General features: G+C 32.2%; 3 protein-coding genes and 2 long non-coding RNA genes across 6 annotated transcripts; 2 read left to right on the forward strand and 3 right to left on the reverse strand.

Annotated features, from left to right (window-relative positions):
• Window positions 1-697: 697 nt before the first annotated feature.
• On the reverse strand, window positions 698-3,968 carry LOC120576855 (uncharacterized). Its single transcript, XR_005642925.1, has 2 exons — window positions 3,812-3,968; window positions 698-757 (listed from the first exon to the last, which is right to left on the reverse strand). It is a non-coding gene; the product is annotated as an uncharacterized lncRNA (long non-coding RNA).
• Window positions 3,969-10,078: 6,110 nt separating this feature from the next.
• LOC25498645 (uncharacterized) lies at window positions 10,079-14,242 on the forward strand. 2 transcript variants are annotated; one of them, XM_013593577.3, is made up of 3 exons: window positions 10,079-10,480; window positions 11,181-13,563; window positions 13,831-14,242. In XM_013593577.3, the coding sequence occupies exons 2-3, from the start codon at window positions 11,284-11,286 to the stop codon at window positions 14,065-14,067; spliced, it is 2,517 nt and encodes an 838-aa protein (XP_013449031.1). In that variant the 5' UTR covers window positions 10,079-10,480; window positions 11,181-11,283; the 3' UTR covers window positions 14,068-14,242. The 2 variants fall into 2 exon arrangements, with proteins under 2 accessions (XP_013449031.1, XP_024627152.1); XM_024771384.2 differs by lacking the exon at window positions 10,079-10,480 and adding an exon at window positions 10,656-10,953.
• A 2,675-nt stretch (window positions 14,243-16,917) lies between these two features.
• LOC112416273 (uncharacterized) lies at window positions 16,918-20,361 on the reverse strand. The gene is made up of 3 exons (XR_003006581.2): window positions 19,997-20,361; window positions 19,101-19,171; window positions 16,918-17,540 (listed from the first exon to the last, which is right to left on the reverse strand). It is a non-coding gene; the product is annotated as an uncharacterized lncRNA (long non-coding RNA).
• Window positions 20,362-23,413: 3,052 nt separating this feature from the next.
• LOC25498646 (phosphatidylinositol:ceramide inositolphosphotransferase 2) lies at window positions 23,414-28,186 on the forward strand. The gene is made up of 12 exons (XM_013593579.3): window positions 23,414-23,902; window positions 24,259-24,348; window positions 25,298-25,384; window positions 25,477-25,545; window positions 25,642-25,722; window positions 26,048-26,119; window positions 26,251-26,311; window positions 26,396-26,498; window positions 26,587-26,682; window positions 26,988-27,034; window positions 27,129-27,253; window positions 27,794-28,186. Exons 1-12 carry the CDS (start codon window positions 23,765-23,767, stop codon window positions 27,872-27,874), a joined length of 1,050 nt encoding a protein of 349 aa, XP_013449033.1. The 5' UTR covers window positions 23,414-23,764; the 3' UTR covers window positions 27,875-28,186.
• A 12,968-nt stretch (window positions 28,187-41,154) lies between these two features.
• Window positions 41,155-45,063, reverse strand: LOC25498649 (uncharacterized). Its single transcript, XM_013593582.3, has 2 exons — window positions 44,136-45,063; window positions 41,155-41,689 (listed from the first exon to the last, which is right to left on the reverse strand). Exons 1-2 carry the CDS (start codon window positions 44,603-44,605, stop codon window positions 41,452-41,454), a joined length of 708 nt encoding a protein of 235 aa, XP_013449036.1. The 5' UTR covers window positions 44,606-45,063; the 3' UTR covers window positions 41,155-41,451.
• Between the last annotated feature and the right edge of the window lie 11,252 nt (window positions 45,064-56,315).

The raw sequence follows: 56,315 nt of genomic DNA on the forward strand, positions 1-56,315 counted from the left end.
GGACAAGGTTGATGGATAAAGTTGATTGTGTAGGAAGTGAGCTTAGGTTGATTAAGATATTGATAGGAGTATTTTGTTTGATTCAGTTGTTTAAAATGCTATTGTATTGTGCCAAGTCCATGTAATGTTGTAATGAAAAGAGGTTGTCAATGAATGAATCAAACCCTTCTGTCAAAAAATTTAAATCAAATTGGTCATTGAATTATATGCATATCAATCATATCGATCCTCAAATTAGTGAAAATACCATCAAATAGGTCCTTGAATTTTCACAACAGATATCATTGTGATCTTTGGTGCATACATTTGCTGAACAAAGTAAAAAGTAAAAGAGAGACACTTTGATTATAAAAAGACAGACATTTGCATACCATCATAAGTCATATATTTGATGTTCATAAGTCATTACATAGCCAAAAAAATAACATTACGTAGTCATCAAGCCATCAAACCATTTGATGTTCTTAAGTGATTACATATCCAAAAAAGCATAAACTAAACAAGTCCAAAAAGCATTAATTAAACTAGTCGAAAAGCATAATTTAAACAAGCATCAATGCTTTGGAAATCCTTGAGTTGGGATAAACTCCATGTATTGAGGTTGAGTAGAAGCGGATGACCCGTAATTTGGATTTGGAACTCTAATAACTCCAAGAGCAGTTGGATTTTGTGGAGCAGGACCCCTCAGTGGTGTTTGTTTATGCATGTCATTTGAAATCACTGGTCCTGTCATGCCATATCTCCTTGTACTCATTCTCTGCAAATAAAATCAATCATATCAGCCCTTAAATTATAACAAAATCCATCAAATTAGTCATCAAATTATGCAAGTAAGTCTCAAATCGATCCATATTTTAGAGGGGTATAATTGGAAACACGAGAAAATTACACTGAAAAGTTAAATCTCGAATTTTTACAATTTCCATCAATTTAGTCCTTGTACAAGTGTTTGCCTTGTTGACACGTGTACAGGACAACACAGCATGCAAGAGGACACGTCATCGCCATTAACGGAGCTTTTGGACGGAGGGACCATTTTGATGGACGACTGTAAAATTTAGGGACGAATTTGGCCGATTTTTTAAAATTCAAGGAGGAATTTGAGGTATTAGTCCATGTTATTGTTAGTATAATATGTTTTTTTTTGTTACAATGCTAAAAAAAGAAACAAAAAGAGAAGGGAAAACAGGAAAAGAACAGAAACAACTAGTTCCTAAGGAACAAAGTTTCCATCTCATCTGTCAAAAGCAGCGACAGCAGGTCTTCAGAAGGAGAGGAGTAGACAGTTAAATCAACATCTGTTGTAGCTCCTAGCTTCGCCATAAAGTCCGCACAATGATTACCCTCTCTGAGCGAGTGATGAATAGAGTAATTTCTTGAATTCAGCAGGTCCTTAATATTTTGAATGAGCACCGCATAAACATGATAGAAGGAAGTGTCTCCCTTTATGAGATTAACCGCAAGCATAGAGTCAGAATAACATACCAATTCCTCAAAATCTAAATTTACTGCCAATTGTAACCCCTGATAAATCGCTGTCAGTTCTGCAAAAAGGATGTCGTTGGGACTATTTATGAATCCTGAAAATCCAGTGACATAGCTTCCTGAATAGCTTCGGATAACACCTCCAAAACCTGTGCGAATTGGGTCTCCAATACAACTCCCATCAACATTGAGAATGGTGCAGACATGGTTGTCATTGTTCCAACGGACCAACCTTGTTGGTGGAGAAGTGCTAGCGTCATTATGCAGGCAGCGACGAATGATTTCTGCTGTTCTGTTAATGGTGGAACCGAGTCAATAAACTGACCAAGTTTCATTATTAAGGCACATAAGATTGCGGTGCCTCCAAGTCCACCATAACCCCGCAAGAAAGATAGTGGATCGGTGGCAGCTAACTCCCTCTTTTAACCAATCAAGAACAGAAGAGGACGAGAAGAATGACGGACTAGTGAAGCCAATTTTATGCCAAATAATAGTGGAAAATCTGCAGTCCCTAACACAATGGAGAAAGGACTCTTCGTGGTCACTGCACCTGTTGCAGATGGCTGAATTGGTCATGTTCCTGCGGTTGAGCAAAGTCAAAGTATGGACAACGTTATGACAAGCAAGCCAGACAAAAAACTTGTATTTTTCCAGAACTTTTAATCTCCAAATCCAAGCCCAAGTTGTGTTGTTATAGTTCTCATTTTCTGTTTGTGATAACATCCAATTGTATCCACTCTTCGTAGAGTAAACACCACTGTTATTATGAGGCCAAATATAAGCATCATATATGGAAGCGTTAAAAGTGAGACAAGTGTTGATGACTTCAACTATATCTGTTGGGAGGATGGTGTGGAGCGCTTGAGACCGTTGACCAGCAATGGTGAAAACATCTTTTATTGTTAGATGAAGATCATGAATATCCACAAAGGGAACCTGAGTAGCGAGCTTACCAAGAGAACTCCAGTTGGTGTGCCAAAAGGAAGAGTTACATGAACCTGCTCTCCATGTGTAACCGCTTTTTAAAACATTTTTTGCTAGGATAATGGAAGACCAGGATGGGGAGTTGTTGCGATGGGTTGTTGCCGTGTGAAGGAAATTATGGCCACTGGAATAATTACTAGAAAGAAGATTCACCCATAATTTGTCAGTTTTTTGTACCATGTTCCAAACAAGCTTCCCTAGGAGACAAGTGTTAGTTTCTCTAGCTGAATGAATGCCCAAACCCCCTAAATTTTTCGGACTAGCAACTGTCTGTATTATAACGAAAAAATATGTTACTCCTTCCTATCTGTATTATAACGAAAAAATATTTTTATCTCAATTATTCAATCAATTTTTTTTAATTTTTTTAGGGAATTATTCAAACAATTTATAAAGTGATTTTTCTTTTAGTTTAATATATGAGGGTGTCCACTCTTTATGATTTTGAAATTAATAATCAAATGATTTATATTTTTTAAAAAAGAATTTATCATTTACAATTATGATAATTAAATTTTAGTTATCAAAATTATTGGTTATTATTTTATTATAAAATACAAAAAAAAATTATTATGATTTTTATAAATAATAAAATGATATTTTTTTCTTTTCAATTGATATTTTCTGAAATATAAAAATTATGAAATAGTTCTTTATACATTGTAGTGGTCCAACATAATTATCACTATTTAGTTAGTATCAACTTTCATGAATTATGAATTCATTTGGTTTAGTCTGATGGTATTGACTTAGAACTTGGGTGTGTATTCTTGCTTAAGGTTTCGGGTTTGATTTTCTCCGATGCTAATGTTAATTTAGTTTTTAAAAAAGAAAAAAATCATGAATTATCAAATGTGTATATACGTGCAGAACTTGTGTCCAATTCATAGAATTTGCATTGTTTCTTCATAATTTTAGTTTTAGTCTTTTTTTAGGATAGTTTTGGTCAATTTTAATTCCTTATAAAAAATGGTGCGGGTGGGTGGAAGTGAACCCAAGACATTGTGGGATTTTCTTCCAATATTTTCAACCAACTCCTACATACTTTAATATTTGAAACTGCAATCAGCGAGTAGTTTTAACCCACTAAAATCAACAAAATTTGAAAATAACCCCAAAAATTACAAAATCATGAATCCTTTAAAATCACAATTCTGAGAGTATTTTAAATTTTTAGGTAAGTTTTTTGAAATCTCGTTCATTTTAAATATCAATTTGTCATATCAATATTCAATTTCAAGGTTGAAAAAGGTTACTCCTATATCACACTAAGCTGCCCTAAAAAACAAAAAACAACATCAGAAAAATATCATTATCAAGATTAAAAAACAAACCAACTTACCTGAATTAGTCACTTGAGTTTGGTAATCGAGTCTCAATATAAATAAAACTATTGAAGATATCATTCCTTTAAAACTATAGTTTGGACAAGTGACAATGGTACACCACATGTTACAAGCCATAACCAGCTCTAGCGTTTTGTCCAAACAATAGTCCTAAAGATATAATCCCTCCAACTCTATAGATTTGTTGCTAAATAGTCTTAAAGATATAGTCCCTCCTAAATAGATAAAATTATTGAAGAGATCATTCCTTTAAGACTATAGTTTGGACAAGTGATAATGTGGTGCATCTCATGTTACAAGCCATAGCCAACTCTTGCTTGTAACTTGTCCAAACCATAGTCCTAAAGATATTTTCTATTCAACTCCATAGATAAGTTGTTGCTGAAACAATGCATTGCTTTTATTTATAATATAGTCTTGCTTATAATTGTACTACACTTTAGTACTGGACATTGGATAAGTTTCTTGGCCAATGAAAATTTATTTATTTTGTACTACCCACTATGAATGAGTGTCACTTGTACTCCAAATTCAACATAATGTGTACCATAAATAATCTTGGAAGTACAATGACTACTACCTTGCAAGTTGCCCCTACTCATATATTTTTTTTATCATGAGTTGTGTTATTTAAACAATCAATAATTTTTTGAACAACTATAATTTTAAAAAAAAAAAGGGTATTTGACACAAAATCAAAGCAATAGAGTGATAAAGTAAAAGGGAAGAGCTTGTTAGTGCGATAGCTTAACCCACGAAAAACACGAATTGACGTAAACCGTAGGATAGACTTTAGATTAAAATTTGTTTTGACTTTTGTTATCTTAAAAATATAAAGGCTTAATTGCACTTTTGGACCCCTATCTTTTCAAAAGTTGCGGTTATGGACCCCTAACTAATTTAAATACAAAACAACCCCATATGTTTTGATTATTTGGCAGTTTTGGACCCCCAAGGCAAAAAAAAAAAAAAAAATTTGACACTTTTTTTGCCTTGGGGGTTCAAAACTACCAAAGAATCAAAACATAGGGGGCTGTTTTGTATTTAAATTAGTTAGGGGTCCATAACCGCAACTTTTGAAAAGATAGTGGTCCAAAAGTGCAATTAAGCCAAATATAAAACCACCCTTCCCATGTATCGTGTGCCACTCGTACTTTGTTTTATCGCACTATATAGCATTCCTAAAAGTAAAAACATAATGTGAATATGAGAGAAAATATTGTCACAAAAGTTGTCAAAAAATGGTTGTACAAATATCATTTCTATTTTATCATTATATATTTTTATACAAATTGGTCATTTGCTCACCGTTTGGTTCTTCGTTAGGCAATAGATGTGTATTCATTCAATAAATCTTTAAAGGTATTTTATCACGGTTACTTTTGGTGGATTCGGTGGTTTTCCAACAAAACTCTAATCATTTTCAGACTATATATCATGCTTCTGTCTTTGTAATCTGAAAGGAAAGAAATTGTCGTTGTTTCCGACAAAAGAAGGAGTTTGCCGCTCATTTGCTTGAAAAAATAAAATTGTTATGGCTTAAATGCTATTTTGGTCCCTTAACTAAAAAAAAGATTGTTTGAGGATTTTAAGTTTTTTTTAAGTCTCGTTTTGGTCCTTTCTGTTAGGTTTCCGTTAGGGTTTTAAAAAAAGTTAACTCCTGAACACGTGTCACCTTGTCATTGGCTCTGAGTTTTTTTTTTTTTTTTTACAAAAAAATTTATTATTTTTTAAAAAAAAACTCAAAGCCAATGACAAAGTCACACGTGTCCCAGAGTTAACACGTGTCACCTTGTCATTGGTTCTGAGAACTTTTTACAAAAAATAAAATATATATATTTAAAAAATAATAATTTTTTTTTATAAATTTTTTTTTTTTGTAAAAAAAAAAAATCTTAGAACCAATGACAATGTGACACGTGTCCACACTTAACGTTTTTTATTAAAACTAACGAAAACCTAACAGAAGGGACCAAAACGAGTCTAAAAAAAAACTTAAAATCCTCAAACAATCTTTTTTTTAGTTAAGGGACCAAAGCGATACCTATTAAATAGTTAAGGGACCAAAAAAGCATTTAAGCCAATTGTTATCTTTCTAGTGGCCAAAAACAAAAAACCCATTTTTGAATTTTGATTTTAATCATTGGTGGATTAACCTCCTAATTGAGTTTTTGAGTTTTTCTGTTGTTTCCGTTGTTTGTATGTGTAGTATATATAACTTTCATCTTTTTTTTTTAACAAACAAAAATGAAATATATTACTAAAAACACTATAATTGTTGAAACACAAGACGTGCCAAAACAATCACAAAAAGATGTTGCTCATCTTAAAAGTACAATCTATAAAAAAATTGTTGTGGATTTTGCTCAAATTATTTGGCATTTTCAGCCTTTATTGTGTTGGGCCTAAAACGTCTCTTTTTTTTTTTATATTTGGGCTTAGCAATTTTTTAGTGGGTTTTACTTTCAAAGATTATTTTTTTCAACCGCCCGCGCTTCTTGCACGCCTTTTGTCTTTTCAATTTTATATAATTCAAATCCAAAAAAAGATTATATAATTTTAAATCTATCTAAATATGAACAATAGTCATAATCCACTTGAATTGGTTTCGTGATGTTTGCTTGGGACATTGAAGTACGTTCTTCTTATGGTATCAGATTTGATTCTTCTCAATGTTAATTTCGATTAACTAGTTTAACTTCTTTTTAAAAATCACCAAAATGCCAAAAATCTGAACCATACAGAATTGTGTCGTTATTAAAGTTATTTTTTTTGAAGGATCATTGTTGAAGTTTTGTTGTCCTTTTTGGTGTATATTTCCTTTTCAATTTTATCTCTTCATTTAAATTATTTTATCATTATTTTTATAATATTATTTAAATTATCAATTAAAAAATTAGTTAAATCCTATTCAAATATGAACAACCTACAACATTAGAGAATAATTCACAACAATATGAACAATTTTTGACACTAAAAAAAATTTCTTTTAATATTATTTATAAAAAAATATTATTCTCTTTCTATATACAATTAAGTGCAATAAAAACATGTAGACAAAAATTTATTTTAAATTATTTATAAAAAATGTTAGTGTCTATCTTTCCACTAGTTTCTTAAAAAAAAAAATTTCCATAGTTATAAACATCTCTATATTTTCTCCTCTCCTCTATTTTTCTCTTCTTCATTCGCCTATTCTTCTCACTCGCCTCCTTTTCCTCCCTCCCGCACAGAGTGAATTTGTTAGTTCTTCACTTTTGTTTATCTGTTTTCAAATATCTAAACAATAAATATTTCTTTTGTGACGGTCGAACATATTTAAATTTAAATTGTTTAGTTCAATTATGTTATCACGAAAAGAGAGAGGAAAGGAGAGAAGCAAAATTCTTCCCTACCAAAATGGAAGGATTAGGAGGGTAGAAAATATTTTTTTCATATTTAAACTTAAATACTTTTTTATTTAATGTGATCCTAAATAATATAATGACGGAAAAATATAATTTTATGTTTTCCTTCTATTGAAATATCTTATTTGTGCTCTTTTCCTCTCTAAAGTTCCTCCCGTGTTGTTCCACAACCCTTAATATTAAGCACACTTTACTAATTTTTTATCCCACTTCCATGCTATTATTACATACACACAAAATTTACTCGTACACCCCTCCCCCATGTGAAGGAAGTTTCGCGAGAGAAGAGCTAATGATGTATAATTATGATTTTTGGGTATTGTCATGATGTATAATTTTATTCATCGCCATGAGTACTTTAAAATCAAATCAAATAAATAAATAATTTGATGATATTTTTGTTGTTAATCATCAAACTAATACGAAGGGAGCTGTAAAAACTTCCTTGTAACGATTTTCGTATTCAATTCATGATTATCATCTTAAACATTCCCTTGATATGAATCAATTTTCTCTTCTTACTTTGACGGTACAGAAGATCATTATTTTTAACTTTCATTATCTTATCGAGTGAAATGTATGCAAGTCACACTACTTTAAAAATAGATTTCACATAAAATGATAGGATCTATACTCAAACTCTGAATGAAAAAGAAAGGCTTACAACAAAAATAATTTATATGAAAAAAGAAGCTCATGAATAAAAACTTTATTATTCACCAATCTAAGTTTACAAATTAGATATATAGGATCCATATATATAGATTCTATATCTTTATACAATTGTCACTCCGGTTATTGATCTAGAAGTATAACTACCTAAACTGCATAACTGAGTAACACAATAATAGTTAAATGGTTACATATCTAGTTGATGACTTGTGGCACAATCAAGTGTCTAAACCTTCTTATATTTTCATAGTTAACATATTTCACTCCATGAAAGAGTGAGTATTGAGAAAAGTAGGTTAAAATGAAAGACATGATAGCTTAAATTGTATAATGTTTGATTTGTAAAAGTGTTTTAAAGACAAGACAAATTAGAGGTAAAGTGTATGACAAAAATTAAAAATTTTGTCCTTCACACCGCAACACAATTTTGTCTAAAATAGCATTTTGTCCATAAAAAATTATTTAAGACCAAAAATTGTTTAATGTCATAAAAGTTTGTCATATATTTTTATTTTTAAAGAAATTTGCCATGTGTTAATCTTCTTATGTTATTTTGTCCGTACGTATTTTTTAGGAGATCAAATGCAAGTGTTACCAACACTATTCCAATTTTATTGTTAAAAAAAATAAAAACTAAACGATGCATACACAAATTATAATGGCACTTTATTTTGGTCAATTGCTTGCATAGTTGCATATATATTTTTTTAAAGGAATTGCTTGCATATTTATATGTCTTCTTTTGTTATTTTAATGAACGTAAAAAATCTATCATTTACGAGGGAAGAGCGTTATTGCAAAGGGGAACTGGATTAATTCTATCTTCTAAATTAATAAGTAATTATCTTCTTTTTTTAGGTAATTATCTATTTTCAATATAATCATCAAAAGAAACTTTCCATTATATATAGGGCTCAAATACTACCTACTTTTATTTTGCATTTTGATTTTGATGATTGATGCCCGTGCAGGCTATATGGCCAATTTTTATTTTTGGAATTATATGGGTTACTTTTGATTTCTAACGTCATGGACAAATATGAGGATAATGAACCAGCGAGTGATCATGAAATTTTCCGTATGAAATAAAATGAAGACAATCTAAAATAGTTTAATTTATATACATTGTAAATGTAGTATTACACATGCATATAATGATGTATCGCTATATCAATTGATGAGGTATGAGAAGTTTTGTATTTTAAACTCATTAAATAACGTGGTAAAACTTCATTAAATCATGTATATGTAAAACTTTTGTACACTAAAAATATATATAAATTTCTCAAAAAAAATAAAAAAATAAAAAATGTATATAAATTAAATTCTTTCCTGAAAAACAATAAACGAAAATGAAATATTTCCAAGCATTATGAAAACCTAATCTGATCTAACCATAGACATTTGAGAAACAAAAATAAGCTTTTTGAAGATCTTCATTACACGAGAAAGATTGGGAAAAATTGTTTTTGAGCTTGGAACTAGATTGGGAAAAAAAAAACCTATGAAAACCTTAGAGCAGTTTTGGCAGGCATAGGTTTTTCTCAACATTGTATCTCCTTTGCTAGAATTGTGTACCTACCATCTAATGTTTCCTTGTCGATCCTTATGAATGGTGGTTCTTGTCGATTGTTCATTCTCAAAGAGAACCAAGACAATGTGATATGCTATCCTTAGTGGCGGGTAAGAAAACCAAAAAATTGAACCGAATTGCTGAACTGAACCAAAGGAAAACAAAAAAAAATGAACTCTTCCTTATATTGCATCTATTTCTATTTTTTCTATTGATTTAACTATTTATCATATGTTTTGTATCACGATGAATGTAACAGAACCACGATAATCCACCGTGATATTTCAGAAGTTACACTATATCACTTCTAAAAAATCACAGTAAATCACACGACATATCATCATGACTCTGACAGATCCATCGTGATACCAAATATATTCTTAATAATATTGCTTTTTGCAAAAAAAAAAAAATATTATACACTACTTTGCTATTATAATCCATAAAGAAAATTAGTTGGAATTAAGTGGGACCCAATCCTCAAACATATACATTCGTGAAAGCAAAACAAAGCTCCTAATGGGACCCAAACCAAATGGTAGACCCCTCCCCCCGCCAAAACCAGACACACGCACAGGTTGTAACGTAACAAATACAGAAACCATGATTCTCTTTCACTCCCTTTTTGTTTATTCCACAATTAAACTATACACACATACATGTATTTTTAATTATATTAACAACATTATTACATACCAATACGAATAACAAAGTATAGATTATGATGATGAACAATAACGTGGGAAGAATTATGATTCATCACCACACACAGTGCTACCACCATTGATAATTTCCACTTCCTCTTTAGTCTTTACTTTGCTTCCAACCTTAACTTTCTTCATTCTTTTTTCTCACCTTTTGGATCTTCCTTGGGATCTTCCAAACCATTTTCCAACCATTTTTGTCTTCATATTTTGCTTTCTAGCTGATTTGGACCGCTTCAGGATTAGTCGGTTATTGAGCCAGATACCGAGTTTTCAAAGAAATTATATTTTTCTTCCTGCGGTAATTTGGTAAATTCTCTGATTCTTCATTTTCTCAGTGTTTTCTATTCGGGGTATTTTGTATTTTTTAAGATAAAATGAATCTTGGCTTGAAAGCAAAGTTTTTTTTTTTATCATTGCTTGTAGGTATGCTTCTCTTCAATTTTGTATTTTTGTTTAATTCGGTGGTTGCATAAGTTTTGTGATGTCATATATGGCTTTTGTTAATTACCACCTGTTTACTTGTGCTTAATGTTACTAATCTCATCATTTTACACATTAATCATCTCAGGGATGCAACTTCTGTGTTTTTCTGCTTGAGTTTATATTTTGAGTAGAGGTTTTTTGTCATGATAAAATATGAATTAGTATCACATTTGGAAGTCCCATTTTCTTATATTATTAATAGTAAATGCAATATGAGAGGCATGCTATTCTTTTTTCGGTCTGAATCCTTCGGTTCCTAGGGAAAGGACCCTAGTAATCGGAAGATTAGCCAATATGTAAGTAAAGTTTGGTCAATAATTGTTTCGTCCTTAACTAGAGCTTATTAACCATTTGAGCTCAATCAGACATGTAATTATGCTTATGTATATACTTTGTTGAATTGCCATCAAAGTTTCTTTTGCAAAAACCTTATAATTTGGAATTGTAACATTTACTTTGGCACCATAGTTTTTGATACGTTTTTAACAACTTGCTTAACTTATTTAAATGTCAACATTTCCAGATACACATAATTGGTAGATCAAGGAAGAAATTCCTTTGTCGTGTGAGGTTATGTGAAGCAAAATCTGAATATATATGAGCTGTTGAAGAAACCCTCTGATGAGATGTGGTCTGATATAGACTTGAGACCTCAGAAAGATAAAGCAAAACAGAAAATCGGCGCAAAGGCAGCTATGCAGTCAAGGAATCGACATAAGTTGAAAACAGAATTTGTTGTTGATCATTGTCAAAAACCACAAATTGATACATTAGGAGAGATTCTGAAGCGCGAGAGTGTGAACGAAAGTTCAACAACGCAACATGAGGAGCTTGTCAAGCACATGTCTAATTTGCCAGGCTATCTCAAACGATCTGATAGAGGTAGAAAAAACATCCAAGAGAAGGCTTTAAATTTCGGTGTTCTTGATTGGTCGCAACTTGAAAAATGGAAGAACAAGCAATCATTCAATAGCATCGAAGAATCGTCATCATCGTCAAGGATGGCTACCACGTCATCCTCCACTTCTAGAAGGCATAAAAAGCTTGATGATAAAAAAGGTTTGTGTTCTTCGCAGAATGTTAAACAATGTCGAAATTCTGGTAAAAAGATCATTGAAAGAGAGCACAGAATGAAATCAAGGGAATTTGAGTCCATTGGAAAAATTCAGTTAGATAAATCACTTCAAAAAGAAAAAAGGCGCGACTATGTGGATGAAGCTATAAGCATGCAGGGTTTGCAACATCATAGCCTTAAGAAAAAAGAAAGAAGTCTTCATTCCGGTTTTGAAAATCGACTTCCACCGTTAGAACGAAAAGATAAAGGTGTGTCAGTTGGTTCCGAGAAGAAAGTGAGTTCCAGAAGCAATGAAACCAAGTTAAGGATGGATCAGTGGAAGGACTCAGGTACTGATGTTGATCAAAAAAATTCTCATAGTATTCCAAGAGACATTGTTTTGCTTCGTCCACGGAAATTTCTACAGTCGAATTTCGAAGACTATTTTCCGCTTTCTCAATCAATAGCCTCATCTGATGAAATTTTTTCAGAATCAAGCCTGAGTGGCTCATCATATATTTCACTTCCTGAGGAGGCATACACTGAAAATGCATGTTCTGAAACTATACATTCAAGTGTAATTCTCCCTTCTGTGACCGATCTTGCTTCTTCTTCAGAAACAACACGAGACAGTTTTGATAGTGATCTAGATATCGATTTTTCTTCTGGTCGATCAAACAAACCTGGTTGCTCGAATAAGATTTCTAGTTTCCAATCTAATATAGATACTTTCATTGAAAAGGATATGTTAGACACGAAGCTAAGAAATCAATGTTCTATCGGTAATACGAAAGAATCAACTGAGAGTGACAGGAATAACTTATCCCAAAATCAGCTTAGCTTCGGCTTGAATCGGATAGGTAGAAGTTTAAGTTTCAAGGAGGGACCTACCATTCCAAAACAAAGCTCCATGCCGATTAGTGCAAAGTCTGGTCCATTGATATTTGAATCTTCTCGCTTGAATAATTGTAGCAAAGATAATAAGGTGCATGGTCATAAGAGAAACATATCAAGCACCTTCATGAGGTTATTAGATCCTATATGGAAGAATAAGGCATCAAACACACAACACCATTCATCCGAAAGCAGTTTGACACCGATAGGTAGCCCAAATTCAACGAGCTTTCGAACAAATAAAGAATCATCAATTAAAGCTCTTTTGCAACTAACAATAAAAAATGGACTGCCATTGTTTCATTTTGTGATCAACAGTGAAAGAAAGGTTCTTGCAGCTACCATGAATAGTTTAGCTTCACCGGAGAAGGATGATGGAAGCTGCTATTTCACATTCTACCTTCTTGATGAAATTAAGAAAAAAAGCGGTAGATGGACGAGTCACTGGAGCAAAGAAAAGAACTGTGGATATGCCTATAATATTGCTGGTCATATGAAAATTTCTAGCTCAAAAATCACTGAATCAAAAGACGAGAACTTCAAGGGACAGTGTCTGGTGAAAGATTATGTCCTATTTGGCATTGGAATCGATCAGCCGGATCAACGACCGCAAGAATTCGTCAAGAGAAAGGAGCTGGCTGCTGCTGTTATTGAGATCCCTTGTGAAAATGATGTTAACTTGCCGAAGAAGGAATGCTTAAAGTGTCTTCTTGCCGATAAAAGATGCTTTTGCATACCACAAGAAAATGATATTTCTGGTAGTAGTATTACAGTTATACTTCCAGGTGGATTACATGCTTCGCCGAACAAAGGAGAGCCTTCTCCGTTGATTCATCGATGGAAATTGGGCGGAATATGTGACTGTGGAGGTTGGGATGTTGGTTGCAAACTTCTTGTTCTATCTAACCAGAACCTGACTTCAAAACCTCACCTTGAGAAATTTCAACTTTTTGTTCAGGTATACTTTTGCAGTTTACTTTTCTGTCAAGTCATGTTTGGATAACCGACTTAATTAGTCATAGCATAAGCATTTGTTATGTGAGTGTTTATGTGTAAGTTATCTCTATTACAAAAGATAAAATAAAGTCAAATTGTTTTCATATAAGCTATAATCTGTAATCATAAACTATTCTGAAGGGCTTATTGAAAAAAACTGAAAACAGCTTATGGACACATCATAAGCTCCTTTAAACAACTTTAACATCATTCTTGTTATAAATTTCAGGAAGGAACTGATCAAGACACAGCCTTATTCAATTTGGAGCCATTGAAGGAAGGATTCTACTCAGTTGAATTCAGTTCAACAATCACTAATTTACAAGCTTTCTTTATATCTGTTTCTCTTTTAAGCAGCAAGAAACTACCAAACACCTTGGATATGAGTAAGGAACTGAATTCCAAGGAGATAGCAACTAAATATTATAATTCAGTTCCACCACTCTCTCCTGTTGACAGAGTTTAAGTTGGTACAATGTGAAATATTTCTCCAATTACTTCCTTTTTTTTTTCATTTATAGTGATTACATAGTCTTTGTCACATTGTAATATTATTGTATGAATTGTACAAAGGAACCACTGCACCAATACTATCATTTTATAAGACAAAATGAATGAATAAAACTAGTATTTTCTATTTATTATCAAGATTTATCTGACATGCGTCGTCGTCCAATAACATATATATAATCAATTCATTCCAAAAGCATATATATTCCATTAAAAGTCTCTATAGCTTCCAGTTAATATTGTAATTTTCATCAAGTATCAATACTTGCAGTGAACACAGAGTGACAACCTTCATTTACTATTCTGACCCCAAACATTGGTCGAACCAATATTATCAATGTTACAGCGTTGGTCCCTCTCAAAATAATATAGTTATTAGTACCTCCGTCCCTAATTATAAAACCCTTTTGAAAAAAATATTTGTTCCTTTTTATAAGACTCTTTTGTTATTTCCAACTACATTAATTATTTCTTTACATACATGCCCCTATTAATTATACATCTTTTTCTTCCATCAACAATAAATAATATGTTGAAAACATAAACCATCTTTCTCTTAAAAGATAAAATTGTAAAAACAATACTAATTACAAACATATTTAATACAAATATCCACTATTTTAATTCCCGTTATTTTTTCAAAAGAGCCCTATAATTAGGGACGGAGGTAGTACATTTTATTTACACAATTTATAGTTGGTATAAGCAGGGTGGACGAAAAAAAACCCAAAAATCGAACTGAACTGTTGAACTGAACCAAACCAAAAAAAACTGAACAATTATGAAACCGAACTGAAACAGTTCAGTTCAAAACAGTTCGGTAACTAAAAGTCGATTTCGTTTTTTTTTTTTTTTTCATTAGTCAAAATTGTAAAAATATTTCGTTAATATTGTCATATCAGTCCTTAATATACTTACTTATTGGCATGTCAATCTATATATATAAAAAAAGGTTTATTGTGAGAATTAAATGTTTATTTTAGCATCATAAACTATTTTGACTAAGAGAGTACACAATCAAAGACTATTATTTTAGAATTCAATATATTAAAGACTATTGCAACTACTCATTACATATTTATGTACTATTATCCCAATTATATCATACTATCTAAAATATCTAAAGATGACATTCACGAACGAAATATCATATGAACATAATCTTTTCTATAACTAAATTGAGTTGGACTTCACCTAAAATAAAAAATGGAGTTGAACTCTTATGCAATCATTTTCTTATATATTTTTTGGAGTTTTTATTCTATATATTTGACGCCACTGATATTTATGATTAAAAATAACAATTTCCTTTCAAAAACAAAAATTTAAAAATAACATTTTGTATTTTTTTTAAGGGTTTTGTATTGAATACTTTGATAGCTTGACTTGGTTTAAACTTTGAAGGATCTCATCCACCAATCAAAAAGTTTCATTGCATGCCCCACACATTAAGATAATTTTCAATTCAAAAAATGAAAAGCCAAGTGTGGAGGCTTGACCATTTGACGTCGTCAATCCTCTCGTGAAGGAGGCTCTGACCAAAACGAGAACATGTGCTGCTCTAATTTTTTAATATTTAATTTAATTTCCACTTGTGATCTTATAGATATTTTTTGACTCTTGAAAAAATAAGACAAGTGGTTGCTTTGAAAACATGGACAGCTTAAAGAGAATAAATGCATTCTTGCTTATTTTTTGGACTAAGTTTGTGTCTATTTTTATATGGTTTTTTTTTTATTATTAAAAATGGATTTGAAGTCATGTATATTGACTTAACTATAAACTTTCTCCTAAGAAAATTCCAAAACATAATTTATATCCGTGATGGTTTCTTTTTTAATCCTTGTGGTCTTCCGAGTTGGTACATGTTTTTACAATGATTTTGGTTTATGTCCTATATTGGTCTTCGTGTTCTCTTTTTTACATAAATTTAGTTAATATATTTGATAATATTGTTATGTTGGACATGTTATTTTGAATTACGTGAGATTTAGATGGTGACTCTCACACTGTTCACTTATAAAAAAATGTGAGAATATTTGTTTTGCAAACGTAAAGTGTGAGAGCTTGATTTATTTACAGCTAGCGTTGAATATGAGTTTTAAATATTCACACATCTATTGCGAAGAAAAATCTTGTGCAGATTTTCTAGCTTCTCATGTGTGGAATATAGATTGTCTATTTGGTTGAACATTATTCTTCATTTTATTTTTCAAAATTGTTTTCATAATTGTTATAGCCTTCCTAATGTTTGATAATGAGAGGAGTTTGGCGATTTTCACATTGTACTTTGAGCAACCGAACCAATTAAATTGAAACTATGTTTCAACCCAAAACTTTAAGATTTTATGTATATAGGTCCTTCACATTAAGTGTTGTTGAACATTTTTTATTTATTCAATATGAGACTTTTAGCCTCCATTTGACACACAATCATCTATCACTCAAGTGTGAGCACATCCTTTCATTTGGATACACTACTACAAAATACCCCCTTTAATAGCATTCATTTTGGCGTTTAATAGCACTTGTGAAGCGCTAAGAAAGCCCCCGCTATTATAGGTTAGTACTCTGTAATAGCGCTTTTCAAGCGCTATTAAATAGTATTATTTCAATAGCACTTTCAGAAAAGCGCTAAGAAAGCCTTATTTTTGTGCATTTATTAAACAGATGTTTCTTAGCGTTTTCAAAAAAGCGCTAATAAAAGTCCCTATTTAATTTTTAAATTACATCCTCAACTAAAAACATCATAATAAGATAATAAATAGACAAAAAATATATACTTATCAGAGACACTAGTCATCCATTAATAGAAATAAACAATAAGGTGTTCATAATAAATTTGATTAGAAATGACATCTAATGTACACTTACATAAAATGCAAAGTTCGTGCACAATACATATATATGAACGATGACAAACCTAAAATAACTAACAAACCTAAGCTTTTTTCTCTAATTTTCCATACAAATTGGAACCTCCCGACGAACGATGACTCCAAGGTAACCGACAAAACCTTGGCTTTCTTTCTCAACTGGTTGACCTCGAGCATTCTAACGAAGCTAAAGTAAGATTACATGGTATACAAAATGAATTCAACAATGCATCTTACTCAATATCCTAACTCAATAATTGATGATGCAGGAGTATGTGATGTACCTTACTCAAACACCAAGCTGAGCAAAAACCAGGACTACTTTTAGCAGGCCATAATATATAAGTACTTATAGCCACAATCAACAATTTAACTTCTTATAACCACACAACAATTTAACTACTTTTATATCTCTACCATAATAATCATGACGAAGTAAACTAACCTAATTCATGAGAGGTGAGGATAATCTATGAATATGCTCAGTAAATAATCAGTAGAAAAATTCAGAAGCTTGAGAAGAGCTCGGATCCAAAAGCTGGAAATCTTGTTCCTAGAATAAAAAACAAAGTTTGGTAAAAAAAAAAAAGTACAAATCAATTTCAAGTTTTGGTTATCAAAATATAGGTTAGCAATTGGAAATGAAAAGGATAAAAGAAATTAAGACAACCATAAATTATTACAAGTAACAAAAACACACTTTGTTTGAGTAGAAACCTTGACTTTGTTTGATATTAACATGATCTCAAATATAGAGGCTAGAAACTTTTTTTTTCTTCTTCTTTGAATTGTGTACAGTGACATTCTAAAGAATAGAGGCCTGAAACTTTTCTTCTTTTTCTTTGAATCATATAAAGAGTTAAATAGAGGCCAAATAAGCAACTTAAAATTCATGCTTAGTGTGACGACATTGACATCGATTAGTCTTGTAAGTAAAATAGGGCTAAACTAGAGATTAGCAACAACTCTACAAATATTCATATACTCATGCCTGAATACAAATCCATAGAGCAATCATAAAAAAATACACGGTTCTTATTTTTATTTTTATTTTTTGAATCAACATAATATATTAACACAAGCCCCACACAAGACGTGCTAAACGGGGAGGCAACGATACAACAAAAGAGGCCAAAACAGAAGTTGCAGCAACAGCACGCAGCTGCTGCCACACAACATACTGACACGCCTAAACCACCTAAAAAAATGCCTAAATGGACCTTAAAGCCAATCCAAGCCGAGGCACAGACAAACCATAGTAGAAAAAACCAACATTGGCCTGCCATAACTGCTGGACCAGCAGCCAACAACACCAATTGGACACCAAAACCATAGCAGAAAAACCAACCGTCGAGGCACAGACAAACCATAGCAGAAAAAACCAACAGTGGCCTGCCATAACTTCGGGACCAGCAGCCAACAACGCCAATCGGACACCAAAACAGACCCAAACAGAGAAGGATACATGGTTCTTATTGAAATATTTCTGATATTTAACAAGTATACGTACAAACCCAATAGACTTATAATACAAAAATAGTACATAAAAGCAACCACACAACTAAGAAGGATACACACAAACACAAGACACACGTGGCCCATACCAGAAATCATGTTATCCTCACTAAGCCTACCTTACATCTCATTTAAAAGGATCAAACTAACTTAGTTTTTACCCCCATTTTTTTAATATTATTATTACTATTTTTTCCATAAACTAAACGAATCAAAGACTTAAACCTCAAGATTTTTTTTCCTTCATATTAAGTATAAAATCCATCACTCTCCATCCAGTTCAATAAACGTGGCAACGTAGCGTAAAACATGTACAATTTAATGTGAATCGTTATAAACGTGGCAATGCTTGTGTTAACAAAAAGTAGACAAACTAGATCACAGTGTAGGGATAAGGTAGATTAACTTCTGACATTCATGAACTATAATGAATTCTTATATTATATGTCTATGATTCCTCTGAAGAATATTGCTAACAAAACAATCAAAATAGAGTTTACAAGCAAGTCAAACTATTTAAACAGGTATAACACTACAAGTCTTCTTCTAGCTTTTCTACTTCAGCTGAAAAGGCTAAAAATAGAGATGAACAACTTACCTCACCAATACTCTGATCAACCCCTTTTGCATGCTCCTGGACTGGATCCTCAATATGCTTCAAAGACACAACTATATATTTTGTGTTTAGTTTAAAAAAGAAAATATTTATAACAATTAGTCATACGTATAAGTCTACAATTCTGGCCTTTTAGTAGCATTTTATTTTGACTCAATAGCAATGAATATCTTAGAATTCTAAAACTCAAGAAAGGAGTAAAAAGCATGAAATAGCTAGAATAGTACTAGGACATACATGTTGATGTCCATGAAGTGCTTGGCTGCCAAAGTAGCTACTCATAGAGTACAAATAAATCAAAATCATTCTTCTCAAATAGTAAAAGCAAAACTAGATAACTCCTCCAAGCAACAACCAACATGGAACAAACTAAGATATACCCTTCTTTAATATTGTACCTTAGTAGTAATTTAACTTAAATTACAATCATAAATGAAACACTAATATTTCACAATTTTCTCTTATAACATCACAATGACACGTTCATCACAACTCACACCTACATTTTTACTTTGATTTTTGTGTTATAAATTGAAGAATCAGATTCAACAATCACAATAACATAACATTGTTATTCAAAGAGACTATGTTTTTGTAATGAATCAGACATGAACATTGTTGATAGTACCATAACATTCAAAATTCCACAAGGCTCCAAGGATTTTTTATTTTTTTTTAATCTTTACTTGTCTTGTGAACCTTACACAAGGACTCATGAATGACCCATAAGGGTCTATCAATCCTCATGCCTACAAGTAGGGTTTTTTATGGTATTGGTCAAACCAAAGAGCAAAAACGAAATCAAAACCATAAACAAAAGATTCAAAATCAAAACAAATTTGAGATCTAAAATTAAAGAATATGAAATTGAGACTTACCACAATCGAAATCTCAATTGATTTCTGGTTTCATTCCATTGGTTTGAAGAGTTCGACGGGTTCTCGGTAAATATGAGATGGTGTTAAGACGGGTTATGGGTAAAGATGAAGGTGGGCGGTGGTGTGTTCGACAGAGAGAACAATCGAGAATGAGTGAGACTATGAGTTCGATTAAGGGCTGTGAGGCGAAGAAAGATGGTTGGTGAATGTGATTTGTGAGGAGGAGAGGAGTAGGTGAAAGGGTTGATGGGTGGTGGGGTTGATGAACAAAGGTTTGAGTTGCAGTACTGTTTGGAGTGTTTGTGAGAGAGAGTGAGTTTTGTGTTGTATTTTAAGTTGTGCGCGAAAATGAAAAAAATATCCGCCTTTTTTAATTTTCATAAAGCACAAACATAGCGTTTGTGAAAAGCGCTATCTATACCCCCATCAACAATAGCGTTTTCTAAAAAGTGCTATTAGTGTGAACTAGAATAATAGCGCTTATACAAAAGCGCTATCTAACCCAGTTTTTAACAAATTTTTCTTAGCGCTTTATGTAAAGCGTTATAACAGGTCTATGATTTGCATTTTTCATAGCATTTATCCATAAACGCTATTAAAATTGTGCTATTAAAAGCCAAAATTGTGGTAGTGATATGATCCCTCTCAAATGAAAACTTTTTCAAATCTTCAATCTAAAGCAATGATTGGGTCATGTGAAAGCTCAAAAGATCATTAAAGTGGTATAAGTGCATCCACATGACTGAATTAAACATAACATCTTCACCGAGAACATTAAGGCATTAAATATATAGGCGATCTCACCATATATAATACTACTCAACATTCATTTTCTTCATCAAATGTATGACTTCTATCATACATTGCATAACCAATATTCTTCTCTCAAGTGTAATATTCTCTCCTTTTGAAAAGAACATTTTTCATCGACATTCACTTCTATCACGATTGTTGGTCCATCTTCGAGCCACACCATTTGACCACCTAAATACAGTGCGAGTGTTCATTAAAGTGGAGTGCAGTGTGATGATGATTTAACAAAATATGAAGTTGTTATTTGATGATAGTGTCAAATTATTTTACACTATTAGTACAAAATAAATATAACATATAGTTGGATTTAGTTTGAGAAGTTTTCACAAAATCTTAAAAACAATCCAACTAAATTTTTTTTTTTTTTTTTTACAAACTTAATGGATATAATTTATTTTTAAGATGAATAAATGACATATTTGAACTCAGATACTGCATAATAATCCAACTAAATTTAATTGTGTGTTTTGGTTTTTTTTCTAGAATTAATTTACAATAATTATATGTGTTAGTTTGGATGTAAAATTCCCTACTTCAAATATCATGAATTTTTACACAACTTTATACAAAGTACAAGGAAAGAAAAGCACTGCACAACCGTTGTAAATTTGCAGGCCTATGCCGGAGGATCCGAGAAGATTCACAACCGTCACATCTTTCTTATGAAACATTGTTCCTTTTTTTCTTTTTGATAACATCATTGTTCCTATTTTTCAAACAAAGAAAAAACACATTAAAATTTTCTCCGTTTTATTAATTTAAAAAAATGTTTTAACAGCTGCTATCAACATCTATAAAGAAAAAAAAAATCACTTTCCAAAATGGAAAATTTTGGTTAATTAAATTTTGCTATACGAATTTTCCCAAGCTGGAAAGAAGATTCTATAGGTGTTGTCAGCACTTTCCTTGTAACAGATCCCTCACCTCACCTCACATAACAAGAGAGAGAAAGTGAAAGAGACACAACGTGTGATGGTGGCGTCAAAGGAAAAAAAATAAAAAGCAGTAGTGTCAAACATTCCAGCATTACTCGTTTTCTTTTAGGTGAAAAATTAATAGCATTTTCCCCTTCAAATAAAATAAAATAATAGTAGTACTTTTTATTTTACAGAAGCTATGCTCATTTTAAAGTTTTTTTCTTGTTGAAAAATTAATCAAGTATTCATTTAACAGTATCTTGTAAACAGAAACTTATACAATTGGTGAACACATTGTATCATTAGAATTTGGTTGACATCTATTTACTAATCAATCATTCAATCTTATGTCATATTTATATTACATTGCGTTTTGAGGTTATTGTTCGTTTTGGGTTGTTTTGGATATAAGCCCTTTATGTTTTTGTCATTTATAAAAGACGTCTCGTCGATTTTGAAAAATGTGTGTGTCATATGTAAACTACCATGGATTCCGACTCCTAAACGATGTGAAACTTTTAATGTGTATAAGAATAGTTGTCCCCATGTCGAGGCTAAGGGAGAGTTTTCTGACTCACTCCCTAGTATGTTTTGAGTGTATGCCCTTCATAATTTTGTCCTTTGTAAAAGGTGTTTCATTGATTTTGAAAAGTGTGTGTTATATATAAATTACCTTTGGTTTAGACTCCGAGACGATGTGAGATTTTTAAGATGTACAAGAACAAAAGTAAAAAAACGAAAGAGAAATAATTTTTTTTAAAAACTTTTTTTCATCTAATTGTTTAAAATTCAAACAAGCTAAGAGAATAACTTTTATTTATTGTTGGTGTAAAAATATTAATAACAACGTCGACAAATCAAAACAACCTATATATACGAGGAAAACTAAGTGTATATATAAAAAAGTTGAAATATTTATGAGGACTTCAAACATATTTAACCATTCATTTAAATATCAACACAAGTATATATATATATATATATATATATATATATATATATATATATATATATATATATATATTATAAAGTAAATTAGATCATGAATTTGCGGGTGCAATATAATTTGTCAAGTAATATAGCGGTTAGAGAAAATCACATTGAAGATGAATTAGCGGGGTGTCCAAAGTTCGAACCGCGATCCCTACATATAATACATATTATCCTTTATCAAGTGAGTTAAGCTAATGAGAACAATTTATGACTAAATTTAGTAGTGTACTCCATAAAAACTAAGTTTAATATACTTTTTATCCATTATTATTTTAATTCTGGGATTCATATGGTTTCACTAAAAAACAAAAAATACATGTGACCTTTGTTTTTGCCATTTATTTAGATGAAAAAGACTAACTAACTTAACACAACTTAATCAAATAAAAGAACCAATTTAAACTTCTTTTTCTTAGGAGATCAATATGAACTTTGAAATTAAGATATAAAACCAAAAAGTATTTTAACAAATTTTTTTTTTATTTGTTTTATAAATACTTATATATCTTTTTGTCCACCCCCTCAACCCACCTTCCCTTCTTTTTCGTTTTCCTATTCAAAAAATCACAATCACATAGTAACAAAATTTAAAAAACAAACTCAATTTAATATTTTCTTTTTCTCAATAAATAAATAAATATATATAAAAAAAGCAAGTTGGTAACTAAGATTGTATATATAGTGTTTGTTTATTCATTCTCCTCCTCTTCTCAACTGTCTTCTCCGTGTTCAACTCGCGTGCCATTCCAGTCAGACCAAGAAGAAGGAAAATCCAGAGAGAGAAAAAACCCAGAAACAAAAAAAAATCAATTACCGTTTTTCCACCATTTCTTTTTTTCTTCTTTCTGGGTTTCACTTTTTCTCCTCAGATCCTCTTCCATTCTTCACAAAATTCATTTTTTTCTTCCTGGGTGTGTGTTTTTCTCATAAAATATTCAGTTTTTAATAGTTGGAAAGTGAAAAAATTATTGATTCTTATCTGGGTTGGTTTTTGATGCCCCAATGATGTTGACATTAACATTAAGAGTGTTTTTTTGAAAGTATTATGGAAACTGGTCGTTACATGGTTTCTTCAACAACATCATTATCAACAACAACATCTTCTTCTTCATCATCATCATCATCAACAATCTATAATTACAAGAAAAACATGTCACTTTACATTGGTCGTGAGGCTTCCAAGGTTCTTGTCCTTTTCTCTTTCTCTTTCCTTTTCTTTTTTTACAATAAATTTGGCTTTTTTTTTTCTTCCTTTTCATCTTTGGTATGTTTTAATTTTTTTTGTGTTAACCTTCTGGCTATACAACACATACACTCCTCCGATTAGCGTGTCGGGTGTCGGATATGTGTCCGACACGACACCGAAACATATAATTATTACATTTTCTCAAATTGTTAACTGTGTGTCGGGTGTCGGTGTCCGTATCCGTATCCGTGCTACATAGCGGTCTGGTTACCAGACAAATGGTAATCCGGCTTATAATTGTTTCATTCGATATAATTTAATTTTAATTTGTGTTTGAATGTTATGATTTGCAGCTATGGAAGAGAGTTTGTGCAGAAACAACCACAGAAATCAACCTTCTTGTGGAGAATTGGAAGTATCTTCTTGCTGGTTTAGTTTTTCAGGTTTGTATTTTTATATATTTTTTGCCTCTTTATAATTTTCAGAATTTTTTCATCAATTGTTTAATTTAATGTAATTTAATTGCACTTTGTTTTTTAGTTTTTGTTTTTGATTGTCCTTCTGTGAAAAAGAATGGAGATGTTCTTTTGTTTTCATTTTTATGTGTTTTGATATTAAAAGTAGTTATTAAAGTAGTTTTCACATTTGGTTGTGAGAACGTTACTTGAACGTTACAAAAAGTTTTTCATTTTCTCTCATGTTGAGTTGGCAACTTTTGAGATTTCTTACTTTCTATATCAGGAACAAAGTTTTTTAATTTTTTTTGTCTATAATGCTAATAGTACTAATCTTTTAGTATGTGTTATTCTGCAACTGTGATGATTTTCATTTGCATTTTATTATGCATACTTAAAATTAGTACATTTATTGTGGTTTGAATTAAATGATGATTTCTTATATCATCAAATAAGTAACTGAATTCACACATTTATTATAAGCTTAATTACAAATTTATCAACTCTATATATACAGCTGAATCTATTTGTTTCTCATAATTTATGTTATTGAAAACCTTTAATTATACTATTCAGTTATGAAGTACGACACCGACACCGACATTGACACATCGACACGGATAGTAATTTGAGAAAATGACATAATTCAGTGTAATCATAGGTGTTGTGTCGGTGTCGGATACCGATGCGTGTCCGACACCGGGATACACCTACACCTAATCCGTGGAGTGTCCGTGCTTCATAGCTATTAAGTGTTTCAGAAAAGGATAAGAAATAAGATTTGGCAATTTTTTGATACATATTTTTTGCAGCTTGTGTATGTATAATACTAGTACATTATTATGATTATACTGTTTAAGTTGACATAGTTTTTGTTGTTCATGTATCAATCATCAATGAAATCTACTAAATCAATATTGAAACTGTTTGCATACAGTATATTCATGGTTTGGCTGCACGAGGAGTTCATTATTTACATAGGCCTGGCCCTACATTACAGGATCTTGGATTCATGCTTCTTCCGGTTAGTTATTTTCACCTCTTTCTCTATTCAAAAAAATGTCTTTCATAAGATTGTCTTTTGATTTTTGATTTTGATGTTTGTGGCTTTTACAGGAGCTTGGCCAAGAAAGAGCTTACATTAGTGAATCTTTGTTTACAGTTATCTTTTTATCATTTTTCCTTGTAAGAATTCTCAACTTTCACTCATTTGCTTCTATAAAGTTTCATAGTTTTATTGAAGTTTTAATGATTTATGATTTGAAATTTGTGCTTTTGCAGTGGACTTTTCATCCTTTCATATTCAAGACCAAAAAGATCTACACAGTTCTAATATGGTGCAGGGTTCTAGCTTTCTTAGTTGTAAGTTTTCATAAAAACTATCTAAATTAAATTTGCGATGTTTAGCGTTAAAAATTTAATTACCCTTTGTTGTCAACAAGGGTAATGTTAATTATTAAAGTGACAATGTCATGAATTTTACAGTAACATAAGTGAGCTGATATAAATGATCTGGGAAGTGACTCCTGTATCGATCATAGAATCGCAATTCACTTTTTTCATTTAGTGTAGTGAGCAGAGTCAATTCATGGCCATGTAATATTTCGGGTCGATTTAATAACCTATTGGATATGTATGCAATATGTGTTGCTTCTAAAAATTCTGGCTCCTCTGTTGTAAACTGCAGGCTTCTCAAGCTCTTCGAATAGTGACATTTTATTCAACGCAGCTTCCCGGTCCAAACTACCATTGCCGCGAGGTATTATTACCTTCTTTTTTGTCACTTGCAGTTTAAATGTTGATTTTCTTTGAGGGATAAATGACATTTCTGCATAGATTTTTCTCATTTAAAGATTTTTTTAACTTAACAAGACTTGTTGTATTATGCAGGGATCTCCGCTTGCGACACTGCCTCATCCGAAAAGTGTGGCTGAAGTCCTCTTGATTAATTGTTAGTATTCTTTTGTTTCAGAGTTGTCTTAGCTTCAATGCCACTGTTGTTGTTTTGGTGCTCATTTGGTTTTTCCCCATGCAGTTCCTCACGGCGTGATATATGGATGTGGCGATTTGATATTTTCATCACACATGATTTTTACTCTAGTCTTTGTTAACACATACCAGAGATATGGCACAAAGAGGTGAATTTTGCTCCTAAGTTTTTTTTATACGAGTTTTGCATCGTTTGTTCTTCATTGTCTTACTGTGAATATTTTTGAACTGCCGCAGGTGCATAAAGCAGCTAGGATGGGCTCTTACTGTCATTCAGAGTTTTCTGATAGTAGCATCTCGCAAACATTACACAGTTGACGTAGTTGTTGCTTGGTAAGAAGAATTTTCTCACTTGTTATGGTAAAATTGGAGCAAATCATCAATTTTGCAGAGATCGGTTTCTAAATTAGTGAAATTTCAAAGTGATCAATGAAATTGTGAATCATCAATCATAGTCCCCTCCAAGACAATTTTAGAGACTAAATTGACCGACACAAAAGATTTAACGTGATTGAGGATTTTCAATTTGAAGTTCACTTTAGACTTCCATTAATTTCACAAACCAAATTACCTGAAAAAAGTTGTGGTCCATGTCCTTTTTAATTTTTGTTTTTAACACAACATTTGGATCCTTGCAGGTATACTGTTAACTTGGTGGTATTTTTTGTTGAGAAGAAATTACAAGGTTTGTATTGTACATAAAGACATATTTATTATACTATGGTTCTGTCATATAGTATTTGCAATTGTGTGCTAACCTAGTTATTCTACAACAACAGAAATGCCAGACAGGACAGCTGCAACACTGTTGATACCATTAAGCACCAAAGACAACAAAGATGGCAGAAACAAAGAAGAGAACCACAAGCTGTTAAATGGCAATACCGTTGATCCTTCAGATTGGGTATAATAATCAATCTCTACTTGTCTATTTTTGTCTTTTTTCTTTTTGAGTAAATATGTTTTAGTCCCGTAAAAACGCACTTTAGTCCCTTAAAAAAATATCAATTTTATGAGTGTTTCTTTCCGTGTCAAAACACCTATAGACGTGCGTCTGCTAGAAGTAAGGATTAGTAGCTTCTCTAATTCATGGCTAAATTAAACATCGCGGTTTTGCTTTTGTCGTGGTTTCCAAAACGTGGATCTAAACACACTATTAGTCCTTCTATCGAAATAAATATTTCTTTGGTAAACTTTCGGCAAAACCATCGAAAGACCTAAATATTGACTTAGTAGTCTCTTGCTGCATTAAGACAAGCATAAAACCTTTAAAATTACAGTGTTAAATTTGAAAAAAAATGACTAAATCCACTGAAATTGTTTAAATTGTATTTTTTTTTTTATAAATCCACACCTTTACAATTCAATTACTCATTTCTTTTTGCTAAAGTCATGTCACTGTCTTATGATATGGACCTAACATTGTTATTGTCACTTTGTTCAGAGACAGAGAACTCAAGCAAATGGAAAGATTCTGGAAGATGGCCATGCACACCATGCTGACTCTGCTAAGAATGGTGCATAGAAAAAAGAGCTTTTTCTACAAATTGGATTGGATCTTCTGCTGCAACATTGTGTCCTTGAGAAGCTGCAACCTTCAATTAGTTGAATTTTTTAACTTGGAAATATTAGTAGCCTGATTGATCTATTTAAGCACATTGTAACTGGGTTGTGTGCTTCTTCTTTTAACAATATTGTAGCTTTGGTTGGTCCATTGTCATTGTTTCATTGTTTAGCTTCAGCAGGTGCTGTAGAAAATTTTCCAATTCATATTGCATCAAAAGTTTCAATGTGTATAGTCTTTTTGGTTACTATTTTTTTGGTGTTTTTATCTCTATTATCCTTGTTCCATGTTGAGGAAATTCTCAGTAAAATATGATAAGCCTTTTTTTTTTTATGGTAAAATCAAATCACTTTCAAAATGAAAATATAAATACTTTATGGATCCCACCACCTCTAATTTTTCTTGAAGGGAAAGGGTAAAATAGTTGATATTTCTCTTGAAATAACTTTGGCAGCCTTAACTATTTTTTGGTGTAAATTGGGTATCCTCTGTGTGCAATTGCAGAGACTAATCCCTCAAGTATTGTCGAACCTAAATGGGCGGCAAACTCTCCCTAAAAGTTTTAATGCTCTTGCAAGCTCAAGACTGGATTCGAACCCAGGACCTTAGTTAAGTAGACATGTTCCCTCTGTAAACGCTCTTGAATACAACCTTATTTATTTTTTTTGACAACCTTCAATTTAATTTTAATAATTGGATATTTCTGCCGGAGCAATGATCATTTGGATAAGTCAATAATTGATTAAGTGGATAAGCCAAAACTTGAGTTTTTTTTTTTTGAAGAATGGCCAAAAATTAGAGTTAAAATGCTCTTTATTAGCAAAAAAAAAACAAATTATGAATTAAGAGAAATGCTTGCAACACATTGATTTTACCCAATAAAAGAGTAAGTGCTAGACAAAGTGCTTAAAAGAGAGTGTTGCTAGTATTAATCAACAGTGAATTATTGGTAAGCAAGTCAATAGTGAATTTGAGAGAAAAACTATTACTCTTCTTACACTGGTTGTTGAGAGTGAAAAGGACATTCTCAGTAATGAGAAGCTTCTTAATGTGTAAGGACTAGCTTATTTATGAACCATGCCTTAATACTCATTGTTGGAAGGTACATTGCCTAAAATGATGAATTTGGCTTTTATCATAAGCTAAAGAAACTCGCATAATTTCTTGAATTGAAATGGTAATCAGTGACGCCAACAAGCACATGCTTAAGGACAAATAATAATAACAATGGTTTGAATTGTCCCAATCTTTGTGCCTCAAATAATATTCCATATTTTGAAGTTCAAAATTTCTCCAAGGTTTCCGTTTTTAAGACAGACCAGTCACATGCATCTTGTACTACTTTTCACATGGACCATAGACTTATTGTGACCTGTATATTTCCTCATATTAAACACCTGGTCTAATCATATAGGGTGTATTTATTATGGGGTACAATATATTAACCATGAATTGGTTGGTGTTTTGAGAATGAGAAATGTTAACCGGTTCCTCCTAGAGTATTTGTTAAACATCTTAAATAATACTACTTCTGATTATATTTATAAGAGAAATTTGCGTCAATAAAAAGTTAATGCATCTGACTAAATTCCTTAATCAGATATATCAATTTTTGTTGATCCAAATTTTTCTTATAATTAAAACCGGAAGTAGTATGTTTTTATAAAAACTTGTGTATTCGATGCGGTAAATATATCATTGTTGACTTGAACATGAAATGAATAATTATTTATTTTCTTACTATATTTAAATTTTTGAATGTTTTTAATTTAAAATTCTTAAAATGTGTTCTCAAGACCTTCATTAACGATATTTATTTTAAGCTTGTGTCCAATTAAAGTGTACAACCTCATAATTATAGCTATTTTTTCACCTATAAGGCGTGCGGTATTTGTTGCATAATTAATTAAAGCCTATAATGGTGTCACTATTATTGGTTCATATTTGCACAATTGATAGGGAAAATAGATCCCAGCTATTTATGGGGTGCTTTAATCAATTCAATTTGAATCTTATAGTCAAATTCAAATTTTAAATAGATTAGACACTAATATTAGTGGACTTTCTTTTTAGTTGTTCTCTCTTCTCTCACGGACACTCATATAGGTAAAAGAACATAAAAACAACAAAGTCAAATTGAATTGCTCACTAGATACAAAACATGGGCAGACAAATATTTTACTTTATAGATTTTCTTAAGAAAAATATCTAACTATCACTCCATCCGTTTTAAAATGAGTGTCGTTTTAGGAAAAAAAAAATTGTTTTAAAATAAATGTCGTTTTCAGTTTCCAATGCAATAATAACTTTTTCTTTTCAATGTACCCTTCAATTAATACTATGTTACACTACTTCCGAAGGATTATTTTTTCTTTAATAAAAAACAAAACAATAGTTGATTAGGATAATTTGGTAAAATTGCTATGACATTTGACTACTTTATTCCATTCTTTAATGTGGGTACAATTGGGTAAAGCGACACTCATTTTAAAACGGAGGGAGTATATCTTAAGGGTTCATAGAAAATTTCCCTTATGATTTGATAAAGGAGATATGTGTGTTATTTCACTTTGAAAATTGTGACTAGCCTAGGAAATCATCAGTTGCCCTTGACAACAATTTTGGAACTCAAATCTATTCCAATGGAGGTCTCTCCAACTCATATTTCTTAGTATGTGTTTGTTAGCACGTTTAGTTGGACGTGGCCGCACGTTAGGCAGAAGGTTGAATGTATAGCTTCTTGAAATAGTGGTGAAAATAGCCTCAGGATGCGATAATTGCATATTGGACGTACAACCAAACATGTGCTTAGACAATGTTTGGTTTGGCGGCCGATGGAGTTTTCGGCGTTGGAATGGATTGACAATGTTTGGTTTGGCGGCCGATGGAGTATTCTGCGTTGGAATGGATTAACACTGTATGGTCAATTGAATATCCAATTTGTACCTTTAAAATATCATAGCCAAATTATGCTTTAAGCTTCTAGGGACGCAAGAAAAGCAGAATAACGTGGTATCAAACATGCACTTAATATCTTTTATATCTTCATATTTCGAACATCTTCTCATTCATTCTCTTTGTCTTTGCTCTCTCACTCTTAGTTGTCACTTATCACAACGTTTTTCCTATTGTTTTTTGTTACTTATATCCTCTATGTACAATTTAAAACTTTGGCAGCTGTATGAGCCAGTGAAAATGGGTTGTGCAAGCTGGGTATGAACTATATAGTGCTCTTTTAGCATAGCATGAGTCCAAAGCAAATTAGATAAGGTTTTTCAAATTATTCCAGTCTTATTTGAATTCCACCTAAAAGAATAATTGGAAATCCACCTAATTGATGTCCATGTATGAGTTGTTTATTGTACAAGTATGCATAAAATACTCGATATATATTCTCAAGAATTGTTGAATGACAAACTTTGTTTCATTATCTTCTTTTGAAGATACCAATTGTAATTACATAGAACTTTTTCTAACAAAAAATTGTAATTACTTAATTAGTAGTGGAAAGGGAAGGTTGTCTTTCTTGAGGCTTTTAGGTGAAGACAAATATCTATGGTGAGTCAATGTTTAAAAATTGTTTGAAACTCTAACAACGACGTATGTCGTTCGCAATCGTAAGTAGAAGTGTTTTTGGCCTCGTATAAAAAAGGTAAGTAGAAGCTAATTATGACATTACACATCTCCCCGACCAATTATGATTCAATCGATGCTAAACCATCAACAACAAAAAAAAAACAAATATTTGTGCTTCAAAATTACTTATATTTATTTTCTCATGTTTTTACAAAATCAACATTGACTAGGTGATTATCTCAATTGTAACGACACCAATGACCGTGAACTTTTCTTTAATGTTGACGATTGTCGCCAATGTTATACACGATTTTCAAACATCAATCTAAAGTAATGTTTAAAATGTTCACTTAACAATTGTCTTCATTTTAATAATATTAAAATGTTCGAGATGTTATAGTATTTGATTTTTCTAAAAAATAATTTTTAATTTTAAAATTCTTAAAGAGTGTCCTCGTGATATTCTAACATGACCTTAATAATTAAGCTGCATAAAATTCCCAAGAATCATGTATGTAATATTGGAGATCATGTCCCACACATGCATATGAACGATGCCATTGAGAAAAAGGTGCAGGCTAGCGGATTTTAAGCTGGAAAAGTTAGTCAATGCAGAAAAGAGAACATATTAATATTGTGGCATAAACGTGCACACACAAACACACTTGAAGAGAGACCAAGAGGGACAGAGTGCAATTATAAGAAGATATATTAGTGATTCAAAACCATCATTGTGACATGCCTATACAACCCAATTAACGAACACTTCTATATATCCAATTCTTTTCTCTAATTATTACGAAGGTCCTTTTGATCTTTATAGTGGGCGTGTAAAGAATAATATCAACTATATGACCAAAAAAAATTAAGAAGAGTAATACCAACTCTTACTTATGCCATTGACTAATTTCATTTTGAGCTTTTGCTTTCAATAAATAAAAATTTCTCTTCTCACTTTCCGAATTTCTCCTGAACTTATCCGACTGCCGTTCGGGTCTTTAGGGGCAGTTAAATGCCGTTAGACACATATTATAGCGGTTCAATTACTTTTTAAATCGGTTTAACCGATCTTAAAAGTGTAGAACGACACTTAATTGCAGTTGGAGAGTCGAATGAAAGTTAATTGCTCCTGGGCCAATGACAGTTGGACAAAAGAGAAATTTGAAAATTGATAAGAGTATTTTTTCAATAAGTTAATAGGTTCAATTATCAGATTTTGGTTATGTGCCCTAATATATATTTCTTTTTACCCTTATTGTGTTATTTTTGTTGGGAAATTATAAAATTCCACACTAGACAAAGAAAGACAAGTAAAAGTGTATGTAGTATAGATGCATGAAGTACAATAGGTTTGGACATTTTGGAGTATGATTGAAAACTAACTAACATAGTTTGATTTGAGGGAGAATGTTTGAAATCAATTTAGGAGGGTGGTTAACACACACACCTTATGGTCCAATTATTGATCATTTCATAGATCTAAAAAATTGCTGTTGGAGTCTTATTTTAAATCATTCTTTACATGAAAAAAAGAAATGTTTGTGCAAATTGGTTAACTAAGGTACCAGCATTGATTAAAGCGACCATGTTTGACCCCATTGTCCTCTCGTGGTGTTTATCCTCATCTCTTTTAATTGTTGTTATGAGATTTAAAAGAATCATATAGTAGTTTCTTGCTGTTCCTTGTTTATCTATTATCACTCAAATGAGAGTGTTTGATTTTTTTTGATTTTTTTTTTTGCATAGAAAAACATTGAATTTTTAAATTTCTTTGCAAGAAAAACAAGATGTTAGTTTTCTCACTTCCCAAATTTCTCTTTTTTTTTTCTTTCATATTTTTCTTCTTTCAATTGACGTTGGCCGAACGACACTTAATTGTCGTTTGACTTTTAAGCGGTAGTTAAGTGTTGTTCAACACTTTTAGAATTGATTTAACATATTTTAAAAGTTTTTCGAACAACAGTTAACTGCCGTTGGAGATAAATAAGTAATTTCAGGGGCGACGGAAATTTTTTTGAAAGCCTAAAGAGTGACTTTGGAAAATTTTGTACTCGACCCATATCAAGGCCCGCTATAGTTTTTGAAAATGCTTTTCTCATATGTGTTTTTTCTTAAAAACACATGGAAAATAGATTTTTTCCCTCTACAATAGTTAACTACCGTTCGATCTTTTTGGCTGTAGTTAACTACCACTTAGCCAGCTGCAGTTGGTTCAACTGCAATTCCTGGCGGAGCATCAATTGAGATTTTGCACGTTTCGGTCAAAAAATTAAAATAAATCGAGGATTATTCGGAATTTGAGTGAACTTTGCAAATCCTTTATTTGTATTTTTATCGAGGTGTCTGTAAAGTTTCGTATCATTCCGATCAAGTCTCGATTTATTTTGATTTTTCAAGCGAACTGCACAAAATCATAATTTTTTTCCAAGTGCGCGTCTGGTAAATTGTCCTAGAGGTTAAATTTTTTCACGATTTTTCGCACGCAAGTTTAGTAAAAAAAAACAACATACCCCACAAAAAAAATGAATTTTCCTACAAGGGATGAACTAAATACAAATTTTTAACGCCCCTAAAACTCAAAACACCAAAACATCTACCTAAAAATCGAATTTTGAGCAGTTTGTTTTGCAGAAACCTCTATAAAAATATATATACAGGATCTGTAAAGTTTTGCAGCATTCTAAATAAGTCTTGATTTATTTTGATTTTTAAACTTAAACGTGCAAAATCACAATTAATGCTCTGCAAGTAAGTGCAGCCGAGCCAACTGCAATTAATTGTAGCTGGTTCACTGGTAGTTAAACACAACCAAAAAGACCGATTAACTACCGTTTAAGGCAAAAACATATTTTCCATGTGTTTTTTTAAGAAAAAATATGTGAAAAAAGCAATTTTCATAGTTTTTTTTTAGGGGAAGGCCCACTATTGTTTGTATTCTTGAAAGAAGTCTTCTTGAATATCACAAATGTAAAAGCTAGCCCAGGTCTTGTGTTAGCAATAATCCAAAAAGTTCCTAATATATGTCATAAAATATTTAATCTCAGAGGTTTTATGAATTGCCTAATGCTCCTCCAGTTGATGAAATACAAATATTGTAGATTTGGTATACTCAGTGTTGGAGGGTCACACACAGTGCTAGTTATGGTTGCAGTTATTTAATTAAAATAAATTAATCTTTCGGCCAAAAAATTGTTCCCTACTCTCAATTTAATCCTTAATGCAGAGTTTGACAAAATCACATCATGTCACCATGATTTTGACAAACTACAATTTGTGTTTCAACAAAATCACGGTGTTTCCTTAATTTTTTCAAACCCACCAGGATTCTAAACAAAACATCCACTTAATAAACTCAACGACTGAATTGTATGTGTCTTGTAAGTGAGGTATATATTTTATAGGACCAAATACTATTGTACCCGGGTACTAATTTTTTTATGGTAGTGACAATGCCATGTTTAATGAATATGAAAAATGTCATAACCTACTAGAACATGTGTCTCGCTCGTACAATACATTATTCAAACTCCATAGTTAATTCTGCTTGCTGTGGAAATTGCAACCTTCCATTCAATTGAGGATCAGTCAGATGCATCAGACCTTAAATATGAAGAAGCATGGAGGTATTAGTTTAGGAGTTAAGGACTTTGTCAGTGATAATGCCATTAAGTGGTAAATTTGAGTAAGTACAATTTTCAAGTACCAATGCTCAAATTGTTCGTAGTGGTTTCAAAGACGTAGAAGTGTCACATATGATTTATGGTGGTTCGATATTTGAACTGGACAAATTCTATGATGCACAAGTGAGATATGTCTTGCATCATGCACAAGCTACTTTTCATCGTTAGATCAATAAATCTCACCATTAAATTAAATGAAATATAATACGACTTTTTTGATCAAAGAAAGGAAAATATATTTGTGAATGGATGGTGCAAGACCATTTTAATTGTGCATTTTTGACGAAGTCTTTGAACTGACATCACAATCTTTTAGTAGAAAGTTTCACAGTGCTTCACATTCTCACAACCAACGCAAAGACATGATCTATATATGTTGATTAAAAAATAATAAGAGAAAACAATATAAATTTGGTTCAATAGCTATATTATGATGATCTTTCGCAATAACTAGCAGTATGCTTAGAAAATGGGGTTTAAGGAAATACATATAAACCAAACCCATTAAAAAGATTAAACAAGAAAATCTAGAAGACCAATCCTTAGACAACAAAAAGAGAAAGGTTTAATGATTGAGATTTTCATTACTCTCCATCGAGTGAAAATTTCCATAATAGAGATGATTCATCCTTTATAGTTCCTTGGCCTACCTTTATGTACGGTCATGAAATTATGGTCTATTTGCACCCATGTGGTCCATGAAAGCAAATAATTTAGACTCAAATACTTACAAGTTAACAAGTCTCCACCATACAAATGTTGGAATTCTGCTCTTCCCCAGCATATTTCGCTCGTACCCTGCAGCCATGCCAAATATACCCTTGCACACCTTAAGTAACGTTGCGCTACTTAACTCACGCACCACAAGTTAAGTCACGCAGTGTTACTGTTTTCGTACAAAACTCATCAGTCCAAACTCCAAGCACCATTTTCTTTCCCTCCACCTTCAAAAACCCAAAAAGTGCGAATTTTTTGGTCAAAATCCTCATCCCAAATCATTGCAAATCGTCATGAAGCAAGTTTCTACGCTCATCAAGCACCAAATATCAGGTATTGTATCATCAAAACTCATCTCATTTTGCTGATTTTTGTGCTTGGTTCGTCTGGTTTTCGTAGGCAATAGGACAAAGTGTGCAAGTTAACTTGTGCAAGTGGTAAAGGCTACGTGACTTAAGTGACGTAAGTGTTAAAGTGTTGCGTGACTTAAGTCATGCCACTGTGCAGTCCTGTTTTTTGAATTTTTTGTGCCACTTTTGTTCTTGGTTAGCTTGTTCCATAAGTAATTTATTTATTCTTCCTTTGTAAATTTTTTTATTCAATAGATATATAGTGAGATGGTTGACAATGTCGCGGGTGATGTTGTTGAACCGAAACCGGCCAAAAATGAAGCTTCCAGCGATGTCAAACCAACCTTTAATTTGAAACCGTTTAAATTCCAAATTCGAGCTTGAATTGGTAAAATTGAAGAACCTAAACCGGTACCTATCGATGTTGTTTGTGAAGCTCGCGACACCGCCTCTTTTTTTACAACAAATGCAAGATGGAGAGAGTGAGAAGAGTTACTTCCTTGGGTTCGCCGACAAGGGGTAAAGGCCGGATTTGGTGTTGTATAGATAAATCCGTTTTAAAATGGCCGTACTTGACGATGCAATGTGAAAGAAGTGGGATATACAAGCCACCTAAGACAAGGAAGAAGCTGAACCTTGAAGGCATCAGCTCAAGGAAATGTAATTGTCTGTTTAGGTTGAAAGGTTTCTTTGATAAAGATACAAATGATTGGTGGCTTGCAATGCTTTGTGGAATGCACAACCATGACTTGGAGGAAAAGTTACAAGGACACATTACATTATTGCGGGTAGACTTAGTGCGGAGGAGAAGAAAAAAGTTATCGAAATGACAAAGAGCTTGACGGTGCCTCAGAATATTCTCACCAATTTGAAGCAAAATAACAAAGAAAGTGTGACAACTATCAAGCAAGTGTACAATGTGCGAACAAGATGGCACACGGGGGAAAGAGATGACATGACAGAGTTGCAATTCTTGATTTCGAAGTTGGTGGAGCATATATACGTCTATTACACAAGATGCAATAGTGAGGAAACCACTCTTGAAGACATCTTTTTTGCTCATCCAGAGTCTGTTAAATTGCTCAACACTTTTCCGACCGTTTTGGTCATGGATTCTACATACAAAACCAACAACCACCGAATGCCGTTGTTTGAGATAGTTGGTTGCACCTCTACAAAAATGACGTATTCCGTTGGTTTCACCTTTCTTCACTTTGAACTAGAGGATAACTTTGCTTGGGAACTTACGATATTGAAAGGTCTCTTGTCCTCAAAAGACAACATGCCTCCGGTTATGTCACACCAATTATTGTTCGCATTTCTTTGTCACTAATTATTCAACTATTTATTTTATCTCATTTCTCTCATATATGTTTTTCATTATATTTTTTTTTGAAGTGAAACATGTCTGAAGATGCACAAGATCCGGTTAAACTTGAAGTTCGTTATGTAGATGTGAAAAAAAGGGCTCGGTTCACTGTAAACCCCGCCGACAAGTTGGACGAGTTGAACGCAAAACTTGACGCCTTCTTTATCTAAATTGGTTCAAATCATAGAACACATCATGTCATAGTAAATGTGTCAGGCCTGCGCTTGGGGGAGGATAAGGAAGAGGACTTCTGGAAGACCGTGTATTATCCACAACTTCTCAAAGATGATAGCGAGGTTGATTTCATGTTTAGGGTAATGGTTGAGAATAACAATTTGTATCTTTTTGTCCGATCCGTTGAAGTGTAATGTTTTCCAAATTTGTGTATGTATTGTTGAATTTTAATGAATTTGTGTTTATGTAATTTAACGATTTATTTGGGTAATTTTGACCGTTTATGTGAGATTATGTAATTCTATAAATTTATGGACAAATTTGTGTAATTTGGATCGTTTACGTGTCATTAAGTGTGTTTAAGTGATTACGGGTCATTACCGGCGAATTTGTGTAATTTGAACTGTTTGGATTGTTATGTCTGATTATGTGATTGTGAAAAAAAAACGATGTTTTTTGTGTAATTTTGATCGATTTTGTCGTATTATCCAATAATCTTGTTAAATTAGCGTAATTCGGTTCAATTATGAGCATCTTAAAGTTACAGGTCTTTGATGATACAATTTGCATTCAATGCATATCAGTACATCATTTATTGTTGTATTGATATATCAGTAGAGTGTGAGTTAACTCGCGCATGTGTTAACACTATGCGCGAGTTAACTAACGTTGTGTTTAACACTTGCGCAAGTTAATAGACGCAACGTTAGTTAACTAGCGCATAGTTTTACACCTGCGTTAGTTAACTAACGCAAGGGTATATTTAGAACGGCTGCAGAGCGCGAGCAAAATGTGCAGGGTGAAGAGCAGAATTCCAAATGTTGACTAGAGCCGTTAAAGAAGCTTCAAATCCTTAATTTCTACTTACAAAGCCCCTTACCTATGGTCCTTAGCTTCAAATCCTTAACTTCTACTTACAAATCCTTTTTAAGCTTCATATGCTTCGTTCCAAAATTAAATCCTATTTTTCATAAGGGGTAAATCAAGGGGTAATGTAGGTCTCACTTATCCTCAATTCATCAAGGGGTAATGTAGGTCTCACCATTTAAGTTTTTTCTTACAATTAGTTGCCATTTTCATCTTAAGAACATCAAACTTCTTCTTCTCTTTCATTCAACATGTGATTTCCATCTCCTTTATTCCAGAATCGAATCATACTTATCATCAGGGGTAATCATCCCAAATTCATCAAGGGATAATGTAGGCCTCACCGTGGATGTAGGGGAAGCTTTGGAGCTCTTTCACGACACTACTGGTGTCATGTGTATGCGAGATGACGAAGACTGGATCGGGCTTGCTAGAACAATGTGGATCCCGCCTACATGCAATGTTGTAAGGGAAGCTTTGGGGGCTCTTTCATGCTACTATTAACTCGGTACATGAATTACAACTTGAACTAACTATTTCCAGAAAGGCAGAAAAAATACTACTGAGTTTGGTGTGTTGTCCGATTGTAAGCGTTGTTTTGATTTATATTTTAAAAACTCTCATATTGTGTTTAGGCAGAGATAAGCGAATAAGATCATTCATGGTTTACCACCGGTAGCCACATCTAAAAGTAACTCGAATATTTTCATTGATGTATATGTATTACACATTTGATTATGAATGAAATGCTATAATCATCGTTTTATAATTATAAAAAAAGACTCAGTTGGTTAAATGTCAGGCTCTAAACAAAAAGATGAAAACATTTAAACCTGACTCACGACTTTATACACGTTTAATGATGAATAGATATTGCACATCTTTAAGAATTTCCCTACTTTATATTATTAGCTCAAAACAAAGTTAACATCATGTATGTTTTTTGTTTTTCTTTTTTAGGGAACATCATATGTATATTTTGTGACGCACATTTGCTAAAGACATGATGATATTTATCAAATTGTACTAGAATTTATTTATATTTCATATCACATAAAATCGACAACATGTTTGACAAAGAATATGACCAACCTATCATTACAATTCCCTTTAATAAATATATATGCTAAAGTAAAAAGCCAAGATCAAAACATTACATTGGTTTAAAATTTTATAAGAATTTAAGGAATGTGCACCGACAATATAAAAAGTTGGTTTAAATATGTTTTTATCCTTACAATTATACAACATTTTGTTTTGGTTGGTTTAAATTTTTTTTTGTTTTTGTTTTTAGCTGTTACACGGATATAATATTTTTTTGCTTTTGATCTTTGCTATTTCTTTTAGTTTTTGTTGCGTTTTAATTGATCAATATTTGATTTTTATCTCTCCAATATTTAAACGTACAACATTTTACACAACTAATTATATCTCATTATATATATATATATATTTATTAAAATATTTTTAAACAAAATAATAAAGTAGTAGTAATATCATAGTGAGATGTGTGTGTGTGTGTGAATGATAGAATGCATGGTAAAATTCTTCATAATTTTACGAGTTATTCCATGTAACTTAAGAAAAGGACAGAGATTCTCTCACATCACTTATTGCCATGTAAAAGAGATACATAATTTTTTTTTGAAAGAAAAAAGAGATACATAAATATTAAAAGATAATGAGAGTGAAAATAGTAGGCCAAATGATTGATACAATAAAAAACAAGTGTAAATCAGAAGAAAGGAAAAAATGTGAAAGTGATAGAAGAGAAAATAAAAATGAGAACACCAATACTCTTATAAGAATAATAAATACAGTCTTTTGTCCAAGACAAAATCTGCATTGATGTTGAAACATAAGATTCTCAAACATTGATTTACTTGTGTTTATTTGTCACAAAGATGACCAACTGGTTGCTCTAAGCTGTGGAAAAGCAAGAAGACCAATGTAACAATGCTCAGATAGAAACCCACTTGGGTTGACCTAATGGTATTGACTTAGAACCTGAGAATGTGCTCCTCATTGAGGTCTCAGGTTCGATCCTCTCTAATGTCAATTTAGGTGGCCAAAAGAGCTACATCTAATGCTCAAGCCATAGGTTTGTTTTAACACTCAACAACTATAGGTGGAGCTAGTAATTTCTCCTGCAGAACCTTGACTTGGCATCACCCTATGATATGGTTCCTCAATATAAATTTGGTAGGTTATTTATTTATGTTTAATGATGTGACCTCATACAACTGCTAATTTTAGAATTGAGGAAAAAGGGTTCTACATATGTTTATTCAAAAAAAATAAAAATCGTTTATTTATATCTATGTTAATACTAATAGTAGCTTTTAACCCATAACATTAGCATAGATATATGATATGATCTTTGATGCAGAAAAGTCAACCACCAAAAGAAATTGCAACAACCACACACAAAGAAAGAAAGCATTGTTTAATAATATCACTTTTAAAATAAACTAGCATGGAAAATCACCATGCACCTAAAAACACAGATTGAGTCACAATATATAATATGATATATAATATACATTTTGAATAACCATTCTAGTACTTGTCATGAAATTACATGGATTCTGGAAGACATTTTGTGAAGCTAAATAATTTAGGACAAATGCACAACAGAAATTCAAGAAAGATTCAATAATGCCTCAAATTATAGAAGGATTCATTCCCTGAAAACCTATCTCCTTGGACACTTCATTTTTTTTATCTCTCTTTTTTCCCCCTTTCTGTCTCTTTGGCTTGTTTGCTCCCTAGTAACTTCAAATGTGCATTAAGTCATGAATGAACCTAAGATGATGGCACATTAAAGTGGAAAAGCCATGATATGACAAATGCAAAAACCATACAAGCAAGCAGAAAATTCAAGAAGCGATGGCCATGCCAAAATCTTTGAGTTTCTGCTGTAGGAACGGCCGTTGAGAGTGTGGATGATGCAGTCGCATTGTTATTCTCGCTCACATGCTCTGTTAAATCCTCATTTGGACTGTAAACGTTCCGCGCAATCGAATGACAAATTTCGCACGTCCTATAAATAAATTTAAACACAAAATAATTAGAAAGTTTCAAAATTTCAAAACTGAAGAAATATATTCCGGCAAACTGTTACCATTTCTATGTTCCTCTCCCAAAGCCACTTTATATATAATCATCATACATTAAGGGAAATATCATCAATGAACCAAATGTGTGGATGTTACAAACACGCAGAGCTAAGGTCACATATCATTATGACGAACGAACTCAAAAATATGGATGTTACAAACAAGCCAACTAAGAACTAAAGTCGTATCATTACAACAAAAGAACTCAAAAGTTGAAACATCATATAACATAACCCTAGGAGTCATCTGCTCACACATCATTAACGTTGAACAGTAGAGCAATTACTCTGTCCAACTTGTGAGAAAGGAGTTGATTTAAATTCAACAATGTCAATCTGAATCATACATTAACATAACAGTTTATACTAAGTTGTCATGACAGAAATGCTTAACAAATCAGAAAGGTTTAACCATCCATTAGCCTAATGTGAAACTCTGTTTACAAGTATATATATTAGGAAAAACCAAAGCTCTATATCGAAAATATATAAAGTCGTAATAGAGTTTATACAAAGTGGCACCCATCTCACGTTCAAAGCCCGATTATGTAAGGATGAGTTAATCACAATTTCAAAAAATATAATATAGTTTTAGAACTTATTGATTCAGGCCACCCACCATATTATCCACGCACCAAGCCCAATAGTACCAGGTGAGAGGAGGTATATTGGAAAAAAACTCGGTCTCACATTGAAAAGAGATAAAGCCTGAAAAGAATTTATAAAGGAGTGAAACCATTCACAACTGTTTTTGTTCAAACCATTCAGTGGTTTCAATATTCCAAAACAAAGGAAAAGAAGATATCATGAATTATTTGCCACCAATGAAGGCACCAATCACAACATACATTAAAGAAGATTCCAAAACTGATAAGATTCAAATTCTGTTCCATTAGAATTTTAATTTAGCAATGAAATAATGGACTTGGATGGATTTGTGTCCAAATTCTACTATAACCACATATCCTTCCTCAACAAAAGGCCCCAACAAAATGCTGCTTTTGAATTGACAAAGAAGTAAGGACAGTTTACCAGTCAATCAATAATAAACTATGTCCATTCAAGTATTAACAAAAGCACAGAAAACTACATGTTTGTATTCAATTTCAGACATCAAGGATTGAAATTAAAATTAAGGAAAAGCACTGTGCCACTGTGTAAAAGTCATAGATGTTATGAATTTCTGTAAGTGACACTGCAGAACCAGTACATAAAGTATAGATATATTTTACCTCAAAGAACAGCAACAAGAATCTGGACAATTGTACTGTCAATTCAGTACTCAGTAGCTTGTAGTACTTAGAAATCACAACAAATATGCAATATAAAACTTGTCATCTATGAAACACCGATACAAACACCGGACACAAGACTAACATGTCGACACTGATAATAATTTGAAAAAATCAATTAATTGAATGTAATCATATGTGTCAGTGTCTTATCGCACATGCCTTTGATCATAAGGGTTGGTGCTATGGAGTTGTCATCATATATCTTAAATTAATAGATTATTTGGAACCAGTGATTTATTATATGGATTAAAATATTCTATGTGGCACATCAGCAAGCAACTATCATCCACCAAGATATTTATATACATGAATAGCAGTCAGAAGGGGTCAAATCTCAACTTTAAAAGAGATAAAAAAAAAAAAAAAAAAATTAGAAAGAAGTAATATAGAGATTCCTAAATTTCAGAAAAGGAAGAAAGCAACAAAGAATCCCACTGCACTAAGACATGTCAGCAAATCAGTGAGACTGGCTGATGCTTTAAGCCTTTATTTTTCCATCACCTTCTTCTTTAAATTATTTAATCTTCTATGACTTTCCCCTTTCTTGAAGAAATAATTGAGCTTGCTTCCTTGCAATTTTGTTCTCTAAACATTCTAAATTATGCTTCCAAATACTTTTTTTCATCAGCTGATACATCTTTACACTCATCATCAACTAAACAATCCATATCACCAATTACAGAACTTCAATCAATTTCACACTCTAATAATCTATATAGCATCGACATTTCAGATCTAAGTCGTATCCGACACAAACACGACACTGACTCATATGGTTACGTTCAATCACTAACAGACACTTTCTCAAATTATTATGAATTATTACGATACCTAAGTGTTAATGTCGGTGTCTACGCCATAATAATTGATTTCCCAAGTAAACATAAAACCACAAATAATTGTGAGTCCTTCTATCATCATCTAGATAACTCACAAAATTGAGAAATTTCTCAATCAATGCCATCAATCAACAAAAGGGTGTCTAAATTTTATCTAAAAGCTTCAAAATTTATCAAAAAAAACTAAATTTAACAATCAAAACTATAAAACAAAACAAGGGTTTCAATTGAACTGACCTATTTCCCTTAATCTTGAACCAAGCCTCGGCACAATTCTTATGAGCAGCAGCTAAATCCTCTTTACAAGAACAGCCCAATTCAATTGGAGGACCAGATTCATGGCTTTCACTCTCCAAACCCATATGACAAATCCTACAATCTTTCTCCACTTTAGCCAAATGCACCTTATTCTCAGGAACCCTCTCAATTCTAATTTCAACCTCAACAGAACAATCAGAAACAGAAGAAACTCTTCTAGAATCATGAACACAACCAAGTTCAGGATCAGAAACACAAGCAAAAGTGTAATCATCATAGCTTGAACCACCATTTGTTGAATAGAAATGAGAATAGCTTGAACCACCATCGTCTGCATCAGAGAAACATACACTTCCTTCACCACTCACATCACTTCCATGATGATGATGATGGCGATGAAGATGATTTTCTTGCTCTAAATCAACATGGGCCATTTGTAAATTTGACATTTTTTTTTTCAGAAACAAAAAAAAAAAAACAGGGTTTTCTCAGAAACTGAAACAGAACATGAAATGTCTCAAACTTTGTGTAATACGAGAAAACAAAAACACATATTTATAAACATAAAAAAATGTTTTTTTTTTTATATATATATAAAAACTAATGAAGCAGTTAGAAAAAACTGGATTAGGTGAATATATAGTTCAAACCCATTAAAGCAAAGTTCCAAAAGATTCAAGTTATGGAACAGGTTGAATGATTTTGTTACTGTGGTGGGGTTGAAGAGAATGGAGAAAGAAAGAGTGAAGTGTTGTTGTGGAAGAAGGCAGAGACAATGACACTGCCAACAAGAACAGAAACGTGCTGTGAGAGCACACAGAAAAACTCTCTTGAGATGACATTGCATTGATAAAGGAGTGAGGCATCAAAGGAAAAGGGAAAAAAAAAACATTAGGATATAAATTATTTAATATTCCCTCATCATAGTAATTTAATACTCCATCTTCTACTTTATCTTATGATAATCATAAATATGATAATACTTTAATTAAGAAATATTATAAATGTTCCATAAATCATAGTTTAATTCGTAAAAATGCCGAAACTTAGGTCATATGTATGACTGGATTCGAACCTCAATACATCCAATTTGTGTGAGTTTATGATGATATTGTCATCTCGTTCGTCTAAAAAAATATATATCGTAAATACACTAGTATTTGATAATGTAATCTAATAAAGAGTACTATTGTTTATTTTATTGATTTTTGTGAAATAATCAACATCTCTTATACTTTGGGATGGAGAGAGGGACCGATTTGGACCGAGATACGTGACCAAAGTCATATATGAATTCTATTGATTTATTTAAGGACAACAAAGAACCTCGTTGGATTGAAAATATAACTTATCTTTTTGATAGATACAATTAAGATTTCGAACGTGTCATTATAACACTAACATAATGGGGTGTTAATGAGGTGGACACGTTGGCTCGTTGGATGAAAATAAAACTAAAAGGTTATTTTTCACTTTTTCTAATATAAGTCGTAACTCATTTTCATATATACATCTTGCTTAATTGTTGCGAGTATAATCTATTATTAATTATTTTAAATTACTCATCAATAATTCATCCGCATGATTGAGTCTAGCAAAATCGGTTAAACTATGTCATAAATTAATATTTAAATTCTTTTTGAAAGAAACATCCATCACGAGAAATATTTATATAGAAACAACTACAAATAAAATACATTTAGATACACATATAAAAGTATTTATCATTTAATCATTTAAAATAACATATTATTTAAGTATTTCTTCTTTTACCATTATTCCAAATGTGTGAATATACTCAAATAAAATTATTAGTGGTTGTGATTAAGCAAATGTTCCTCCATCCATCACACTTCAAACATAATTGCTCCTAGTCAAAAAGAGAAACTCGTTCTATTTCAAACAAAATAACGTTTTAATGAAAAGAAAAAAAATGAAACGAAAAAATAATATTAATCAAGTGGCTAATTTTAAATTTTACAATAAAACATTTAAACACTTCATGCAACAGGCAACAATTATTTTACGATGATATTCCCTAAAAAAATATATTTTACGATGATAGTTAATAATCTAATGATAAATATGAGAAATAATTTGATGTTAATGGTTAATAATCAAATGATAAATAAGAATATTGTTAGGTCAAGTAAGTACAACACAGTTGATAGTTGTAAAGATGTAGATATGCGAATGTTTGGATTCAAATCACGTGTTTTTCACTTCTCCACATTTAATATAATGAGTCTAACTATTTAAATATTTAACCAAAAGAATTATTTTGTAAGTGGGTTCATATGATATAAGGTTGCGAGGACATCGAAGACTTTCCAAAACATGAAAAACCTTATGGTGTTTTGTTTTTAAGAAGAAAAACCTTTAAGAATTAATTTTTTTAGAGAGTTTTAATATTCAAATAAAAAAATACTCATGGAATAATATTAATTATTATATATTTTTCACTAAAAAATACTCATGGAAATTTACTAATATAATATGAGAAATACAATCCAAAATCTCATAAAAAGTGATGAGTAAGATATTAATACACTAGCAAAAGTGTGAGCCCTTCCATTAGTTGACAGCCTTAGAAAAAACAAATTTATAGTTGTTACTGAAATTAGACAACATTTTACATTCTTCTAAAATTAGAACAATATTTTAAACGATTGAATTTGTAATTAAGTGCATTGTCTACCACTTGTTTATAGTCCATTTAAACATTAGCCATCTGAAACTCAAGAGCAGCAAACCATTTAAAAGTGCAGAACTAAAGATGACGCCCATCGAAGGGCATCATATTCTAAGTGAAGGCTAGGGGTGGACACCAACCCGAAATCCGATTTTCAGGTCATTCGGGTGAAATCATTCGGTGTATTGTGGCTTGAAACGGTCGGCCACGAGTCTTGCAAAGTGATCTGTTTGAAACCAATATCCGGATCCATAACCTATATTAGCATAACCTATATTATGAAACTTGTTAGCATAACCTATATTTCGAACAAAAGATACATAAATGATTTTAGAGTAATCGAGGAAATAGTTTTCTAAATTCACTAGGATTTCTAAAATTGTAGGATCGATCTTAATTTTTTGTTGTTGTTGTTGTTATTCCAACTTTTGGAGAAATATAAAGAAAGCTGTCACTTATATATATATATATATATATATCCACTTACACGAATAAAAATTACAATGATATACAAGAAAATAGAGGAAGAATACTAGATTCAAACTTCAATCACAGTTTGTGCATATGTCAAAGGTCAAGCCACTTGAGCTCACCTAGCTTTTTGATTCATTTATGCTCAAGAAGCTTATTTATTAGGCTTAATTACACTTTTGGTCCTCGTGTTTTGACCCTACTCACGAAATTGGTCATGCCCTTTTAAAACAGAACAAAACGGTCCTTCAATTATCATTTTGGTTGCATTTTTCGTCCTACCTTCTATTTTCAAACCCCAGAAACGCAGAGAAATGATAGTTTTAGGCAGTTTTAAACCTACCCCTATACTCAACCATGAAAACAACAAGGAATAAAACATGTGGGCACAAGGAATCTATTATATTCAGCACACTAACAAAAAAAACCCTAATTTGAAACATATATTAGAAATTAGGGTTTTTTGGTTAGTGTGTTGAATAAAGTGGATTCTCCGTACCCACATGCTTTATTCCCTGTTTATTTCATGGCTGAGCATAGGGGTATGTCTAAAACTGTTATTTCTCTGCGTTTTTGGAGAATAAAATGGGGGGTATGACGAAAAATGCAACAAAAATGATAATTGAAGGACCGTTTTGTTCTGTTTTGAAAGGGCGGGACCAGTTTCGTGAGTAGATCAAAACACGAGGACCAAAAATGTAATAAGCCTATTTATTATCCAAGATCATTATCGTAAAATAGCTTACGTTAAACATAGATTTCTAAACTATAAAAAAAGAAGAAAAAAAATAGATTTCTTTTTGTGTCTTGAATGATTGCTACAAGAACCAAACAAAAGATGAGAAAATGAGTCACACGTAACATGATCGGTCCTGCTTTTTTAAACACTAATTAAAAGGCTAACAATTATGTAGCAATATTTTTCTTGAAAGAATTATGTGGCAATATTTAATAAGCAAAATAATAATAATAGAATAAAAAAAGGGACCTGGTTAAGAATATGAGTTTTTTAGTTGAGGTTCGATCCTCGGATCTTGTATATAATATATGTTGTCCTTATCAGCTGAGTTAAGCTCACAAATACTAAGAATAGGAGTTAAGCTCACGAGTACTAAGAATATGAGTTTAATTATACACGTGTCATATTGATGTGTTTGATAATTTGGTTTCTTATTTAATGGCATCTAAAACTTTTTGTGTTTCATGATGATGAAGGTTTCATGACATATAAATTTTATAGAGTGAACCATCAAATTCGTCCTTAAATTTTTACGGGTCGGTAAAATTCGTCCATCAATTATGCGAAATATCAACTTAGTCCGTGAATTTGTCAGACGTCAATCAAAAAGGTCCCTCCGTCCAAGTGCTCCGTTAGCCATGCTGATATGTCGCCATGCATGTTGTGTTGTCTTGTACACGTGGCAAAAAGGAAGCCACGTGTTCCAGGACTAATTTGATGGATAGTGGAAAAATTCCAATTTTCACTTTTCAATTTTATTTTTTATGTTATTCCAATTTTGCCCCTGTATTACCCATACCTCCTTCCTCACATTTCTTTCATAAACATAAAAAACGTCCTTGACTCTTCTCCTACCTGCTAAAACTTTCTCCATTCTCACCTCTCCAAAATCATCATCATCTCTCGCGATTCTCACGTTTTTGAAGTTTCTGAGTTCGGCTGTGGTTAAAGGTAGCACCTTTCCTATAGTTAATCAAGTTTCTGTGTTCGTATTCACCATTTTTTTTGTTTTTTTCGTTTTAAGTTTTTATCATTTTGTTTATTTTGTTTTTGTTATCGTTGATGCTTGCTTTGTTCTTTGTTTGTTTTTGAGGCAGTTGTTTTGATCAGAGTTTTAGGGTTTTGGGTTGTTAATGCCCCATAGTTGGGTTGCTTTTGCCTATGTAATTTCTCAGACTTATGACCTATGACTTTTGCCTATGTAATATTTCAGTTTCAATTTGTGTGTTCTGGATTTTTTAGTTTATTTTGTACACATATGTTTCAAGGATCAATTTGATATCTGATTAAACAATTCAGAGACTTATTTGATGGTTTTTTAATATAATGTAGGGATCTATTTGATAATTTGATGGTAATATTATTACAGAAATGTTACATTCCTCAATCATCTTCAACCTCTTTTCATTAGAACTTTACTAGAGGGCAAGCATAGAATGGCCTTCCTGGGTTTTTTGAAGTATTGGATTTTCTAACAACACAAATTCTAGGACACCAACATTCAAGCACTCTAACAACACCATTAAACTTGGAGCTCGAAGATGAAGCTCGATTTTCATAACTGTTTTTTTCCATATTCTCACCCCCGTCATTTCAGATTCAATGTCAATAGTTTTGCTTCAAGAAATTTTGAGGATTTTAGCTTTCAGATTCAATACCAAGAAATTAGGGTTTGAAGTTTGTTGAATTGGCGAAGAACTGGACCACTTATTATTGGAGGAAATTTTTGTTATTTTAGAGTGTAGACTGAAGATTGTGTAATTAGGGTTCCAATTTTATACAATTGGGGAAGAAAAGAGCCGTTTGGGAAGAAAGCCAAAACATTTTCTGCAAATCAATCAATTTAGTCCTTCGAAATGTTTGTTATTATCGGCGAAATTAGTCCCCGCCTACATGGCGTCTGACATGTGAGAGGTTAGCTGCCACGTCAGCCCCGTTAACGGTCCGTTTGAACATAATGACTAACTTGATTGACATTTAACAAATTCAGAGATTAAATTGATATTTCACATAATTAAGGGACGAATTTGGCCAATCCATAAAAATTCAGAGACGAAGTTGATGATTCACTCAAATTTCATACCTATAAATTACAACTTTTGAAACCTAGAAACAATGTTCATAATTCGTATGAATACGATGAAGGTAAATATAGTTGTTTTAAGTGTTCTCTCAAAAAAAAAAAATTGTTTTAAGTGTCATATTATTACTCAAAGTTTGTTATTTAGTTATATTCAACACTTAAAAATCCCACATTTAGTAAGCTCTCCCATCTCTACGGTTGGAGCCCAACATTTAAAAATCTATTCAATTACACTATTCTCTTCTCTTTACCCATTGTTCCGCTCATAGTTAGTACTCATGTTTTGAGCTAAGAGTATTTAGAGTGAGGAAACTGTTTCAAATGAAGATGTGTCAAAGAAGTTTTATAATTTTTTACTTTTTCCGTCTAAAATTATATGTCGTTCTAAAAAAAAATTGTCCCAAATTATATGCGCTTTATGATACCAATGAACAATTCTTTACAAGATAAATGAAAGTGAATGTCATTGATTTGACCAAAATTTAGGGAAGATATGACGAATCATTAGATGACTACATCAATAGATTTAGGTTGATTAAGGCTAGATGTATCACAATGATTCCTGAACATGAATTGGTTTAAATGGCTGCAACATACCTTAATTATGCAGTTCGAAAGAAAATGGTTAGCCAACAACTTCAAGATATATCTCAATTGATTGATATTGGTAGGCAGATAAAAAAACTAAATCTTGAGAAAGAGTAGTTTAAAAAACATGAGTATCGAAAAGACAAAGGTCATTATGTAGCACTAGTTGACAAAGAGGAATTCTTAGATGATGTTTTGAATGAGACAACTCGAAAAACATATGCTTTTGATATAAGTTATCAAATTTTCGTTATCCTTTTGAAGGATCAACAAATATTTTGTTAAGTGGAGGTCATAAAATGCCTCCTCCTGAACAAATTCTTGTAAAGTTCATAATAATTTCGGTCATCACACTAACTCTTGTGTTTATTTCAGGGATACAATCCAAAAAGCAATCGAAGAAGGACATTTAGTCTTCAAAGATACGCCAAAACTATTTATGAAAGTTGACGAACATCCTTTCCAACATAGAACTTCTTCAACATATATATTTTCAACCAACACCAACATTGATTGTGGGGAGAGAGAAAGTAGAATGAAAGTGGCACATGATAATGGTACATTAAGTGAGGTTTAATCTCAATCATTCCTTTTTAATCTAATGATTCATATTCATTCTCATCATTCTCATATAACAAAGTCATTATCATAGTATATGTCCTCTCTCTATATATATTTGGTCAGTTTTAAACTAGCATCTATTTCTCACAATTTCGTTAAATTGCACAAGTGCATTGGTGAAATTCTAGCACACAATATTAAGATGTTCTATGCGATGTTCCAACATCTTACACATAGACAACAAATGTTGCGTTTACTGTTCTAACATCATGCTAACAATCATAAAATATGCAGGAAAATAAAAGACAAGAAAGTAAAAGGCACAGAGAGTTTGTTGACCTAGTTCGGTGACAAACACATCTACTTTAGAGGCTACCAAGCCAGGAAGAAAATCCACTAGTGTAGTCCTTATTCTAAAGTTCTCAGCAAACCACGTTTACAACTTTAAGACCTAGGACCTACCCGTCTAGACTTCAACCTAGGAACTCCTAGATCTGAGATCTCATCTCCCTATCCTACAATCAATCACAACCCCCGTGATTATCAAATTCAAACACAAAATGGTGAAGTTACCTTCTGTTATCGCGATTTTCGGGTGTCAAGTCATTAATTAGGCTTGAACCTTTCAATCTTTGATATTCTCTATTTTTTCTTGGGAAGGGCAAAATTGAGAAAAAAACCCTTAGATTCTAAGTTCGGGGGTCGTTTTCGCTACGGGAAGGTGTTAGGCACCCGGAACGATTATGGTATTCCATAAGAACCCTTCTCCTAAGTTTATTTCTACGCTTTATTTTTATTGCCTACTTATTAAAAAAGAAGTTTTATTTGAGTGAAGAATGGGGGGAGAAGATGATTGAGATTTTATTTTACTTGGCTTGGAGGAGTTTTAACTCATTGCCTACGTACCCTTTTAAGGGATCAAAACCAAATGTAGTTCATTCTCGAAAATTGCTTTTTTTGTTTTTGTTGGTTGATTTTAAGTTTGAAAAAGGAATTTTGAAGAATGGAGACGAGAGGCCTCAAGGGCATGAGATTTAGAAAATGTGAGGTGGAAGTAGTTATTTTGCAAAATAAAGTCTAAGTATGATTAAAATTTATTGGGATTTTTCTTAAGAAAACAAAAGGAAAATGAGGAGTTTTGACTCCTATTTTAGAAAAAAGGTTTTCAAGTGAGGTTATTCACATTTTCTTGGAAAATGGTTTTTTTGTCTAAGCGTTGTAAAACCTAAGCATACATCTAAACATACATTCCCTAATCATGCATCTAGAACATCCATGTGGGGCGTGTGCATGTGTCGGTGCTCGTGTCGGTGTACATCACTTATAATGTCCATAGTCCTTTACATTGAGTCCTAAATACATGCTATGGTCTTGCAAGGAATTAAAAGGAGACTAATCTACCTAAAATTATTACAAACCCATTTGATATAGAAATGAATAGGAAAAATAATGCCTAAACTATGAGATGGATGAAATATGAAATGAAATGGTTAGTATCATAAGGCATAAAAATGGTAAAAAGGTAAACAAAATTGAATAGAATAGCAAGAGAAAAAAGAGTAATGAAATGAAATAAAATGGCAAAATATACCTAAAATTGGTCATAACACTTAGACATGCATATGGCTTATAATTCCCTCATCATAGCCATTTTAAAAGAGGTTTGATTTTGAGCTATGATGTGATGATGATAAGGACATATACAAGCCAAGCATTATATCATAATTATAGGAATATTTCACACTTTATTTCTTGGCACAAAAAAGCACATATATTTTTATCAATTTTGACATGTAAAACATCACAAAAGTATTAAGAATACATCAAGAAACATATAGGAATTTTTAGGAATTTTTTGCAAGAAAATTGGACAAGCAGGGGGTTCAGATAGCAAGACAGCAAAGTACAAATAGCAAGAGATTGACAAGAAATAAAGGATCTGCGCAGAAGGAGGCCCAAGCCCAAAACCTAAAAGATCCGGATGCACAGGAACCACAGGATTGATCCAGGAGATCAAACCCTAGATCCAACGGCCAGGAATGAAGGGAATTGGACCGGTCCTGGACCGGTCCGGTTCACTGGCCTATAAAAGGAGGCGCGCCGGTTTTATTTCATTCTTCTATGTTCTTTCTCTCTATTCACTCATCCTAGTGAGAGAAGCTCTCACTTCTCTCTTCTCCTCCCTCGCCGGTTCCTGGAAAATGAAGATGAACTTCATCTTCTCCGGTGAACCTTGCTTCTCCGATGTGGTGGCCGGCCGCCCAAGGGTGGCGGCGCCGCCGCCGGAGTTGAGCAAGCTTCTCCGATTTCAAATTTTTTTTTACATATTTGGAAATCCTTTTTTGTTCTGAACACGAATCTGAACTTACTTTTTGCATGCGAGGCTTGAATCAACGTAGATCTAAAGATTCTCTTACGGTTTTGAAAGTGTTATTTTTTTTAGGTTTTCAGTTTTCTTGACTGAAACTCTTTGGAACTTTAAAGATCTACATTGATTCGTTCTTGTTATGGTTCTTTAAGCGAGAAAGAGGAAATTTGCGTGTTTACTTGTGGTTTCAATTGGAGATTTTGAGCGAAGATCTTCGGAAACACTTGAACTTGATTCTGTTTGTTGATTTTTGGATTTGAATCCGAAAATAAATCGGTTCTTCTTCTTCGCTGGTTCAATCTTCTTCGTCTTTTTTCTCTTCTTCTTCTTCTCGCACCTTGAATTGCGAAGGAAACCGATTCTATGATGAAGATTCAGCAATGAATCACTGAGAATTGTGAAGAATTCGTTGAATTTGGTGTTGATTTTCAATTCTGGAAAGTTAGGGATTCTGAGATTGTTCTTTTTGTTCTTGGTGATTTTCTGAGTTTTTGATCTAACTGAATAGAGAGAGAGAATGGTTATTCTGTTTGTTGAGGTGGCGTGTGATGTGTGGATCTGTGTGGCACTGTGCACCTTTTATAGGCTGCCATGTGTGTTTCTGGACCAATGAGAGAAGGACACCTGTTTTGGACTTAGGGACTTTTCTGCAAAAATAAGAAAATTGAAGGACTGGACTGCAATTTACAAAAAGGACCTAAAAATGCAATTTTAAAAAGTATTGGACTAAAATGCAATTTTAGAAACTGTTTCAGGGACTAAAATGCAATAAAAAATAAAATTGGACTAAAATTGGTAAATTGGACAAAACGTAAAGTGAAACCACAAATAAAATCAACAAAAGGACTAAAACGAACCAATTACTGACATGAGGTATTTTAAAATACCTCCCTGCCGAAATTTTGACAGGAAAAGACCAAAATGCCCCTAGGGACTAAACTGACTCAAACTGACTCAGATGCAATTTTTGAAATGATTTTTAAATGAAGACTCAACAATGATTTGTACAGACAAGTTGAAAAGACTCAGAGGCAAACACAGGGACTAAAATGGGTTCCACTGCAGGAAATGACCAAAATACCCTTTTGTATGATTTTTTTTGAAATAAAGCGCAAGAAAAGTAATGCGATGTTTCTGAGAGTTCTTAAATGACTTGTAATGCAAGAAAAGACACTTTGAATAATTTTATGCAAGAAAATCGAGCTTGAACGTACTTTGAGACAGAGATAGTAAAATATGCAGATGAAAAGAGAGCAAAGATTCAGAGTAAAACAACAGCGAATTGACAAGTATCAGTGTTAGAAAAGAAATTTGAACGAGTATTTTTAGGTCCAAAATCAGGGTACAACACCTTCAAACAAAAACTACAACCTTGCTTCAAAGCTTTGGTGTAGGACACGAGTTACAACTCAATAAACAATTCTTAACATGTATCAAAGTGATACAAGAAAGGCTCACAAATAACAAACAGTCATAGACTTGCATCACAAACGAGACAAGAGAAGAACACACAAAGGAAACGACTCAAAACCCTAAAAAACTATTCTTTAGAATGACGGCTTGAATACCTAGTTAGGTCTTGAAATCTTCCTTATATACTGAAGCAATATGAGCTCAATAACCTTGTTGGGCTTCAGCACAATGCAAATCGTTCAGTTGATCTACATAACACGAATCATTAACAAAAAGGAAAGTCCTAATACGTAGGAACATCTTTCGGAACTTCCAAACCTATCCAATTATTCCCTAAAATATTGTTACTCCTTTAGGAATAAAAGTGCAACTGATTTTGTAAAGATAAGCGTGTTGCTTGGTCAGCAAGATATGAGAACGTGGATTCCTTAATAAAATAAAACGCGCGTACAATCAGGCATAAAATAAGGCACACTGAATCGTGCCAGGATGTTGGAACATCGTATCCAACATCTTACAGAAATGCCTAAAACATGTTAGCAATAATGCAGCCAATAGAAATACCCAACAATTAGTAGTCATAAGGCGGTAAAGGTGGTTGGAGTCTGGTGCAAAAGTAGTTGTGATTATTTTTTTTATAAGTATGAGAGTATGAACTTACAACATGTTAATATTCTAACATAAAAGAGTGCAAACATGACTATCTTTTCAACATTCACTTTTTTTATTAGATGAAAATAAAGTGGGTTTCACATGAGGAAATGATATCCAAAAAGATTGACGAAACTTCGTAGATTTCATCCAATAAAACAGCGAGTGTTGGAAGGAAAATGCTTCTGGTATTACTCTTTTAACATACCAACAATGTTAACTTTTGCTAATTAAAAGAATTTGTACAAGTTCATTCAATTTCATTTTGAAGTTATTAACATTTTTTGAATTAGATAATTCAAAGCTTGAATTTAAGAATATAATTAATTTCTAAAGTTTTTTTTTAAAAATATTATTAATTCATGCATATACATTTCGTGGTCTAACAATTTTGTGATTCTAGTCTTCTTGAAACCTTCTAAAGATAAAAAGAAAAGTAAAAAGGAAAAGAAATTCGTTTATGCATGTAACCTGGAATCTGATTTGGTTTATGTTTCTCTTTAAATAGCTTTAGGAGGTGAATTTAGAATCTTGCTTAACTTTATCTTTTATCTTTATCAAATTCTTAAACCAACTAACACTTCGAGGATGAA

Source organism: Medicago truncatula, chromosome 7 (assembly GCF_003473485.1).
Source record: "Medicago truncatula cultivar Jemalong A17 chromosome 7, MtrunA17r5.0-ANR, whole genome shotgun sequence".
NCBI lineage: Eukaryota > Viridiplantae > Streptophyta > Magnoliopsida > Fabales > Fabaceae > Medicago > Medicago truncatula.

Excerpts from the sequence above, each read along its gene's own strand:
- LOC25498645 (XM_013593577.3), top strand. The coding sequence starts at position 11,284 with ATGTGGTCTGATATAGACTTGAGACCTCAGAAAGATAAAGCAAAACAG. Across the intron at positions 13,564-13,830 it reads AATTTCAACTTTTTGTTCAG|GAAGGAACTGATCAAGACAC; the intron begins GTATACTTTTGC and ends TATAAATTTCAG.
- LOC25498649 (XM_013593582.3), bottom strand. The coding sequence starts at position 44,605 with ATGTCAAATTTACAAATGGCCCATGTTGATTTAGAGCAAGAAAATCAT. Across the intron at positions 41,690-44,135 it reads TTCAAGATTAAGGGAAATAG|GACGTGCGAAATTTGTCATT; the intron begins GTCAGTTCAATT and ends ATTTATTTATAG.
- LOC25498646 (XM_013593579.3), top strand. The coding sequence starts at position 23,765 with ATGGAAACTGGTCGTTACATGGTTTCTTCAACAACATCATTATCAACA. Across the intron at positions 25,546-25,641 it reads TCTTTTTATCATTTTTCCTT|TGGACTTTTCATCCTTTCAT; the intron begins GTAAGAATTCTC and ends GTGCTTTTGCAG. Across the intron at positions 27,254-27,793 it reads CCGTTGATCCTTCAGATTGG|AGACAGAGAACTCAAGCAAA; the intron begins GTATAATAATCA and ends CACTTTGTTCAG.